General features: G+C 49.8%; 19 protein-coding genes across 19 annotated transcripts in view; 10 read left to right on the top strand and 9 right to left on the bottom strand.

Annotated features, from left to right (window-relative positions):
• Positions 1–3,258: 3,258 nt before the first annotated feature.
• On the top strand, positions 3,259–4,417 carry UCRPA7_2201 (putative peptidase s9 prolyl oligopeptidase active site domain protein; the record flags this gene model as incomplete). Its single annotated transcript, XM_007914774.1, has 2 exons — positions 3,259–4,207; positions 4,323–4,417. 2 exons carry the CDS (start codon positions 3,259–3,261, stop codon positions 4,415–4,417), a joined length of 1,044 nt encoding a protein of 347 aa, XP_007912965.1.
• A 920-nt stretch (positions 4,418–5,337) lies between these two features.
• On the bottom strand, positions 5,338–6,198 carry UCRPA7_2200 (putative fad nad -binding domain-containing protein; the record flags this gene model as incomplete). The annotated part of the gene is made up of 1 exon (XM_007914773.1): positions 5,338–6,198. The coding sequence occupies one exon, from the start codon at positions 6,196–6,198 to the stop codon at positions 5,338–5,340; it is 861 nt and encodes a 286-aa protein (XP_007912964.1).
• A 5,340-nt stretch (positions 6,199–11,538) lies between these two features.
• Positions 11,539–13,282, top strand: UCRPA7_2199 (putative major facilitator superfamily transporter protein; the record flags this gene model as incomplete). The annotated part of the gene is made up of 5 exons (XM_007914772.1): positions 11,539–11,655; positions 11,721–11,765; positions 11,841–12,046; positions 12,102–12,264; positions 12,320–13,282. 5 exons carry the CDS (start codon positions 11,539–11,541, stop codon positions 13,280–13,282), a joined length of 1,494 nt encoding a protein of 497 aa, XP_007912963.1.
• A 1,188-nt stretch (positions 13,283–14,470) lies between these two features.
• Positions 14,471–15,865, bottom strand: UCRPA7_2198 (putative -dialkylglycine decarboxylase protein; the record flags this gene model as incomplete). Its single annotated transcript, XM_007914771.1, has 1 exon — positions 14,471–15,865. One exon carries the CDS (start codon positions 15,863–15,865, stop codon positions 14,471–14,473), a length of 1,395 nt encoding a protein of 464 aa, XP_007912962.1.
• Positions 15,866–18,026: 2,161 nt separating this feature from the next.
• UCRPA7_2197 (putative aldo keto protein) lies at positions 18,027–18,968 on the bottom strand (the record flags this gene model as incomplete). The annotated part of the gene is made up of 2 exons (XM_007914770.1): positions 18,027–18,157; positions 18,248–18,968. 2 exons carry the CDS (start codon positions 18,966–18,968, stop codon positions 18,027–18,029), a joined length of 852 nt encoding a protein of 283 aa, XP_007912961.1.
• Positions 18,969–19,380: 412 nt separating this feature from the next.
• On the bottom strand, positions 19,381–21,075 carry UCRPA7_2196 (putative fad binding domain-containing protein; the record flags this gene model as incomplete). The annotated part of the gene is made up of 4 exons (XM_007914769.1): positions 19,381–20,019; positions 20,075–20,472; positions 20,526–20,742; positions 20,797–21,075. 4 exons carry the CDS (start codon positions 21,073–21,075, stop codon positions 19,381–19,383), a joined length of 1,533 nt encoding a protein of 510 aa, XP_007912960.1.
• A 2,679-nt stretch (positions 21,076–23,754) lies between these two features.
• On the top strand, positions 23,755–25,197 carry UCRPA7_2195 (hypothetical protein; the record flags this gene model as incomplete). Its single annotated transcript, XM_007914768.1, has 6 exons — positions 23,755–23,780; positions 24,022–24,121; positions 24,179–24,583; positions 24,663–24,769; positions 24,932–25,111; positions 25,188–25,197. 6 exons carry the CDS (start codon positions 23,755–23,757, stop codon positions 25,195–25,197), a joined length of 828 nt encoding a protein of 275 aa, XP_007912959.1.
• Positions 25,198–27,445: 2,248 nt separating this feature from the next.
• On the bottom strand, positions 27,446–30,884 carry UCRPA7_2194 (putative calcium-translocating p-type atpase protein; the record flags this gene model as incomplete). Its single annotated transcript, XM_007914767.1, has 5 exons — positions 27,446–27,982; positions 28,039–28,152; positions 28,205–28,306; positions 28,358–29,370; positions 29,924–30,884. The coding sequence occupies 5 exons, from the start codon at positions 30,882–30,884 to the stop codon at positions 27,446–27,448; spliced, it is 2,727 nt and encodes a 908-aa protein (XP_007912958.1).
• Positions 30,885–31,908: 1,024 nt separating this feature from the next.
• On the bottom strand, positions 31,909–32,323 carry UCRPA7_2193 (putative calmodulin protein; the record flags this gene model as incomplete). Its single annotated transcript, XM_007914766.1, has 3 exons — positions 31,909–31,943; positions 31,998–32,210; positions 32,275–32,323. The coding sequence occupies 3 exons, from the start codon at positions 32,321–32,323 to the stop codon at positions 31,909–31,911; spliced, it is 297 nt and encodes a 98-aa protein (XP_007912957.1).
• Positions 32,324–38,003: 5,680 nt separating this feature from the next.
• Positions 38,004–39,732, top strand: UCRPA7_2192 (putative mfs allantoate transporter protein; the record flags this gene model as incomplete). The annotated part of the gene is made up of 4 exons (XM_007914765.1): positions 38,004–38,387; positions 38,442–39,026; positions 39,084–39,187; positions 39,237–39,732. The coding sequence occupies 4 exons, from the start codon at positions 38,004–38,006 to the stop codon at positions 39,730–39,732; spliced, it is 1,569 nt and encodes a 522-aa protein (XP_007912956.1).
• Positions 39,733–40,393: 661 nt separating this feature from the next.
• UCRPA7_2191 (putative cytochrome p450 protein) lies at positions 40,394–41,976 on the top strand (the record flags this gene model as incomplete). Its single annotated transcript, XM_007914764.1, has 3 exons — positions 40,394–40,462; positions 40,519–41,657; positions 41,721–41,976. 3 exons carry the CDS (start codon positions 40,394–40,396, stop codon positions 41,974–41,976), a joined length of 1,464 nt encoding a protein of 487 aa, XP_007912955.1.
• Positions 41,977–42,913: 937 nt separating this feature from the next.
• UCRPA7_2190 (putative fumarate reductase succinate dehydrogenase flavo protein) lies at positions 42,914–44,635 on the top strand (the record flags this gene model as incomplete). The annotated part of the gene is made up of 1 exon (XM_007914763.1): positions 42,914–44,635. The coding sequence occupies one exon, from the start codon at positions 42,914–42,916 to the stop codon at positions 44,633–44,635; it is 1,722 nt and encodes a 573-aa protein (XP_007912954.1).
• A 264-nt stretch (positions 44,636–44,899) lies between these two features.
• Positions 44,900–45,546, bottom strand: UCRPA7_2189 (putative isochorismatase hydrolase protein; the record flags this gene model as incomplete). Its single annotated transcript, XM_007914762.1, has 2 exons — positions 44,900–45,195; positions 45,243–45,546. The coding sequence occupies 2 exons, from the start codon at positions 45,544–45,546 to the stop codon at positions 44,900–44,902; spliced, it is 600 nt and encodes a 199-aa protein (XP_007912953.1).
• A 955-nt stretch (positions 45,547–46,501) lies between these two features.
• Positions 46,502–47,563, top strand: UCRPA7_2188 (putative d-lactate dehydrogenase protein; the record flags this gene model as incomplete). The annotated part of the gene is made up of 1 exon (XM_007914761.1): positions 46,502–47,563. The coding sequence occupies one exon, from the start codon at positions 46,502–46,504 to the stop codon at positions 47,561–47,563; it is 1,062 nt and encodes a 353-aa protein (XP_007912952.1).
• A 1,768-nt stretch (positions 47,564–49,331) lies between these two features.
• On the top strand, positions 49,332–51,089 carry UCRPA7_2187 (hypothetical protein; the record flags this gene model as incomplete). Its single annotated transcript, XM_007914760.1, has 1 exon — positions 49,332–51,089. One exon carries the CDS (start codon positions 49,332–49,334, stop codon positions 51,087–51,089), a length of 1,758 nt encoding a protein of 585 aa, XP_007912951.1.
• Positions 51,090–51,359: 270 nt separating this feature from the next.
• UCRPA7_2186 (putative proteasome-activating nucleotidase protein) lies at positions 51,360–52,949 on the bottom strand (the record flags this gene model as incomplete). The annotated part of the gene is made up of 1 exon (XM_007914759.1): positions 51,360–52,949. One exon carries the CDS (start codon positions 52,947–52,949, stop codon positions 51,360–51,362), a length of 1,590 nt encoding a protein of 529 aa, XP_007912950.1.
• An 8,544-nt stretch (positions 52,950–61,493) lies between these two features.
• Positions 61,494–62,548, top strand: UCRPA7_2185 (putative cytochrome p450 protein; the record flags this gene model as incomplete). The annotated part of the gene is made up of 3 exons (XM_007914758.1): positions 61,494–62,064; positions 62,119–62,381; positions 62,435–62,548. The coding sequence occupies 3 exons, from the start codon at positions 61,494–61,496 to the stop codon at positions 62,546–62,548; spliced, it is 948 nt and encodes a 315-aa protein (XP_007912949.1).
• A 209-nt stretch (positions 62,549–62,757) lies between these two features.
• Positions 62,758–63,601, bottom strand: UCRPA7_2184 (putative endo- -beta-xylanase i protein; the record flags this gene model as incomplete). Its single annotated transcript, XM_007914757.1, has 4 exons — positions 62,758–62,919; positions 62,974–63,177; positions 63,236–63,278; positions 63,342–63,601. 4 exons carry the CDS (start codon positions 63,599–63,601, stop codon positions 62,758–62,760), a joined length of 669 nt encoding a protein of 222 aa, XP_007912948.1.
• Positions 63,602–68,223: 4,622 nt separating this feature from the next.
• Positions 68,224–68,472, top strand: part of UCRPA7_2183 (putative aminopeptidase y protein) — a gene marked incomplete at both ends in the record, with an annotated part of 1,590 nt that continues 1,341 nt past the window's right edge. Inside the window, 2 exons of the mRNA XM_007914756.1 lie at positions 68,224–68,368; positions 68,426–68,472. The exon at positions 68,426–68,472 is cut by the window's right edge and continues 65 nt beyond it. Of these exons, the coding sequence (XP_007912947.1) occupies positions 68,224–68,368; positions 68,426–68,472 (192 nt within the window). The remainder of the gene's footprint in view (positions 68,369–68,425) is intronic.

Below are 68,472 nucleotides of genomic sequence, written 5' to 3'. Positions count from 1 at the left end.
ATCACGGCCTTTCGTCTTTGGCACAAAAGCGCCAACGACTCTCGAAACAAACCCTCGCTCAGAGCTTCCAGGGTTTTCTTTTGGTGCCCCTACCCCATCTTCATCTCAGGTGTTCTGGAAGCCCAGAGACAACCAGATGCAGATGGGCCAAATCAATTTCGCTCAGAGCCAGCTTCCTGCACAAAGACATCTTTCCGCGTCTGGTGGCACAGCAGATGATTCTGCTGATAGTCACAACCTTACGACCACCTCGACAGCCTCAACCACTGAGAAGAAACCCGTATCATCTACGCCAAATCCGACAGGTCTTCATGGTAGACATAAATACAATGACTCTATTTTCAACGTAGACGACATCGGTGAGGCTGACTACATTGAACCCTATCGTATGGCTAGTCCGAAGGTGCCTCCCCCTACCTCGGATTGTTGGGGCGCACCATTTGTCCTTTCCAGCTTCAAAAACTCAGACAATCGTCCCCGCCTCCAACTGTCACTTTTGAACACGCCCTTCGAGCCTCGACTGGGATCAGACCGCATCTCATTCGAGCACTGTCATAGCTCATTCGGTGCTTCAACTGCGAATGCGACATCCGCTAACTCGACTCTTGGCTTGAACCAACTGCAGACAAATGCTCCTGGTAATTCTCTGCCGTCTCGACACGATGGTTATGAAGTCTTGGTCTCAAACCCCGATCAGCAGAAGGCCACCAATGGCCACCTTCCCTCTAATGCTAGCAGCCCTGACTGGTCAGCTAGCCAGGAGCCCGTGTTAAAGAACTGGTGGAACCTTGACGAGAAGGTCTCTTCCACCAGATACAATGGATTGAAACCCGACAAGAGAGTAAGTCTCCCGCTTCTATGATTACTGGCTCTGCTAATAGCAAACAGAGATGCGGTCTGGGTCATGTCCGCAAGTCACGCGCATCAAGCCGCGACTACGTTAGTGACACGGCTGACTCCACCTCTTCGATGGACACGGTTAAGGAGTTCCTAAGCTACCGCAAGAGCCTCCACCTGCCTAGTGCGGAAGATCGATTTGCCACACTCAATAGGAGCGGCCCCGTCTACTGTCATCTCCCCGACATGCACAAGCAGCTGACGGATGTTGAGATACTCAAGGTTATCGAACTGTGCATCGAGGAGGAACGGCAAAGGGCAGAGCCTGACGGCGTTCCCCTGGTATCTCTAATTACATACCCAACTTTGTGCTTGGTGTGTCTCTGTGCTGTCGACACTCATCAACTGCCTACAATTGACAGGATTGTGTTGATACTTTTCATCGCCATTGGACATTGTTTTATCGCCTATCTGGTGGCTGATCCGCATTTCTGAAACGAGACGAATTGGCACAGAATTGAGTTTCCTTGTGGATACGAAGGCTGTCCACTTGCTAGATATACTTAGAGTGAGCCTAACTGTAAGGGCTTGGTCAATAGGTTTTGTAAGAACCAAGCTTTTTGTAGCTGGGATATGAATACTGTTATGTATGGATAGCATGAAGCAATGAAACTACTGATCTATCTAAATTAGTCGTCATGATTTGTATTCTTGATGACTGCTTCCCACTCCGCGAGGAACTTCAGTGTCTCCTCTCATTTTGCCTTGATTCCTTCGAAAGCATCAATACCCAGCGGCATCCGTAAAGGCTTCGCTTTGCCTTGTGCAACGCCTGCTTCTTTGACTAAGTCGAGGACAACATTCACACCTTTTCAACGCTTCCAGGCTGGTGTCCGTTGACTTGGCGCACACCAGCAGCGAAGGCTGATATCATCTGTGCGTACCCCGGAATAGTGCTCTCTATCTCCTGCATATGACCGTCGGCAAGGAGATTCGTCCTGAAGTGACCCGGTTCGACGAGTAGAACCTTGATGCTAAGAGGCGCAAACTCGCCATTTAGAGCCTCAGCGAGCCCTTCAATAGCAAACTTGGAAGAATTGTACGGCGAAGCAAGCGGATTTCCGTTCCAGCCTGCGAGGGAGCATGAAGACAAACGTGCCGGTACGACGCACGCGAAAATGGGGGAGAACTGCGCGAGTGAGCCTGACAACGCCAAATACATTGGTGTCGAACTGGTTCAGCCATACTTCATTTCTTTTATTGTGTTAGCATACGGGCACTTGATTCTGGCGATTCATATGCTAGTGAGTTGGCCTACCCAATCTCTTCCAATGGTCCCATTGTTCCATAGCCAGCATTGTGAACAACCACATCAAGCTTCCCAAAAGCCCCTATGGCCTTCGCTACAGCTTCATCGATTGTCTTCTGATTAGAGTTTATATCGAGCTCCAGACACAGCACACCGGGTTGGTGGAGATGAGCGATCGAAGAGAGTCTCCGAGCCGTAGCGACGACCTGATCACCGCGACGCAAAATTTGCTGGACAAATTCCTCGCCAAAGCCAGATGAACATCCTGTAATAAACCACACAAGAGGCATCCTTGCAGGAGAAAAGATTGTGTTAGGTTGAGACTAATACATAAATGGGCTCTAGGTACATGCAACGCTGGTGTATGGGAACTTGTTGATTTCATTATTGTATTTATATATGATCATTAAACTTTGGTCAATCCTCAATTCATGGCATAGCAAAGCAGATTTCTCTTTCATATTTACACGGCCAGTCCAATCACACCGGCGGACCTTGACTTGCAAACGGGATATTGCACTTACACCAGTTCGCTCTTCCATGAGTTCACATAGAGCTCAGCAACGTTTACGGCAATGATCGCATAAACGATCTTCAGCACGTATCCGGAGAGTCTTGTTGCACCAGCGGACTTATACAATGAGTTCAGACCAGACACTTAAGAGTTGAGACTAAAGAACGGACTAACAGACATTTCGCTCTGCGGGGAGGCGCCCTTTTCACTCCCAGATTCTAAAGCACATGACAATTACAGGTTGAAGTAGTTGGAATCGCTCATCAATATAATAATTACTTATTTCCTCTACTCGGAGACTCATGTTCCAATACCTTACGAACCGTGCAGTGCAGGCCGCTCCAATGTGGTTGACCGCCTGCAGTCAAGGCGCTAAAGTACCACTGAAGTTCTGTGGTGTTAGTGGCAGGTGCGCAGCAAGTACTATGCATGTACGTAATGATCTACGAAAATACCAGGGTTTATCTTGGCGCTTGCTTCGCAACTCTAGGCATCACTGAGATTACAACCTCAGTTTCAACTTCGATGCCTTAAAGGTGCCTCACAGACTTACCCATAGATAGTGATTTTCGATCCGACTTGAGCTTCATCAGCAATCATGGAATTGATACAGAAAATTCTGGACTTGGACGTTCCATATGCACCAAAGCTGTCGCCAGACGGAAAGCGAGTCGTTTACCAAACATCACTCAAGTGGCACCACCGCAAGGGAGATAACAATGTCGCACCGCTATGGCTAGCAGAGACTGGGGTGGAGAGGTCCGCCCGCAAGCTCACCGATGGAACGTTCAATGATCGCATGCCGCAGTGGTCTCCCGACGGCGAGTCGATTGTCTTCATCTCCGATCGTGCGAAACCAGGCAAGGCGTGCGCGCTCTACCTCTGGGACTTGAGGAACGACATCTCCCAGGTGAAGGCTCTTACCCCAGAGGAGAACGAAGTGCGCCTGGTTCAATTCGCATTTAGTCCAGATGGGCGGTACATTGCGTTTGTTGCACCCCCCGAGAAGTCACCGGAGAAAAAGGCCAAAGAGAAATCAAAGGATGATGCTCATGTTTGGGGACAGGATTGGCAGTTCTCTGTTCTTCACCTACTCCACATGGAAAAGGGGACAATAGAAACAATCTCATCTACCGACGTCGACGTGGCAGGTTTCGCGTGGAGCGATGTCAGTACAGAAGTCGCCATTGTCACACATCGAACCCCGGATATCGAGAGCGCAGACCTATATGGCACCGATATATCGATCATCAAAATTGAAGATCGTGAAACGCACAAAGTCTGCCATGTCCCTCGGGACGCTTCTGACCTCACATGGCTGAACTCAACTTTGTACTTTCGGACATGTAATATCCTTCATGAAAACACGTCCGGATGGGCTCTCTATTCGATCGACGCGAACGGCGGGTCTAGAGACATTAGTAAGGTAGCGAATGGTGTTAATGACTGCGCAGCCGGGGTTAGTAAGATTGTCGATGACTTGATCGTCTATGTTCAAAATGGAATGCAGGACGAATTACGACTGCTCGATGGCAAGATCCTTCTCAGTCAGAAAAAGTGGATCAAAGACTTCGATGTCGTTCTAAACAAGGAGACGAAAGACCTGGCCTTGATTATTTCAGAAGGGGATGTCAATCATCCTACTGAAGTTTTCTCCATCAGTCCTCATGGCGAAAGGACACAGCTCTCAAGCCATGGCGACGGATTTGAATCAGATGGACCTAGTCAATGCACCTTTCTTGAATGTCAAACTTTAGATGGCAAAGAGAGGCTTGATGGAATGTTTCTGATACCGTCTCAACGCGCTGGGTCGAATGGCAAACCCGATCAGGCGCTCCCAACCATGGTTTTCATTCACGGAGGACCGTACTACCGCATGCTTGACGCGTTCGACTCCTTCGACCCGATACACCTTTTCACTCCACTTCTTCTTGCAGAGGGATATGGCATCTTGATTCCAAACTATAGAGGAAGTAGCGGTCGAGGAGAGCGATTTGCTAGGTACGGAAGTGGCAGTTATGGCATCCATGACGAGCCGGACATAGTGGCCATGACTCAATCTTCTATCAAACAAGGTTACGCAGACAAAACAAAGCTCATGGCAGGGGGCTGGTCCCAAGGTGGTTATTTGTCATACCTCTCAGCTGTCAGGAACGGGGCGCATGGGTTCGGGTGGAGTTTTAAAGCGATAATACCTGGAGCAGGAGTAACAGAGTGGGACAGCATGTCGCTTACTTCTGACCTTGGGTATACTCAGGCTGAGTCTGCAGGCGGCGAGATATGGACCCTGGACAAGAGCAATTTGAAGACGCGAACGGGATCAGCACTATGGGAGTTCAAGAATGCAGTTGACCAGGGGCGGATACCTCCTTTACTGATCTTGCATGGTGAGCAAGACCCGCGAGTGCCTGTCACCCAAGCCTGGGGCTTTAGACGAGCCATGGATAAGGCAGGCTTAACCTTCGAATGCGTTACGTATCCACGGGAAGGTCACTTTTTCAGGGAACGGAAGCATATTGAAGATTTGATGAACAGGGTGCTTCAGTTCACGAAAAAACACCTACCAAAGGATTAAGTGAGTAGCGGAGGGTTCAAATGTCTATATCGAGTGAAAGAACCTCTCATCGACTAGCAGTTAGCAGTCTAATCTATTCATTGGAGCCTCGAAAGCATCTATTTAGGAACGGGAGGCCCTCTCGTAAACTCCATGTATCGTGTAATCTTTCTTCGGCCCACTAACCGTGTATCCTATACTCCATTCTTTCAGGTTGACTGCATTGAATGCGAAGTTGTACTTGACGTTATAAAAGTCCTCAATGCACAGATGGCCAGCATTCGCTTCCCATCCTTGACTATCATCGCCAGCTTCGCCGGGAGGTGGGACAACAAATTCGACTTGATGAAAGAGGTAGTCCGCCATCTTCTGGTCTTCTGGTTTCGTGAACCACACACTCAAGGTATCGGTAGCGTCATCGTATCGCCAGATGTATCTTCTCGTAGCGCGGAATGTCATCCCATTTGATGCCTTGAAATCGCCGTCTTCTATATACAGATACTCCTGGCCGAGGTCACCTTTGAAGTTTTCTCTTCCATCCTTCGTGCCTTTCCTAAGTAGAAACTTTGCTGTGCCACTGAAGTGACCACTTGGGTGGCTAGGCAGCCGACTATTCAAGTCCCTTTCGAGACTCCATTCTCCAAGCAGAGACCGGAAAACTGCCTTGGCGACAAACTTGCCCTCGGTGAGACCAGCTATTGCAGTGTTATAGGTCTGCTGCAAGGCATTGGAGACTTCAGCTTGTTGAGCCTCAGTTAGACGCTTCGATGGGTACCGGGCTGGCGTTAAAACATTCAAGCCCTTGCCATTATGCGGCAACGGAGGGGTCTCACCCACCGGTGGAGATATATCCATCTCCAGCGCCGAAGAGAGTTCTTGCATGAGCCAGGGGTAATCTCCCATGGGGAACTGAGATGCCCGAGGGTCTTTACGCAAGGCTAGTGTGCGTTGAACAGAATCATCGCCATCTAAAGCCTGTTGCATCTTGGGCGGTAAAGACCCAGAAGGCGCGGACCAGAACTCCGACAAAAACCGTGCTTGCATTTCCATAACGCCCCAGTATGGAGAGCGGTAGAATCCGACGAAGCCAAGGTTAGGAATTTTTGGATGATGCGTGCCGTGGAAGGCTAGCGCAACAGGGTTGTTGATATCTCTAGGTGAGAATGATATTGTTTCACGGAGGGATCGTGGCAAGAAAGAGATTGATGGTGAGGCGTCGAACCCCGTAGCAAGGATAACAGCAGCTATGTCTGTGACTTGCTCGTCCATTGGCGAAAGGGTCGCTGTCCGCTCTTCCAGTGAAATAAGTTTGCCGCTAGATAGTGTAATGAATCCAGACCGTACGAAGTCCATATATGTGTCGCTGGCCGCTAGATACGGGGGCTCCGTTGCAGCTGCGTACTCCACCGCGAGAAGTGGAGAGAAATTTGACTGATTAGTACCAAGAGTTCGCTGGTATATGGAATGAACGAGTTTGGCGCTGTCGATACTTATGTGCCCTTGGCTGTTCGTAAGCGGTTGTGGACGATTGTTGAGGTTATAAGACGGGATATCCAAAGGAACGAAGGGCGCCGCAGCAGTTGGCTATCAAGTATTAGTCAGTCTACGGAAACACATAACGAGCCGCTAGAGGAATTTACCGCTGGAGATGTGAAGGTGGGGAAGACCCAGATTGGCCGCTGAATAACATGATGTACCGAGTATTTCTCAGGGCTTGTTATTGACGGAGTTCCGGGAGAGTGAATGACAGAAGAGAGGTGTGTTGCTATAGTCCCTGCGATTTCAACACCGGACATCTGGCCGCCCACGACCAAGATCTTTCCCCCTCTCCCATCATTGGGTAGTAGACTCTCAATGTCTCGATATTGACTGCTGTGAAGCACTGGGACTACTGAGTTCTCAGGAATTGCATCTGGTATAATAGGACTGCCAAAGAAGCCCGTTGCAATGATGAGATGATCAAAACTGAGATCATCTTCGACTCCATCCTCTGACTTGACACGAACGCGCCATCGTGCACCTTCTTCAGTAGGCTCGGCACTCTCGACCTTCCAGCCGAGCCTCAGATGAAACCTACCCTCCTCAAATGAGCAGTACCGTTCAAGATACCGTTCTAGATATTTGCCAACTTGCCAAGCTTGGGGAAACTGAGGCGATGTTTCTTCCCATGCAAGATCGCTGAAGGCAACACTATGCTTACTCTGGTTCGTGAGCATAAGGGGATGCACGAGCCCGTTGCCATCATCCGTGCTTGTTGGCCAAATGCCACCGATGCGGGGCTGTTTATCAAATACGGTGACGCTGAAAGCTCCTTCTTGAGCATCATGAAGGAAAGTCTTGGCTGCCACAAGCCCGGCGGGTCCGGCGCCAACAATACAAACGGTTTTCGCCATTGTCGCGAGAGAATGAGCGCGAAACCTCACGATTGAAGGAGGAAAGTCCCACAGGCGTGTAGGAAAAGTCAACCGCGTACGTAGTGTGCTGCAGCTGTAGTGCTTGAGCACAGCTCGGAAATTGAGGTATGACTGTGCCAGTGCTGTAGGAAGCCCTCACTGCGGTGGTATCATCCCGCGACTCAGGCTGCTTTACTTGAGGCGACACATAAGTCAGATCTTGACGATCCGTCTGTTCTTACTGGAAGGATAATGTAGTAAGACCTCAAAGCTCCCCATCTCACGTCATTTAGGCTCGCTGAATGTTGGCTGTCGGTACGATAAACCGCACTGGAAGCCTTACGTGAGCGGATTTCGTGATCCGGTAGAGCAACAACGATAATCCGGCAGGTTCTTTGATCAATCACGTGGTATGCTGCCAACCCAAGTAAAGCGATCTCTAGATTATTGGGATGTTCTGTTCAATTTTCCTGAAATGGAGAAAACTGAGTATGTGTCGTTCTTTGATGCGGCTAACTGCATTTATTGTTGGAGACGTAGGTGCGGGAAGCTTCGAGTTGGTCGGACAGGAAGTGACATCGCTTCAGACAGTTAGCCAGCACCCAGTGTGGCAGAAGTGATTGCGCCGACACGCATCGAGGCCTTCACAACCCAAACAGGCAGAGCAATGGGAAAGCACTCGACTATTGGCAGCCACGGCGTCTCATCCGGACCTCACGCAAGCACGGTTGGGCGTCATTCCGGTAGATGTATTGGCACATCGAGATGAGGCACCACATCCTTTTTCGTGCGGCTGCTTGGCATATCAGCCTCCCCGCGCACTGCAGTCACTCACCTAGAAGTCGTCGGTAGGACCATAAATTATGTTCAAGGACTCGACGGGACAATGCATCTGTCCAGCAGCTTAGGCGAGGCTCTGTTCTGGATCTCATCTCCGACGTCGCTGCTCCAAGCGCCTGGCCTAGGCAAGCAGGCGCCAGTGGTGTACCTATCTGTCTGCGTCTTTGCGACGCATAGAAGGCAGCGAGTTCCGAGTCCAAGCCGATACAACATTGGCCTTTAGAGTCGGATTTGTAGAGGCAGCTCAGAGATAAACTCCGCCGAGTCGAATTCGTATTAAGTCTTGGCGTCGCATCAACTTTGTCCTCAGTGCCTCAAGCTATGTATCCTCCGTCTTTCCGGGTCTGTCGGCCTCGGACAACGATATCTCAGTCCTTCAGGCCGTGAACCCCGCACTGCATACCGCACTAAGAGGGTTCTACTGACCAGGGCATCGTGTGCCAAGTCCCGTCGGCTTAGCGTTCGGGAATGGCGTTGCTTATCTCTTAGTGGCGCTGACAAATTGTCAATGTTCACTGGAAGGCCACCACTTGTCAGAGGAAAGCTGGGCAGGAGCTTACATCGAGATCAAGGCAATATTTTGAGCACCCTCGAGAAAGTTCGCAGGTTGGACCTCGGGAGTAATCCCCCGACCGCCAAGCTACTCCACCTTGGGCTATTGTGATACTGCAGCGATCATAGACCCACACGTTGGGTGACCAAGACGCGATGCCATGATGACCCAGGTTATTAAGTATCGCAGGACCATATTTCACTAACGCTATTGGTGAGGACTGGCCACAGATCTGGCACAACACGGCCGTATTCCCTGTCTTCACGTGGCATGAGTGAGACGGAAAACCGGCTACCTGCCTGCTGAACACTATAGGGCATCCTTTGAGTACACAACATGAGATCACTTCCAGGGACTGACACTCAAAGGACGAGTCTTGCGAGTTAGAAATGGCCTGAAGCGTTGCATCGTTCTCAGAGTGCATCGTGCGGGACTCGTGCTGTCCTCGGAGCTAATCAACACCAAGAAGTACGACCGGGGCCATCACGGGAACTTGGAAGCTCCTGAAGAATTCCAACTGTTGCATAATCAAGGATGCAATCAAGTTGAAGTTGCCAAGAGTCCAGGAAAGATGTCACAAGGGGCCGGCGGGGTCAAGCTTTGCGGCGAACTGGGCAATAACTTGAGTGCTGTGGCGCTTTCAGTGCTGCAGGAGCAAGTGCTTGATGGGACACCTCGAGGACACCTGAATTTTCTCAGCGCGGCCGCCGAGGCCACTAATTGACCGCAACGCCTTCTCCTTGGTCTAAACCGTCCGTGGCGGTTCTATTCCCCGGAAAGTCGCCGGCTCGGGGTTGGCCACCTTACTGTTGCATGTTTCCACGTAGTGTGCCCCCTCCATCGATCTTACCGTGAGGGCACACAACACAACGCAATAATAGGAAGTTAAGGAAGACCATTTGGATCAAGGTTCAAAGATTCAACTTGAGCGGAACTTGTTCGCTTGCGCGGTCATTACGGCGAACAATGAGTGGCGCCAGTTGTGGAATGGTAAAACAGTAGATCTGAGACAATGCAGTGACTGGCTCAACTCGAGGAGATCTGCGTGCCCCGAAGCAGTCTGAACAACAGAGGATTGAGGGTAAATTGTCTTTGGCCAGCAGGCCTCCCCCGCAGATGGAATATGTATGGAAGCTCTTGACAGATCTGGTCGAACCCACCATCTCGATTCTCTGGGACCAGGGAATCGCTGCAAGCTGAGACACCCCAATGTCCAGAAGTTACCATTGCAAGACAGAGCAATCGAAGACCAAGGATAGTACCTGGTTGCTGGGCTGCTCGGTAAGCAGTTGAAATCCCAGCCAGCGCAATGGCCTGTGTATCCAAGGCCTAACCAGGATGCGGTGGCTGTCTCTGGGCTGAGCCCACCTCACCCTCTCTGAGGCATTCGCGACACAAGCACTCCAGCGTGGCAGAAGGCGTTTGACGGGCGCAACCCATCCATCCGAGATGCTGGCTACCTATCCAATATACATAACCGGCCGAATGCCGAGGTGCAGCTGTGCGCAAAGGAGACTCTGAACGGACTGAGCTGCAGCGGGAGCAAATACTACACACCCACTCATTTCGCCCTCTCATCAGTCACATTGCTCGCCTCCAAGGAGGCAAACCCATCCAGCAAACCCCCCCCCCCCCCCCCCCNNCCTATGATGTGAAGCACATGGGTGCCCATGGAATGGGGCCACTGGGGAGACCTTACACACAGACAGCAGGCCATTTCCGGCGTCCCATCCGTCCGCTGTGCACGAGCCTAGTGATAGCCTAACAGCACCTCGCAGCTCCCCCGGCAGAAGGCCGCCCCGCCAACCTTGCTGTGAACGCCCACATCCTGCTCTGTGCTCCCCTGTCGTGGAGGCATCTGCCGCCCAATTGTAACTTCTGCAAGAGGCCTGTAGCGTAGGTAGTGTAGTGTCCCCATCCACCAAAACGTGGGGATTCGCGGTATCTTATTCCCCATCCACACCTTTGCCGCAGCTAGGCCTATCACGGCAAACTGTAAGCCATCATCAAAGTGCGGAGAAAGGCAAGGGAAAGAGAGAAAACAGCACACTTGCAAGGGCATGGCCGATCTGAGCTGCTTTCTACTCATCATAAATTCATATGTATGGCTGATGTGCTGCTCAGGTCCAAGCTACCCTCAAGCGTACTTTTATTGCTGATCTCCCAACTCTCTTCCACTCACTCGGTCACGCACCTCACCTCTCCTCCCCCTCAGCTACCATTTTTTGTTGTCGTCATTGCTTCATCCCATATTTTCGCTCCTACATGTCTCCTTCATAAGTGAAAAGACGCCGACCCATGAGTGACTTTGATCACGGTAGTGACTAGACCAATTCCGACTTCCCTCACTCATCACGCACCTCACATCGGTGCTTATTAAAGTTCACGGCACTCAGTCACAACAAAACAACTACCACCACTCCACCAAGAACAAGCGCTTGTTGGGACTGTGTACTTTTCTCAACACCACAACAAGAACAAGGTCAATCTCCCAGTTGTCCTCTACACACGCAGGCACGACGGACCTCAAACTTCATCATGAGCGACAACGACACCGAGAAGGCCACTGAGGTGCGCGACACCAATGCGGGCACCATGCTCGACCTGCCGCCCGATCCCGATGCTGGCCTGAGTGATGCTGAGAAGGCTGCGATTGTGAGTTTCATCAGGCGTGAATTATTTTCACAATAGAATCATCGCTAATATAGTACACCTCTCAGGATCGCAAGCTTCTCTGGCGCCTCGACCTCATTCTGATCCCCTGGGTGAGTTCTCTGCCACAAATTACCCCTCGTTGTGAATGAATCATGGAAAGTTGTATATGCTAATGGCCATTGCAGCTCTGTATTCTATACCTGCTGGCATTTCTGGATCGAACGAACATTGGGAATGCTAGAATCGCCCATCTTGATGTCGATCTCAAGCTCACCACACAGTCGTACAATTCGAGCCTGACCATCTTCTTCGTCTCTTACGCTGTCTTTGAGCCGCTGACAAACATTCTCCTCAAGCGCCTTCGTCCATCCATCTTTATTCCCATCATCATGTGCGTCTTCGATCCCCAACACTGGCCTAGACTGGGCTGACTAACTTGTTACTAGGATCCTTTGGGGCGCATCGATGCTTGGAATGGGCTTTGTCTATAACTGGTCTGGCCTCATGGCTGCGCGATGGTTCCTTGGCTTAACCGAGGCTGGTCTGTTCCCCGGTATTAACTACTACCTTTCATGCTGGTACAAACGATCTGAATTCGGAGTTCGCGCGGTGAGTAGTCTTCTAAGCGTGTACCTCTGAGATCTTCTGACTAAACAACATCTAGGCTGTCTTCTTTTCCGCAGCTGCAGTTTCCGGCTCTTTCGGTGGTCTGTTAGCTGCAGCTATCGAGCTCATGGACGGCATTGGAAAGCGCCCCGGCTGGGCCTGGATCTTTATTCTCGAGGGTCTTCTAACCATCTTGTTTGGAGTCGCCTCATTTTGGATGGTCCACGACTTCCCCGACGAAGCCAAGTTCTTGTCTGACGCTGACCGTATTCGCGTGATTCGCCGTCTTAAGATGGACCAGCAGTCATCCGCCGAGCACGAGGAGTTCAAGATGAGCTACTTCTGGTCCGCCGTTAAGGACTGGAAGATGTGGCTCGGCATGGTTATTTATATGGGTTGCGACATGCCCCTGTACGCCTTCAGCCTGTTCTTACCATCCATTATTAACAGTCTGGGATGGAACACTAGTGTTGTTCGCTCTCAGCTCATGTCAGTGCCGCCCTACGCTTGTGCGGCCATCCTCACGGTGGCTATTGGCTTCATTGCCGACCGCACACGGCAACGTGGCCTCTGTAACATCTGCGTCTCGCTTCTGGGCGTCGTCGGGTTCAGCATGCTCATCGGATCGGACAAGGCCGGGGTCCAGTACGCCGGCACCTTCCTGGGCGCGCTCGGCATCTACCCCTGCATCGCCAACACCATCTCCTGGATGGCGAACAACATCGAGGGCGTCTACAAGCGCGGCGTCGTCCTGGGCTTCGTCATCGGCTGGGGCAACCTCAACGGCGTCGTCAGCTCAAACATCTACTTCTCCAAGCCCCGCTACCTGCAGGGCCACGGCATCGTCCTCGCCTACCTGACGCTCTTCCTGTGCGGCGGCTCTATTCTCATGACGACGCTTCTTCGCAGGGAGAACGCGAAGCGCAGGCGAGGCGAGCGCGATGATTGGGTGCAGGGCCTCAACCCGAGGGAGATCGAGGCGCTGGGCGACAAGCGGCCCGACTTCATCTACACCACTTGATTTCCGCTATCTGTTTTGGGCCGCGGCATTCGCGTGAGAGGGTCGAGAGGCTGTTTTGAAAGTCATTTGTCATGCATGAGATCATTACACAATATACCATAGGGGTATCGACTGGGATGGCCACGATGACCATAAGGGTAGGTGATTAAGGGTTCGTATAGGTGTTCGCAAACATGAGGCCGGATATGCTACGATATTATTTTGTACGGTATATAGACCATAGCAAGCACCTCTACTGATGAATAGTGCCAAATTGTTTAAAATATGATGTGAAGTCTTCTATTGATGAGGTCCTCACCGCCAAGAACTGATTGCTGCCTAAGTGAATGGAGGACAGGCGGCTATTCAGGAAGCCTCCCATATCAAACATATGAGCTTGTTACCTGGCATAACGCATTGACAACACAGTTCTTAGAGGGATGTTGTGTCAAACCTGATCCCACATGGCCTAGTAGTACCCGGCTGTAGTTAGATCCGCGGATGTCAATGTGTGCCTGGCACCTTGTACAAACTTTGAACATTGTGCCACCCGCTGTTGATGCTATCAATGGCAGTGCGCTGGTGTATACAAAGCGCTAGGCGGACAGACGCACACGATCAACCGTTGCCCGAGAAATGTTTGCTTTTTTGAAGCGCCATTCCTTTCCATTCCTCGTAAATTTACCGATGGCCCATGATTTCAGGACTTCTTCCCGTATTTGATGCTACACGAGCTCATACAGCAGGTACCTAAAAGGTTCGACATTGCAGCGTATCTCATGCACCGCGCTAGTTTCACAGATCCTCTTTAGGCCGGGTGCAGTCTGATGTTGTATGATCGTACTTCCCGAGCAATGTCAGTGCTATGTCACCGAAGGAGGCAACAGACCAACAGCCCGGACGTCTTCTCCTTACACATTCTCTGATGCAGTATACGAATGTATCGCATTGGGTCGTAATCTCTGCGTTTTATGACGGATATATGCTCTTGAAGATTGTTTAGAGCCTCGGAAGGTTCGGGATATCGTTGACAACATCCCGGCGTGACGATGCTAGTCCGCTTGCCGCTTGGGGGGCCGCTTGGGGGGGCTCAAGAAGGATCGGCGGCGTAGAACTTGATTAGTGACACTCTTATGTCCTGTCATTACAGTATCCTTGGACCACATGATAGGCGTGTTTTACCCCTCGTTGTATTTGGGATCTCATCTATCAGTACAGCGGCATGGTTCCCTCAACCTCCGCGAAGGCCTGCTCCAGCACCGCTAAACCCTCCTTGAGCTGAGTCTCACTAACTGTGATAGGAGGGCAAATTCTAAACGTGCCCCCAAAGCTCTCATGGCTGCTCAAGTTTGCCCATACACCTAGTTCGTAAGCCCTGTCTCCAACCTTTTTGGCCAGCTCTAGCGCTGGTTGCTTCGTTTCTCTATCCTTCACGATCTCCACTCCAGCCATCAAACCTCTGCCTCTGACGTCGCCGATGCACCCATACCTCTCCTGAAGTCTCCTCAGACCACTATGTAGGATCTCACCAGAGCGACGGGACTGTTCTACAAGGTTGTCCCGTAGGACAATCTCGAGAACCTTATCTCCCACAGCTGCGGGTAAGGGGTCGTTGACATGGGTAGTATAGAAGCAGTAGTCCCTCTCGATGCAGACCTTCTCAATCTCTGCACTTGTGACAACCGCACTAAGAGGCAAGCCGTTGCCCAAAGTCTTCGACAGTGTCAAAATGTCAGGGGTGACGCCAGCGTGGTTGATGGCCATAAAATCACCACACCTGCCCACGCCGGTCTGTGCCTCGTCCACAATGAGCAACATGTCTCTCTTCTCGCAGTGCTTTTTGAGAGCCTTGAGGTATCCTGGCGGCAAGACGTGCATGCCTGCCGAGCTCTGGATACACTCGACAATGCAGGCTGCGAGGCTTCCGCACGATTGCATGTCGATCATCTTCCACCCAAACTCCAGCTCTGCCTCCCAGTCGTAGGAGCCATCTGGTTTCCTGAACGTAGATCGGTAGCCATTAGGCGGCGGAAGCATAAGCATACCAGGCATGAGTGGGCCCTGGCCCTTTCTGCCGTAGTGGTACTGTGTGCCCAGCGCCTGGGCCGTGACCCCGTGCCAGCTTGCTCCGAGACCGACGATCTCAAACTTGCCAGTGTAGACCTTTGCCATCTTGATGGCAGCTTCATTGCTCTCTCCTCCAGTAGAGAGAAAGAATGCCTTGTCAAGCCCTGCCGGCAAGGCGGTGCATAGTCGCTCTCCAAGGGAGATGACTGGCGGGGAGACCATGCCAGAGAACAAGTGGTCCAGATACTTGGCATGGTCACTAATGACTTTGACGATCTCAGGATGACCGTGACCTAGCAAACATGACATCTGTCCAGATGTCCAATCTAGGACCTTGTTACCGCCAGCGGTGTATACATAGAGACCCTCCGCGCCTGTAATCACATCCTTATTGAACTTAGTGCCGAAGTATAGCAGATACTTTGAAGTCTTCTCTGCTAGCTCCTCCTGGTTGGCATTCTCATAGAGACGAGGCCGAGAGCTTGCCTTGCTCTGGACGGTGACGGCTTGCTCGTCTGTTATTGCACCTGGAGCCATCTTGATGAATTGGTGCTGAACGATGATACACAGACAGCTGGTCCAGGGTGGTGTGCTAGGAGACTGACTGTATAAAGAGGCAAGACGAACAAAGCTAGCCGGATCCACTGGCCACGGAGTATTCTGATATGAATGGGATCTGAACCCGATCGTTTTATCGGCTTTTACTCTCAGGCGTAAAGCTCCGATAGTTGGGCTAGATGGCCGGTCCCCTAGGTGAGTTCTCCGCGGCCAAGTAGACCGCGCCGAGGGCCGCGGGCGATAAGAATCATGTCGCACGCCCACCTCACCAATGGCGCTGAGTGGGCGATTTCTCACCCTCAATCCATAATTGGCCGCTATGAATCACTTGCTACGTGCCTGATGGATTCATCGGATTCGTGGAACCAATCCTCTCTTCGCCTCATACGATTGAGGATATAAACCTCCATGTAATTTATTTTACAAGCGATTTTGTAATTCAATTTCTAAGATTCGTCATATTAAAACATCTAAGATCTTGATAATACACTTGGTCGCCATGCATACGTTCAGCGAGGTCCTACTTCAGGCCATGCACTGCGCTACCACCACCTTAGCTTCCCCGGCACTATTGACCTCACAACATCGCACTCATTTGTGAAGAGTCTTTGTAACTATTATCAGTTGAGCAAACTTTATAATAAGGGAGTTTTAACAATTGATAGTTCATTCACACCTGTTACAGATACATTTTGATGGCTGTAATGCCTCCCCTATGAGATGGCTATGGTATCTGTTAGCGATGTTTTAGCTATCCATCACACTTATGCAAGGCAAGAGAAGATTCTAGAAATGCTGCAGAACGCCTGCATGCATGTGCGTACCCTTAGTTGTCAGCTGAAAAGTTGTTTCGTCCAAGCCGGTGGTCCTTCAAAACACGATTTTTGTATATGCCGCGCTCTCTACAGAAGCAGAGCTAGCAGAGCGTAATCACCTACAGCAACCTCCGCTCAAGCATGGATAATTGTCGTTTTGTTGGCAACTCAGACATGTATGGTCTTGGCATCCGCATTGGATTCTATCTACAATGGTATGGCGGAATCATGGCCACTATGATTGCCAAATCAGAGATAGTAGGGTTACGAATATCAAACGCACTGTTCATTGCCGCAACTTTTCTTGCACTTTTGATTCAGGTCGCTAACAACAAGCTGCGGTTAGTAGAGATATACATTATCCTGCTACTAACCTTTGGCAGCTATTTGTACTTTGTACCTCTGTATGTTTGGAGGTTGATTACAGGATGCTCGACTCGGTGGGACCCTAGTCGATACCCACGGGTCAGGGCAGGCAAGCTATACAGTGCTTTAAACTTTTTTCTCTTGTTATCCGTGACTGTATTTCAGTTGTGGTTTTGGTGCACTGGTGTTAAAGGCTCACATCCTGACAATTGTACGGAATATGGCTTTCTCTTCGGCCGAGTGCGTCTCAGTAACACAGCCTTCGTCGCGCTAAACATTGTCCTGTATCTGTTACTGCTCCTTGTTTGTGTTGGAGTTCTCGTTATCACCATCAGAAAGCAGCTTGGTCTCTTAGAAGCGACAAAGCGTTCAAGAAACAGGTTCGCCCATCTGCTCTACCGTGTCTGTTGAGGGTTTGACCAGTCGTGCAGTAAACTCCGCAAGATAGCACTACAAGAGCTTCAATGCTTGATCAGAATTGCCGTAGCAGGAACAATAACTGCGGCTACCGAGCTGACAATTGACTGGAATAAGATAGACGGTGTGAATGACGTCTCTGCAGCAGGTCAGACAATTCCCATGGTGATTGGGATCGGCCAGGTCGCTCAGATCATCTACGTTGCATTCTTCAAATTCGACCCGGAGAACCGGCACAGCTCCGTGTGGTCAGTTTCGACACCAAATACTGCATCGACCGAGGACTTCTCCTCGGACAGTGGGTGAGAAATATGATTGATTAAACCCGGGAACGCAGACCTCAAGTAGCTAGTCATGACCCTCACTCCTTCGAGCCAGGATTATTGATTGTTGGAGCCGTACCAGATGAAGCCGGAGAAACAAGGCTCATTGGTTTGAGAGACCAAGAAAGGACTTAAGAGAACCATAGCTCTTGTTTCCGGTCATTGCATATCAGGGACGATCTGTTACGAAACGACGAGCTATCCTAGTTATAGACTTATTCAAATCATCGAGCCTCGTATAGGTTTCACTGCGTCCCAAAGCTCGTCAACCAATGTCACTACCGGCGCGGGCAGCGGACCCCTGCGGATATTCGCTACTGTGTCGCCAACCTGGGCCAGCTTGCTCGCACCTATGACAAGGCTGTCCTCGTCAGCTAATGCCGAGTGATGCGCTATCCACCGACTGGCTACTTCTACCGGTGGCAGGCCATGCGTCTTACAGCCAGCTATGAACTTCTTCATCGCAGTCGCCACCTCCGGAGCGGCATATCCGCTTTGAGCAAAACGGCCAGTCGGATTTCCATTGTCATCTATGTGCTTGCCCGTTAGGAAACCCGAGGCGAGCGCGTGCGATGCGAGAAATGACATGCCATGAGCGCGTAGAATAGGGAACAAGCGCGTCTCTGGGCCGCGTGTAAGCATACTGTATCCGCCCTGATACCAGGACGGCTTCAGCCAGCTCCTCTGCTCGCACAACTCGATAATCTTCTGTAGTGTCTCTGGCGGGTGGTTCGCCACGCCCCATGCCTTGGCATGACCTCGAGCAACCTGATCCTGGAAGCTTTGCACTTGTTCCTCAAGCGGCGTCGCGGGATCCGGGCGGTGCGCGAAGAGCACGTTGACGCCTTCCGGTCGATCCAGACGCTCGAGGCTGCCGGTCACGGACTTTTCCATGGCTGCGCGGGTCAGGTCACCGCTACCATCACCCACCTCAGTATATACTTTGGTGTCAATCACAAACTCTCCGCTGACGGCATTGGCCTCCCCGAGAAGCCGTTCCGACTTGCCCGGATTGAAGAGCGGGTAGCGCGCGGCAGTGTCCAGACGGATGACGCCAAGCTCCTTGAGCGTCACGAGCAATTTTGTGACGGACTCACGGTCTTGGAACTCCATCCCGTCCATGCCGAGAACACCCGCTCCAAAGACAAGCTGGGGCGCCATTGGAGAAAAGCTCTGGTGAAAAACTCGACGCGATATGTATATTAAGCGCATCGACTTGGGTGTGAATAGCGCTGGGGGACAGAGAAAACTGTGCCTGTGTATTCAATGACCCCTCACTACCTAATTGATCCTACAAGCTCGGCAATCCTTCCATATTACTCATCAATATCATTGGAATAAGCTACAATATGAAGAACACAAGGCATCTTCGGGCACCGATCAACCTTTACCTAGTCAGGGTAAGGTGTATGTCAGATGCTACAATTGATCACTGAGAACCAAGCGGTCTTCAGCGTCGCACAGTATGGGTCGCAATGGTAACCTCAAGCCACAACCGATCACTTGCCATGCACGAGTGTCTAATAAATTTGTGCTTCAACGAGGAAACTCTATTCTGGTTAGAAGATATTGTCTACAAAACTGGCGCGTAGAAGCTGAATTGGCCCTTGGGATCATAACATTTCTTCAAGCTCTTTAACTTGCTCTGGCGCCATGCCTCACTTCCGTACCATGCCACAGGTGTCTCGTCGCCGTAAGCATAATTGACATAGGTGTTAAGGGTCGATTCTCCGCTGCCTTCAAACAAAGCCTGACGAATCTGGTTGCCAAGCTTGAGAGCCTTTGCATCAAGCTCGGGTCCGTTGGGGGTGTACGTCAGGAGAGGAGCAACGAGAAGGTTGTCGGACCGGTAAGCGAATGCAGTAGCGTCGTCGCCAATCGCCTTGACACCCTGGGTGGAGTAGCCCTCGAACATGAACAGGGCATTGCTGAAGGGAGTAGACGCGTTGGTGGTAGCCTGCCTGAAAAGCTCATATACCTGCTTCTGAGCGGTAGTATTGTACGACTTCAGGTAGATAGGGAAGCGCGGGTTAGCATTCCCAGTCTTCTGGCAGGGGGTTGCGTCAACGGAGATGCCAGTCCATGCAGCAAGGTCTCTGTAAGTGCCTGACACTGACGAGTTGATGATAGGCCCAATGCTGTAGAATGGTGCCGTGTATGCCGGGTTGACAGCGTCTACTCCTTCTTGGATGATGTAGAATGCAATGACAGGCTATACAGACGGTTAGAGCATGCCTAAAAATTGAGAACTTGCAAAATAAAATTACCTTCTCCGAGTCGATGGTTGGGTCAAAAAACCAGTACGACCAGTTGATGAGATCCACAGGTTGAGTACCGCCCGTCAGCCAGTTGTCGTTGGCGGCCTGGTATACAGCCTCAACCTGGTCACCGGTGAAGAACAGTGTCTCCATGGCGTAGTTGGCGTGCTCGATGTCATAAATCTTCGAGGTAACTGAAGTCACAATACCAAAGTTGTGACCGGCGCCCTTCAAGGCCCAAAATAGGTCTTTGTTCTTGTCAGTGACCGTAAGCAAGCTACCATTGGCCAAGACCACATTCAAAGACACGAATTGGTCAGAGACAAGACCGTGATGACCCTGGAGCCAACCGTGTCCACCCCCGAGAGCTGGGCCCAGATACCCGACGCACTCACAGGTGCCGGTGACTATTTTCTCAAAATTAGTTTGATTCTGTTTCAGAAGGATTAATATTCCTCACCCGTCTGTTTTCCTGCAGCCCAGAGCGCGTCAGTGAGATTTTTGGACAGAATACCACCGCCGATTTTCGCTGTTTTCCCATCCTTCGCGATCTCAACCGTGTTCAACTGGGCCAAGTATATTTCAATGCCCGAAGTCATCCTTCCCAGAGTGGTGATTGATCCATGGACACCATTGGTCGCGAGGAACGGCAGTGCATTGGCGTTGGCAAACTTGACCTACAGCTCCAATGTCAGCACAGTCATTTCTAGAATCTGGTATAAGGCACGCACCGTCTCAACGACGTCGTTTTCCGTGGCGGGGACTACAACAGCGTTGGCTGTAGGCTCCTCCAGAGCAGACCACCGAGCCGTTGCGTTGGTAAAGGCGGCTGAGCCGGGAAGCAGTACTTGCGCCTTACTCGACAGCTTGCTCTTCAGCTGCGAGTAATTGGGACTTCGCGCCGCAGCCACATGGCTCTGGTAGTGAACGTCTGAGATCGGTATGTCTCTGCCGGCAACTACCGCCGCCCATGCAGCAATGGCTGCGACCTTGATTGCGAACCAACGCATGGCTGGAAGCTGATAAAGAAAGATAAGGAAGGTTCCAAAAGAATGGATGGCGACGTGACAGTCGTTGCAGCATGCAGTCGATCACTGCCAAGTTGTAGGGTGGCATATATACCGATAGAGTGTCACACACAGAGAGGACCCGCTGGCGTGCTTGATTCGCCCCAAATGAGCCACCCTTCCTGATGGAGCCAATTTCGTGGCATTAGTGGTCAAAGCCCTTGGCTAGAGGAGCTCGGTTACATTCAGCAAGGTAAATATCACCCATCGAAGATTGAGTGGGCTCGTCCGACACATGGACTCTCTCGGGGCATGGCATGGTCGGCATTGTTGTCACGCAGGGGCTTAAGCTTATACTCTGGCATGCAGCTTTCTTCTAGAACATATCCCCTTGTTTGGTCCCTTCTCACAATCACTGTCCTGCAGCCCTGAAGGGACGAAGCTATCGCTGTCGATCACTGCTTCACTGGTCATTCCAGGTCTACCCAATGCACCGGGCAGGTCTGCTCCAGCTATGCACATAACAAATAATGGAGCTTATGGGGGGTGCCGCTGAACTTGCCGATAACGTTAGGTCTCAGGGGGGACTGCAGATGCCAACGCTAGCAAAATGAAATCTCCACTAGTGCTCCGTCCGCTCATGCTCGGTGGCTTTGTTCCCGTCTGTGTTCCCGGGTTTCTTGTTCACTGTCAGGTCTCCGGCTCCACTGCGTTGTAAAGGGGGCTTCGATAGCAACGGACGCCGTTGAGATCCCGGCAGAGGGAGACGGAGGTCCGGGGAGGCTTGCTGTACTGATCGTAGCATGGATCAAATACGAGCGGCCATGTGGCCAAATCTCCGATACCCAGCAGAGCAGGAGTTATAAGTTATTGCAGCGAAAATCTCTGGCGATCCAGATAGACGAGAGAGGATGAGCGGTACTATTGTAAAGCTAGCAGCTCATGCCCCAGGGAACTAGAGATGATCGGAGCAAGCAAGCAACGACAGTGATGGTAAAGATCATCACCTGCCGTGTGGACGGCGCAGAAGGCGGTGCCTGTGGTGTCCGTGGATGCAGGAGAGTAATTATCATTGAGTAAGTGGGCGCCACTTAGTGGGCGGAATGCGGTCATTGATCGGTAACGTTAACGGTGTGTTCAGGGGTCTCGGTAGGTGTTAGCTCCGGCTTGAGCAGACGGCTAACCTCAAAACCTTCAGCTCCCGTCCCCACAGCGCGGGCCAGCCGAACAAATAGGGAATTGCTCGCCGAAGTTTCAGCTCTAGTGCCGAGGACCCTGGAGATCTCGTAGCGTATCATCACGATCGCGCACTTCCAAGGTTTTCTAATCGAGGCTAGAAAAAGGTGGGATCGTCTGTATAAGCTCCAAACGTAGGCAAGGTTGTAGAGCTTAGTTTGCATCTCATAAGCTGAGCGCGTTACTTCAGGGGGCCGGCTTGGCCTAAACACCTACCTACCATCGCTTCGGTATAAGTGGGTAGACATGGCACACTTCCATAAACCCCTCACACCTAAGGAACATGGCGGCGAGAAGTCAGCCTGTCGTACTTGCGGGTCTTTGCCCAGGAAACTTGCATGACTGATGGCGAGATCACAAAGTCAATTGGAAAACAGCCACTTATTTATTGCCGAGTCTATGACGGTGAAAACACACATCTGGTTGAGCCAGGACAACTATGATTTGGGTCTTGTTTCGTCTACACGTGTTAGATTCGTGGTCAAACCATGAAGTAAACGTGATTTATGCTAGTAATTGCCGGCCGCTTCGCTTCAAGGTACTTCCCTGCTTCTCTCGTCCGCTCGGACACAACAAGAAGCTTTGTATGTCACATAATGTAGTATCCCGATGACTTGCTCCTTTTGATCATGTAATCGTAGGAGTGCTCTCCGCCATAGGCGACAGATGATCTGATCACGATCTCATTTTGGGGACGGACTGAAGCAGACTCGACAGGACGATAATGGCTTCTTATATTAGGTAGTGCTACCATGGCAGTCTCCATGCTGGACTCTATCATGACTCGGTAGTGTTGACGGTGACATGGTTGTAGCCTCGGTCGCGTTTGAACGTCGCAGGTTCTCGTCATGCATCAGACGTCTACTCTCCGTGGTCTTCAGAGAAGCACTGGAGAATTCCGGAAATCTTCTTCGGCCCTCACACGGATGAGGTGCACTAAACAAACCACAGGGGCCGTATCTTAATTCCTGCAATGATCTCCTTTACCATGTGGTACCTTGCAGAATTTGACTATCACAGAATAAGCAGGGATAGTCGGTATAGATACATGTTTCGAGGTCTGCCGGAGGGTGGAACCGAGCTGCTTTGGGAGTGCTACTCAGCTATCGCCTAGTGCCGGATTTTCTCCAAGACCCATACTGACATGCCAACTCCTGTTTGGGCACTCCTGGTTTGCGGTTGGTACAAAGGCAGAGCCTAGCCATGACCCCGTTGATCTTCATCGAACATCGCCAACCTCCATTGAGACTTCTCATCTGAATCCTTTTCATCGATTATACCGAATGTCTGACGCCGATGCCCAGGCCGCTGCTGCCGCAGCAATGGCAGCAGCGGTTCGCCGCTTCAACATCGAATTATGGGCACTTTACGCATCCGGCGTTGTCATTACGGCACTGAGGACATACTCCCGAATATCGACAGTCGGATTCAGACGCCTCTGGGCTGATGACTACCTCATATGGCTTGCCATTGTAAGTATCTCTTCTAAAATGCCAAATTCCTCACGTTTTCACTTGCTTATGTTGCTATCGCAGTTGATTTACACGACGCAATCCACGCTGGCGTACTTTGCGGTCAATTATGCGCAGGGACTAGCCAACAATTCCATGACCGACGAGCAGCGAGCTGCATTATCTCCCGATTCTCCAGAGTATCATTTCAGGCGAGTTCACTCAAATTCAAATCCGATGTATAATTCTAACAGTCATTTAGAGTTGTTGGCTCCAAAATCCAAGTTGTGGGCTGGACCAGCTACACGGTCCTGATATGCATCCTAAAGATGGCATTGCTTGTTTTCTACATCCGACTTACTGTAAGTAGCTGCTCGGGTCTGTCGTTATCGCGGGACCACCATTAATAAGGGCAACAGGAAGGTCTTGGGAGAACTTATCGTATCCGAATCTATGCCGGCATTGCCCTTGTTGCGGCAACATTCGTCGCTTCTGTCTTGACGATCTATACAGCATGTCGGCCATTCGAGAGATATTGGCAGATTAATCCCAACCCCGGTGGCAAGTCTTCCGATGTTATCCTCCAAAACCCTACTAACGCAAGTCTTTTTCCAGATCTCTGCCAGGGAGCAGTGTCGAAGGCGATCGTCTGGGTCACATTTGCCTCGAGCGTAGTCACAGATATCTACCTCATCATGATTCCCCTTCCAATGCTGTGGGGAACTAGTCTGAAGCTTGTCAAGAAGATTGCATCTACTGTTGTACTGGGTGCCGGTATCTTTGTGCTTGTCTGCTCCATGCTCAAGACCATTTTTGTTTATATTGTAAGCGTTCCTGACGTTATATTCATTTGCATTCCTCGACATTATAAAATCTGTCCCTTCTGACCATGATGACCTTTAGGATCCTGTCAATGGTGCACAGCTTGCTGGCGAATGGGGCACCCGTGAGGCCTTCGTCTCCGTGGCCACCACCAATCTTCCGATGCTCTTCCCGTTGCTGAGATCGTGGTTTCGGCCACTGTTCGGAAGCGCATTCTCCTCGACCCCCACGCCGTATCAAGGACGGCCAGGTTTTCAGACAATTGGTGGGAGCTCTGGTATGTCGCAAGGCAAAAGCCGTCGCGGTATACCATCAGCAGGGAATGACATTGGTGTCAATTCATCATTCAGCGAGAGCGAAGAGAGGATTATCAACAATGTTAAGATGCAAGACTTGAAGGTTTATGCCGGTTCAGCAACCTCTGCAGACAAGCCGTCCAATGGGATCGTGGTGTCGAATGAGTTCCAGATCACCGAGGACAGGACGAGTCAAAACGGGGAGCAGAATGCTCAGCGGGCGCATGAGCCATGGTAGATTTGACTAATGAGCAATGTAGCGATGATTTAAACCATAATCTTGACGTGTACTACTCAATGATCTATGTAGCATGAGATAGCATCATAACCATTTAAACGGCCTGACCAATTTCAGTTCGTCCTTGTACTATGCTCTTATACTGTAGTGAGATCAGATGCCGAAGTTCGGTTCCTTGGCAACAGTCAAATAGGGGCATAGCTTCCAATCACAGGCATTCCATAAGAAGCAAGTACGTCAGTGAACACTAGGCCTTTCTTGCCTAGTTTATACGTACCTCCTGGACTTCGAAATCCCACCAAGAGATTCAATCCGCTACGCCTGTATAGAACACAACCAAATAGATGAGGGTTCCGGCAACTGCGACCAAGCGCCAGTATTAAATAAAGTGCAAGAAACAGAAATGCAAACCCATTCGGTGCATTGACAGTGCAATTATAGGTATGTAATAAGGCCTAATCGATACAACTTGATTGACAACCCTGGCACTCATAGCAACTAATTGCACAAAGACAAGCTCCTTCAGGCATAAATCCTACGGAATCAGGTTTATTGGTAATCCGTACCCCAACCCCGCAAAAATGTCAATGTGTCACGGATGAGCTCTTTAGCGATAGAACGATCTTCTGCAGCTGACTAGTCACCTGAAGTGGTATATACTACGTGACCCAATAAATCGCGGCCTCTAAAGGTTGCTGATAAATTCGGTAAGTCGTGCGAGTAGAATTCGACCAGAAGCCCTTGAGGGTACGGAGGCTAATGACGTTTTACAGCAATCACATATATCATTTGCGTATAAATTTGAACGACGACAAGTACAACGCCGGGTTGCTTTTCTATGAGAGCTATAGGATCTTGAAGGCTGTGCTGTAGATAATTTTCAGCTGTCTATTACTGAAATAACACTTCGATTATGGATGGCTGAATACAACTATAGAGCGATGATCCGGAGACCACGTACTGCGATAAACAGCAGCCAGGCCATTATACATGATCATTTCGGGTAGTTAATGCGAACCTCGGTCGCCCCACTTATACGACTCCCATCCAAATGGCATCTCTCCCACGCAACAACAAGCAGGTTCCAGAATTGAAGTCCGAGGCGTCAGGGCCCATTGACTAGACTCGTTAGCCAATACAATCTAAGCTGTCTGTTTCTTCTAGCCCATATCTATCTCCAGACTTAGCTATATAATCCAGTGGGGTAGCTTCTTGATTTCCTGGTTAAAACCATACCAAACTCGCACCAATCCACAGACATCTCCCAGTGACCTAAAGCGCCCTTTCCCATCATTATGGAGCAACAGAGTGTTAGGGAGAACCAACATGATCTGGCCACCTTCACGGACAGCTTGCGAGGAAGCTGTCTCTGCGGTTCTATTCACGTTATCATCAATGACCCTGAACTCTTCAGTCACAGCCATAGTTACATTTGCCACTGCGTGAATTGTCAAAAAGCATCTGGAAGCTTTGCGTCTATCAACCTCATTCTGGAGGAAGGAAAGGTACGGATAAAAGACCGGGACAGTACCCTAACCGAGTTCTTGGACAAAAACACCTCAAGTGGAACACCAATAGGACGGTGGTTCTGCTCTCGCTGTGGAAGGTCTGTCATCTCATCATCCGTGAAAGATTCTACGATTAGTTATTGAGTCTTGCTCTAGCCCAATAAGATCTATCGTTCCATCCTTTAAGGGTTTGGTTTTTATCAAAATGGGGATATTTCCACGTATCCCTGCGCCTGACCATGAGACGTTTGCCTTACATAAACACGCTTGGGAATGCAAGCAAGGCGACATACCTCAGTATAAGTACCAAGCATCTGGGGGAGAAGTCTTGTAAATGATACATCTCATAAGTAAATACCTGTCAAAATAATGTATTCCAGCGAATCATGATATCCTTGAGACCAATATTGTTGTCGTAAAAGGATTAGCCGAGATCAGGAGGCGAACATCATATCGCAAGAGGTATCGGTAGAAATACTGGCCAGACAACGTCGAGCAGAATGTTGGTATCAAGATATTATAGCATTACCTTTGCAAGTTCTTGCTGTATCTGCTCCAGGGACTTATTGACACTTAGACGATGTGAGCTATGGAAAGGTTTTTTGCCAAGATAGACTTTTCTATTATACAGTTAAGGGATCATCGTTTCCATTACATGAGCGTACGTTAGGTATGAACAAACAGAAAGTCTAGGCAGATCTAACCAATCTAAATCATAGTTGCACGGGTATCATTGTTCCTGAGAATAAGGTTTACGGCATGGTCTCTCTACGCAGACCGAGAATTGACACTGAGCTATCATTTAATTCATTCGCACTTCAACTACTTTTCTAGAACTAAGTTGGTAGGTTTAGTCTTTTTGAACAACGCGCCAATTTTGCGGAAACCCTTGGTCATCAGGCTGTATGATGTAACAAAAGGTGGTGCCACGAATGCAACCACACTTGCAAACCATGCATCAGGGAAGATGCGCACAACAATTCCCCAAGGCAGGCTCATTGCAGCGATAAGTATAGAGATGACCCATTGTGTGCCATTCAGACCATCAGGATGAATGTCGAACACTCGGTCACCAACAAATACTATACCAACCTGTAGCCCGATCATGATTGCATTGATAGCGAGGAAGAACCAATTCCGATGCACGCCGACGAAGACATTGAACTTGTTATCCAGTCGACGACAATTCAGTTCGTTGAAGATCTGCATCCAGACAAAGACATTGAAGATAATGGTGTCGAGCTGGAGCTTCTCATCAGGGATGTTAATGTCATAGCGCAATATCTGTCCGCCTGCGAAGTAAAGGACAAGAACAACGACAAGTTGGAAGATTGATTGACCGATGATCATTTTCCACATCTATAGAGGTGAGCTGATGTTACAGACTGTGCGGTGGCAAATGACAGGAAACTTACGTTTACAGTGATGAGCGGCGCCGACTTTGGTTGAGGGGGTCTGTCAAGAATGGCATCTGTCGGAGGATCGGTTGCCAATGCCAGCGCAGCCATAGTATCCATGATCAAGTTGATCTATATTAAAGTTAACAATTGATTACAGGTGTAACAAGGCGGATAGAATTACCCAGAGCAACTGTACGGCTTTCAGAATGGGTTGCATGTCATGATCGTACATAGACGTCACGAACGAGAGAATCACCGCAGTAATGTTGACAGTGATTTGAAACTATTCGAAGATCAGCCAGAATGTTTGAGCTTCGAGTCGGGAGAAACTCACTTGAAGGAACTTCTGAACAGCATCATTAACAGCTCGTCCCCACTTGAGTGCAGTGACAATCGAGGTAAAGTTATCATCCATGAGGATGATTTCAGATGCTTCCTTGGCTACCTCAGTACCTGAAATACCCATAGAGAAACCAATATCGGCAGCCTTGAGTGCTGGTGCGTCATTTGTGCCGTCGCCTGTCACAGCCACGGTTTCCCCAAGGGCTTTGAGACGGGTAACTAGAATACGTTTATCCTCAGGAGACGAACGGGCAAGAACCTGGAGCCTGGGGATGACTTCATCAAACTCTTTGTCGGACAAGCGACGAAACTGGGGTCCCTCCATGATGATACCATCCGTGAAGATACCACATTCTGTAGCAATAGCCTGAGCAGTGACTATATTGTCTCCTGTCACTACACGTGTCGTAACGCCAGCTCGTTTAGCATTTTGTACGGCTGCAGGAACACCAGGGCGAACAGGGTCTTGTATCCCAACAATACCGAGCAAGGTCAGGTTACTTAGGCTTTCAACGTCGGGGTCTTGCTCGAAGTCCTTGTACACGATTGCGATTGTGCGAAGAGACTTGCGCGCATACGCAGCGATAGCGTCCTCTGCACGCTTGCGGTCCAGGGGTTCGACGTCACCCGTTGATGCGTTTAGTTGGGTGGAGCAGAAGCCGAGAACAATTTCGGAAGCGCCCTTGACAAGAAGTCTATATCCCGATGGCGCCTTGATGACGGCGGCCATGTACTTCTTAGCGGACTGAAATGGCACCATATGGACGACTTGTTCGTTGGCCCGGGCCTCCGATAGAGATTGAAGACCACAGTGATCCTTGGCAAACTCCAGTAGAGCAGTCTCCGTTTTGGATCCGATAAATGTAGTGACTCCGTCCTGCTCACCCTGGAATGCGGTGGAGTTGATTGTAACTGATTGAACAATGAGGTTCATGACGTCCTTGGATAAGGATTTGGCCCATGAAGTGACATCGGAGAAGAATTCTGAAGCACCAAACAGGCCGGCTACGACAGTCATCCTGTTAGTAGTCTGCCAAGTAATTAGTTAAACTAGCAACATATTAATATCTTAGATGGACATACAAGAGTTCCTGTCTTATCTGAGCAGATACAAGTGGCGTTACCCATGGTCTCACATGCTCTAAGCACTCTGACAAGGTTATTTTCCTTGAGAAGCCGGGTTGTGGCAAATGCGAGAGCTAGAGTTACAGCAAGAGGGAGGCCTTCCGGGACAGCAACAGCAATGATAGCGATAGCTACCACTAAGAGATCGACAAAGGTGGACGCCTTCTCTTCCGGCGACCTATTGTCTCCTGGGAGATTGGCACAGAAGCGAAATAGGAGGATGAGAAACATCAGCAAGGAAGCACCCCCGCCAAGTTTTGCAATTGCCATGGCTAGGCCTTCTAGCTTTTTCTGTAGGGGCGTTGACTCGATATCTGTCCGAACTGACATCATGATTCTTCCGAAGCTACTGTGCACACCGACTGAGGTACAGAGAAAGGTACCCATGCCTAAGAAATTAGCAAGTTTTCAACTTATATATGAGCTCACTTACCCTCGGTGACCCTTGAGCCGGAGATGATAAAGGGGTCAATATCTGTTGTTCCTTTTTCCATGGATTCTTGCTCCATGGCCTTTGCGGCAGCAGTTTTCTTTACTGCGTCCGACTCGCCAGTCGCAGATGACTCATCGCACCTGACGCCATGTCCATCAATAAAGATACCATCGACAGGTACCACATCACCTGGCTCAAGGTGTAGAATGTCTCCGACAAGGACTTCCCCAGTGTTGACGAGCATGGACCTGCCAGATCGCAGTACCTTGACGTCCCTACTGTCTCTTTTGGTGTTGAGTTTGACAAAGGCCTTTTCCTTCTGCCAATCGTTGTGTGACGCGACTACTACAACGATGGCAACGGCTGTAAGAATAGCGACACCCTCGACCCAGTCAACTGGAGTCGGATCGCCAGGTTCTTGGGCGACACCGAAGGTCTCGTAGAGACCAAGCGCAAGAGAGATGACACCGGCCACGGTCAACAAGAGAAGGACTGGTTCCTGGAACGTGATCCAAGCCAGTTTCCAAATCGACTTCGGCTTCTTCGGAGGAAGCTGGTTGCGTCCGTACACGCGAATTCTCTCTGCCGCTGGGCCTCTGGAGTTGAGCTGGTCGCCGACCTCGTCAACACTCAGGCCTGTGCTGATGTCAGTGTGAAGTCCACGGACGAGGCCCTCGAGGCCTCCCAAAGCTCTGAGTGCATCTAGAGATTTTGGGTTGAGTAATTTGTTCAGCTGGCCAGGACTGTAATCGAAAGGATTGTTGGCAACTTCGAAATCGGCTTCGGTACCGGGATCTGGTGCAAGGGCTTGCTTTGGGTCGGCGTCGACGAAACTCGGCGCAGCCGTAGTTCCATTGACAGTCGTGATCGAGGGTCCGGTAGATACTATGGTGTTCGCGTCACTCAGCGATCGCTGGCGTGGATCCAGCAACGCCTTTGGATCAAGTAAGTCGCCTGCCATGTTGTAGTAGAAAAAGTAGTGGGCATAAAATCATGTGTGAAGAGCCTGGAGTAGAGGTCCACGAGATTCTTGCCAGACTATTATATTGTTCAGATCAACCTGTGAGGGTTGAGACAAGCCGTCGGTGAAACTCAACTACTTTGCCCCATTGATAGATTTCACGACCCATATCTGGGCAGCAAGGGCACGGGCACGGCAGATTGTAACCATTACGAGATACTGAGGGGTCGCGACTAAGTTACCGCCAGTATGTCATACATTGCCATGAGGCTTCTTGCGCAGATTTTTGGATGAATTGACGGTAAGTATGCACTGGAAATCGCGCAAAAGAAAAATACCGATGCCTTGGCCGTTTGGTGTCCTCAAAAAGCCAGCTTTACAGGAGGCTGTGCAAGACCAAAAAGGCAAGACAAATATGGATGGACGCTGGAAGTGGATGATGATATTTGCATCAGCTCGATGCCAACGGAATCCCTCACTTCCGCCTCCGCTTATGTAACTCGCTTCGGTTGAGTTACCGACAAATCATTCACTTTTGCCAAGACTTTCAGCTTCAAGGTACACCGAAAAGAACACCCCGAATCTTGGAAATTTCCATTTGTCTCATCTAATCTAATCTGATTCCCCCAAGAATTTGGCTAAGGCATCCCGTGCCGGGGTTGTTGGTGGGGGTCTCGCTTTCCATCTCCGCTGATGTAAGCGGAGATATTGATTTCCGTCCCACTTTTAGAGCCTCCTCCTTGTTTAGCGAGATGGGGTTGGGAACGCCCCCACAGAGTTCAGCAAAGGGTGTGATCTTCTACATTTTTGCACACCGTCTTGTTCTTTACGTATAAGCATTCCTAAACGCTAGCACCACTTCTGCTAGACATAATCAAGCACAGGCGAGGGGTATCCTACGTCGTGGAGCCTTTCCATTTGCTGTAGCTATTGTGACTAACAACGAAGCGCTGTGTTGAGTATCCCGGCCCTTCCGGGATTCTAGTTTGATAATGTTGCAGTAAAACCTCGAGAGAGGTACTGTCTACCTGTGTATCATCAGATGAGTAAACTCCTCGTCTATGGTATTGTCAGCCACGTTTTCTTATCCCGCCGGTCTTCTAATTATCTTACAATCAATACGACCATCGCCGTTCATGTCCACCTCCCGAATAACCTCATCGATCTCGGCATCCGTAAGATTCTCATCAAGGGAGGCCATAACATGGCGTAGCTCTGCAGCGGAGATGAAGCCGTCGTTGTCACGGTCGAAAACCTTGAATGCCTCGTGAAGTTCTTTCTCCATATCCGTATCTTCCGTTTTCTTGGCCATCATAACTAGGAATTCTGCAAATAGCATATTAGTCAAATTCTGTGCTTTTATAAACTAAATTCCTGCTAGGTGTCATACCAGCAAAGTCAATCGTGCCATTGTTGTCCGCGTCGACTTCATTGATCATGTCTTGAAGCTCGCTTTCTGATGGATTGTGCCCAAGTGACCGCATTACCGTGCCCAGTTCCTCAACAGTGATTAGCCCTAATATTGAGAGTTAGCATGTGTGAAGACAGCTGTTCCTTCATTCATATCTTTATGTATGAATGCTCTGTTCGTCAAACTCGTGCGAATCGCTATGCTGAATTGTTGAAAAGGGTAGTGTCTGGAGGAACATTTCACTGTCAAGGGGATTTACCATCGCCATCTTTGTCCTACAGCAGCCTCCGTTAGCACAGCTTGAGGTACCTAAGCCGGGAGATGAGAAATGACGAACAAAGAATGAGAATGCGTTCCTGATTTCGGAGCTTGCCTCTCCTTTAGACGAGTCGACCTGCTATATCGAGTGTTAATCAACAGCCATTCACGATCATGCATTATGTGTTTGTTGAGGAGGATGAAAGAAACATACCATTCTGATTTTTGCTATCACATAGACTCGGGGTTGTTTGTTCAAAATTATATCGCAGAACAATAATAATCATGCATGAGTATTCTCTTGGGGGTAGGCAAGGGAAATGGGATGGAACGAGGATATTTAGACATGTTGCGTTTCGGTGATTTTTTGTGGGTCGGGGTAGAAGCTTACGCCATAGATTCAGTCCAGTCCAGAGGCTACGACGCCAAATGCTGCGCGAGAACCTTGCTCAGGCATTTTTCTAAAATAATCCAGCCCTACCAGGTGCCGTGATATCCATGTACTCGCGGTTAAGTATAAGTTCAGTGCTGATAAGGTCAAAAAGCTGCCCGCCACACACTCCTTCCTCTCCTACGGGTGAATTATATCAAGATCATGCTCCCTTTCTCCTTTTTTAACCTTCCAAGCCGCACTGTGACAAAGCTGAATGAGCTCAATTACGAATTCGCCAATTGCTTGCACTTGCTCTATATCCTCCTTAGAGAGACTTTCTGTTGGAATATTGCGCGTGATTTTGCTAATTGATGCCAATATTTGCAGGTCATCATCTGCTGGGTTTCCCACAGGGTGTATTAAAATATTAACAAAGAGAGGCATGGCAGCTATTGGTGTATAATGTGACAGAATCCATACGGATTCCTCCTTCCAGAAGTCCACCACGACTTCTAGGAAGCGGAAGATTGAACGGCTGGCTTCTAGCGACAGGTCAGCGCTCGAGTGCACTACGCTGTGCAGGTCATCGGGCAAATTTCTCTCGAAATCACCACATTTCCTGACGGTCGTATGAATGTATATCATGGTGAAAAGGTAATCGAGCTGCAAATTGATGAAGCGCGTGCAATTTTTGGGAGTCAAATTTGATGGAGCAGATAATGGCATGTCTGCTGGAATGGTAAGCCTGGGACGATATGGTGGCTCAATCGATAATCGCCATTCCTCAAGCTCGTCGTCAAGTTGTCGGACCTCAGACAAGAGTTCACCCTCAGTGTATTTGAAAGCCCGGGCCGAGCACAGCTGGCGGCTCGCATTTTCTTTGATCTTTGCCAGGTAAACATCTTGCGACTGATTGGACCAATACGTCTGGTTTATCCATTCCCCGGGGTCATCTACCTCGCAGTAATCGCGGGTGAGTAGTGGCGGACTGCCAGTGCGAAGGGAGGCATCCTTGTCGAAGCAGTAGCATAGCCAGAACAGTCTCCGAATGTGTTGACTTGGGATTTCGTCGAAGATTGGGACATGTTGGGGCGGAAAAGGCAGCCTTGTCAGGAGCAGATGTCCACCAAGGTCACAAACGATACGGCAAGCGCTTCTCAAGGCTATCGAAGCCTCACGACACCGGCCCTTGAGCTTATGATATGCCCACTGTTCAATGTAAGCCACGAGTATGGAAAGCACTTTCTGTTAGTGATCGGCTCAACTCACCACTAATATGTTGGCTTGTAGGCTGTCCAAATTCACAGAACCATTAATAACAAACAACAAGCGTTTGGCCTCCTCTGCGCATTCATACGATCCTGGTATGAGATTACTTTGTTGACTTTTGTCTGTTCGATTAATCAGGGCAAACGTTGCCCAGAGACAAGCTTGCGCTGATGCCTGCCCCCCTGGATCAGACTGTTCGTGGCCGTACGCCTTGGCAATCGTCCCGTTGATGAGGTCTTTGTCGAGTACCGGAAAAACTAAATGAGTCTTCGAACTCAGGAAATCACGAATAATGTGTCTGCACGTAGACTCGGGAGGGAGCACTCTAGGTTCTGTCGGTGATATGTAGATGAGACGTGGCCGGGTGCTGATAGGGTTATCAAAGATCTCAAACTTCTCCAGTATTGCGCTCTGACCAGAACCGTACGATATCCATTTCTGTCCACGGGATGAAAGGATTCCTATGCCTTTGAAATACCAATTGTTGCCGAGCTGACATCTTGACAATTTGCAGGAGGGTTCGTTCTGCCTGGATGGAAGCTGCACTTTATGCGCAGGAAAGGTCGAAGGGAATCTGGTCGGTTGGGGACTTGTGATTGCGGCTATAGATATGACGCCGCCGGAGATATTACTTGACACTTGAGGCGATGCTCCTGTTTCAGATTGGGGCGACGATGTGCTCCCGGGAGTGCGGCGAGTAGATTCAAGAGCATATTCGAGCTCTTCTACACGATGGGAGAGCGCCTGCACGATATCGGATGTGCTCCTGCAAGTTTTCCGGTCAGTCAGGTATCTCTGGTGTCGGCCGGGGTTGACCGGAGGAATTCCTTGATCCATTATACCTCTTGTTTGGGTCTTTTGGGATGACCCTGTCGAAGGTGCAAGCTACCCCTTGATTCCTGCACCAATCGCAAGGGCCACCAGGTGTTACGATTAAGCATTGGATCTGGGTAATTCAATCCGAATGTGAGTTGATCCATGGACCTTGACTGGGTTGTTTGTTTCGCATCCAGAGGTATAACGCACATACCTTGCGCTTGTAGCACACATCACATGCACGTCTTGGAGGCATCGTTCTCAACGATGTTGACGTAATCGGAGTGACGGAAATGAGAAATTTGGAAAAAGAGGAGACAAGCTCAGATAAAGTAATTTAGTTTGGCTCAATACGTGTGAGAATTACTTGATGGGGACGGGCCATGTGGGCGTTACTTTAGCGCCTTGGCTGATTTACTCCTCTACCTAGGTATGTAGTACCCGTTGCATTGCATCGGGTTGATGCTGGTAATTCTCAGCCACCTAAGTACACCATCCTTTGGTAATTATAATCGATGATGAACCCACAGTCATAAAAATGCATCTTGATATTTCTGAGTCTTAAGGGCTAAAGATCTAGAAGCTTTGCGCTTCTTGAATTAATGACGCGGCCTCTTAACATCCCATAACTCCTCAACAAACTTTGTTATTCTTATTAGAACTTACCTTTGAGATGTTGAGCCGCACATCCATGATCCTTTTGCCTCGAATATACACACTTTTCGAGATTCGAATAGCAAACCGCTTATCCAATATATTTCAGGTTTTGCGAGGGATTGACAAAGGTGGCTTTCTGCTGGATCTTACAACACACTTACATTATTTACCTAGTATTTACCTCGTTACTACTATTCTAGAGGTAGTGAAGTACGCAGATTTGTCCCCGAGTTTCTTAGATATCAACTACATAAGCCGCCGCTACATAAAGACTAGTGACTCTTGTAACTATTCCTTCAAATACAAGCCCTCCTCGGGAGGGGGCACACCATACCAGTCTAAACCTAGTTTATCTTCTGGGTCAGGATCCGGCATCTGATAATACCCATCGTATCTCCACCATGTCCTATCCTCCCAAACGTCTTCCACTGGCAATACACCTTCTGCTTTCATCTCATCTCTTGTCTTGACAACCCCTCTCCACACTCGGAGGATGTTCTCTCCAGCAACCTTCGCCAACTGCTCTTCTGTCGCCCCGCGATCTAAAATCGCTTTTAGCAAAGCAGGATAGCACTTCACATCCTCAAGGCCAGGGATGACGCTTGCTATACCATCGAAGTCGGAGCCCAAACCAACATGGTCCCATCCTATACGGGTAGCAATATAGAATAAGTGATCAACAACCATCTCCATCTTAGCATCACGTCGCCGAGTCGTTACGTGTTCAGGTACAAATGTCACCATCACAATACCACCATTGGCAGGTACCTTGTCCAGCACATCATCTGGAACATTGCGTGGGCAATCGAATACCCCCTTTACGTTGGAATGTGAGAACATTATGGGTGCTCGAGAGAGGTCTAGGACTTGTCTAGCACAATCCTCGGACACATGTGAGATGTCCACGATCATGCCTATTATCATCATCAGACCCTAGACCTTGGACATTTGAGCCATATTACATAGCCTTACCTATTCTGTTCATCTCTTTGATAGCGGCTCTCCCAAGCTTTGATAGTCCGCCATGTACTGGCCCAACTTTAGATGTCGAGCTGTCTGCAAAGGCGTTGTTGCAAACATGCGTGAGCGTGCACTACGAATCAACATTAGTGTCAAAAGTAAGATAAGCGAGACTTCTGAACTCTAAACACGCATTTTCGGCGGCGCACTCACATATCTAACTCCCAGCCGATAAAACGCCCGGATAATTCCAATGCTGTTTCCAGCCATATGCAGACCCTCTATACCTATTGAGCAAGCAATCTTGCCCTCTGAATAGATCCGCTTCACGTCATCAGGCTCATTCACAAGCTGGAATGTCTCTGGATATGATTCCACAAGTCTGAGCGTGAGATCAATTTGTTCAATCGCATCTCGTGCCATATCTGAGTACTCCGCAGTCGAAAAGTTCTCGGCAGACCGCAGGCATGGAACACAGACAGACCAGAACTGTCCACCCACAGCCCCTGTTGATGTATGTTAGTCCCAAAAGTCACTTGCAGAAACGTACGACTGCAAACCTTCTCTTAGCCGGGGAATGTCCGTCATTCCACGCTGAAAGCCTTTCTGCAGGTCAAACTTCTCATTGTTGTGAATTTTGCCATGGAAACAAGCGCGAGGCTGTTGCGGAAGATCGTTATGCCCGTCGATGAGAGGCGTTCTCAATAATACTCTCTTCACCCTCTCATCAATGTCGAGAGCCTGATAGGGGTGTGAAGTCGTCATATCTGCAGCTACGGTACGGTATGAATGGTAGGATAGCTCTAGAGTTCCTTTCTCAGGGGATGATTCATCAATAGTGCCGATTAAATGAGGCCCTTGCCACGATATAGCATGTAATATGACCTGAGCCTTGACACATTTGTTGTACGAAAGTTGCACCACTTCCAATGCCTGCCGCGAGTAATGATTGGCTCAAAGTTTATGGCTTCAAGAACCCACAATTTTCCGCGGGAAAGGTGTCATCCTCGGGCATGAGCAAATTCTCACGTGTAATTGAAGAGTACGAGTCAGTACACCATAGTGTTTATCATGATCGGGTCCTTGCGACCGAAAAGATAAGACGAATCGGCCGCGGGAAAGAATCCTGGCCGGTCAATCCTTCGAATGAAGTGCCAAGAGATATCACCGAACAGTGGGGATACTACTGCGCTTTGACTGAGGATATGCACAAATTAATCGTTCGTTGTCTGGGTTCTTATCTATCCTTCAGCAATGGAGTGATCTAATACGGCGTTATATAACTCTGGCAGGGCTTGGTGATGCACGTCTTTCCCTCTATCGATCTGAGGGCGCAATTCACTAGTTGCTAGTCAACACGACTCTTCGCATCAAAATGGCGGAAAAGCACAACAATGAAGCACCTCTCAAGGCACTGTCCTTCAATGAGGGGACAATCAATGATTCTGCAACTGTAGAGGCACTGCACCTCTACCACGAGGTGGAAGGGACGGATCTAGAGCCAGAGGCGGCGTGTGCTCTACGTTGGAAAATCGATCTCCGCCTCCTGCCTCTACTTTGCATCACCTATGCTCTCCAGTCTATTGACAAGAACACACTCAGTTATGCTGCCGTATTTGGTCTGCAGACCGATGTTCACCTCAAGGGTACGGAGTACTCCTGGACTGGTGCAATCTTCTACCTTGGATATCTTGTCTGGGAGTTCCCTACCAACGTCCTGCTCCAAAGACTTCCCATTAACTACTTCATGTCCGGAACCGTAAGTCGTCCCTTTTACCGGCATTTATTTGTTTCGCGTTGCTAAGTTTGGCAGGTTGTCATCTGGGGCATTTGTCTCATGTGCCATGGTGCAGTATCGAACTTTGCTGGGCTAGCTGCGGCTCGTACCTTCCTTGGTGTCTTCGAGGCGTCCATCAACCCAGGAACCATGCTTCTCTTTGCCATGTACTATAAGCGTGAGGAGCAACCTCTCCGTATGGGCATCTGGATCGGTGAGTTACACTGCTCAGCAACAGTAGTTTCTATGGAGGACATGTGGCTGACCTCAATAGGCTCCGCCGGTCTCGGTTATGTTATTGCCGGCATTGCATCTTTCGGTATCGGCCATATCGATGGGTCCCTGGCTAGTTGGCGGCTGCTCTTCCTAATCTGGGGCGCCATCACTACTGCGTGGGGTGTGCTTCTGTGCTTCGCGCTTCCCGGCTCTCCTCTGCGCGCCAAATTCCTCAGTGAGACGGAGAAGGCGGCTGTGGTCGGACGAGTAAAGGGCAATGGTACCGGAATTGAGAACAAGCACTTTAAATGGAGCCAATTTATCGAGGCTATGCTGGACTTGAAGACTTGGCTATTGTTCCTGTTCGCAGTGACGAGCAACTCGCCGAATGGTGGACTTTCAGCCGTAAGTCTTGTCCTTGAATTGTCGAAGATGCGTATGAATGCTAACGAAGCGGAACAGTTCCAAGGGCTTATTATCAAGGGAATGGGCTTCACAACCCTAGAAACGACACTCCACCAGATGCCATCAGGAGCCGTTCAGCTGATTGTCTGCCCTCTTGCATGGTGCGTAGATTCCAATCATAACTTACGTAATTTGCTTACCTTCTTATAGCTACTTCGCCTCTCGATTTCCCAATGCGCGATTACTGATCATGCTTGTCTGCCTCATTCCATTCCTGGCTGGGATCCTCGGTCTATGGCTCATCGACGAGTCTATCCCATACGGTCGGCTTGCTTGCCTTTGGATCTCTTTTACCTACACGGCCACGTGGACACTGAGCATGTCAGTTGCTACGGCCAACACGGCTGGGCACACAAAGAAGATCACCACCAATGCCATGTTGCTGATCGGTTATTGTCTCGGCAACTTCATTGGCCCGTTCTTCTTCAAGACGGAGCAAGCCCCCGTCTATCCCCTGGGAGTGGCCATGATGTTCTTCTGCATCGCGGTTCAAGTCTTGTGTCTAGTTGGCATCTGGGTTCTCTTGTGGATGAGAAACAAGTCCCGACGAACCGTAAGGGAGGCGGCCAGTGTCGAGCAGATGTACGAGCGGGGCTTTTTGGATGAGACAGACAAGGAGAACTTGTTCTTCCAGTACGTGTACTAGATAGAGGAAGGATTGATGCTGCGGCCCTGTTGGGATGAATTGTCCATAGTCGTCACCAACCATTGGCGGGGTCGAACAGTTCTACTTGCCTGAAGGATTTCAATGTGGCAATTCAAGTGGAATCTTGGACGAGACTTGAAGCGATAACTGAACACATTAAAGACTCGCCAGCGTGATGCTTGCACCAATTCATCTGCAAATATTGAACTACGTAGTGATAATGCAGTCGCTTGGGATGCTGAACAAGATCTACTTCATCGATCATCTTTGACAAAGCGCCGCACCAAAGCTCTTGCATCCTGGGATTTCAGCAGTATTAGAGGTTTGGTAGGGCTGATACAGAAATGATGACCGAGCTGAGACGCGGCCGCCTTGGTTACTTAGTGCTGATCAGGTCGTCTTCGCAGCCAGTAAGAATATCACCATCGAAGTAGCGAGATTGAGGGGCTCTTACTAGTCCGAGCCAAGCCAGCCATTCCGACCCAGGGTTTGCGGCGTAAGCAAGCCTCTAGGCCAGTGAAGGCAAGCTTGAATGTCAGCTTCGACGAGAAGACCACCATAAGACTGAAGTACCATTCCGCCACGCGCTTGCTGCCTTTTTCTGAAGAGATCTTTCGAAGAGGATGCGAGTGAGAGGCAAGAAAGCGAGCCTCGAATCAAGATGTTCCTTCTCGAGCCACGAGTTCTGGCGTACGCCGCGGCGGCGTACGTCGCATTTGCGATTGTCAAGGTGAGCGAGCGTAGCATTGCCCGCATGCTGCTCCTCAGTGGTACTCACAACTCCAGACTATCTATCTCGGGTTCACCAACCCTCGTTCGCATATCCCAGGTCCATGGTATGCACGCTTTACAGGCCTCGTGCACAACATCACTCGTGTCGCGGCATCCAAGCACCGATGGACACAGCGGTTGCACGAGAAGTACGGGCCTATCGTCCTGATTGCGCCGAACGAGGTCACCATCTCGCACCCCGAAGTCCATCACAAGATCCACGCTATGGGCAGTGGCTTTTACAAGGGACCGCTGTACGATTCTGTCGATGGCGGCCGTGCGCGCTCGCTCTTCAGCATGAGAGACCCCAAGGAGCATGCTCAGCGACGCAAGCTCTTCTCCCGCGCCTTCACTCAGGTCTCCCTGCGCGAGAACTGGGAGCCGACGGTCCGTCAGATGGTTAACCTTGCAATTGATCAAATCAAGCACGATGCCGAGCTCGGCACGGCGGACGTGTACAAGTGGTGGCACCTGCTGACCAGCGACGTGATCTCGACGCTGTCTTTTGGGGAGTCGTTCCATATGCTCGAGGCTGGTGAGAAGACCGAGTACTTTTCAGCATTGAAATATGCTGGGATGCAGATAATCCTGAAGCTCGTTTTCGGTCGGGCCTTGCCTCTGTTCGGGTATCTTCCTTTTGAGACGTTCCGCAAGATGACAAGCGCCAACAAGATCATCTACAACCAGGGCACCCGCGCCGTCGAAAATCTCCGCCAGGAACGCCCCGAGTGTCGAAATCTGTTCAGTGACATGCTCAGTATGGCGGAAAGCGGCACCAAGGCGGAGCTCACAGACGATGCAATCCGTTCCGAGGTGGCGAACATGATCATCGCCGGTACTGATACGACAGCCGTGGCCCTGACGTATATCATTTGGGCGGTAGTCAAACGTCCCGAGCTTCGAAAGAGACTGGAAGAGGAGGTCGCCAAGCTGCCACCAAATTTCAAAGATGAGGATGTAGAGCGGCTTCCGCTGCTCACTCAGGTGATCGAAGAGACCTTGAGGCTGTACAACCCGGGAGCAGCTCCGCTGCAACGGGCCGTGCCACGCGGCGGAACAACTCTGCTTGGGCTGTACTTGCCAGAGGGCAGCCTGGTCACCACTTTGAACTGGAACTTGCATCGTGAGAAGAATGCCTTCCCCAATCCCGAAGAGTGAGTAGAGTGTCTGTAGTCAAGCCACCCTGAGACAACAAGAATTTGCTGACCAGCCTCCAGGTTCGACGAGACACGCTTTGAAAACCCCACGCCGGAGATCAAGGCAGCTTACAATCCGTTCATGATTGGGTCCAGGAGCTGCATCGGCATGCACCTGGCTAAGATGGAGCTGCGTCTGGCGACGGCCCAGTTCTTCCGGGAGTGCAGAGGTGCGAAGCCGAGCAAAAATATGACGGACGAGATGATGGTGCAAAAGATGCAGTTCTTTATGTTTCCGGTGGGCGGGAAATGCGAGATCACACTTCGCAGCGATTGATCATGCGGTTGTGGTATGGCGGGCCTGCGTGCCGTAGGCAGTTTGAGGTTAGCTTCATGACTTTCAATGCATCGACATCGGCATCGCAGTCATGACAGATCTGATTGCGTAGTATGCTTCCGTGAATGGATCAAAGTGCCGCTGAGGGCTGTTTTTTTAGTTGATTGCTGATATGGAATCTTGAAAGACTTGAAGTAGTAAGATGATTCCCGAATCTGAGGTCATCTTGCAGAGCCGCGACATACCCGGACCGGGTATTGCTCCTCCAGGCACACCAATCATTCTTGACCTCAGAACAACCACCAATCTTACATTGCCGAATACAGCATCGCAACGCGAATCCAGCAACAAGTCTGATTGGTCCGTGGAATATCTACGGGGGAGAATGGGGGAAGCCAGGCTGGGGATGCTGGGGTAGGTTCTCTAAGGTTTAGTTCGGCTTCATGTGAGGTGAGGGGCTCGGCCGCTAAAGCATCGCCCTCGAACCATCGGGTCTGGTCCGCGGAGTGCCGAATGGGCATCTCGAATACTGCAGGCCGAGGCACAGAACCGAGCAACCAGAAACAGACCATGTTTGCGACGGCACTACGTCCAACTGCGTTCTCCTTTCCTTCTTTCTCTCCGTATAATCTCCAGTAATGCGTCTTGTAGGCTTCACTTCTTCATCTTGATCAAGTCCATTCCTTGTATCTGGGAAGGGAGCGTTGTGGTTAGGACCACAGATCTACAGGCCATCTCCAAGCTCCACTAACGTATCAGTCCCCCGCAAGTCTTGGCTTTCATACCTTCGTTAGGTAGCGCAAGCGCACAAGCGACGCTCCGGCCACTGTCCACCTCCAAAGAGGCAGACTGTAGCGTCGAACCGCTCGGGCTCCACAAACCGCAGACAGCTCAGCTTCTCGACACTGGCAGGTGAGCTTCACAGTGTCCCTTCAATATGGCCGACAACGGCAGCGACGCGGGCGGGCAGCCGGCGCCGGTGATTATCGTCGGCGCCGGGCTGGCCGGGCTGGTCGCCGCGTACGAGCTGTCGCTGCGCAAGGTGCCCACCATCATCGTGGACCAGGAGAACGACCAGAGCATCGGCGGCCAGGCCTTCTGGTCGCTGGGCGGCCTGTTCTGCGTTGACTCCACGGAGCAGCGCCGCATGGGCATCAAGGACTCGCGCGAGCTCGCCATGCGGGATTGGCTCGGCTCGGCGCGCTTCGATCGCGACAGAGAGGACCACTGGCCGCGGCAGTGGGCCAAGGCATTTGTTGACTTTGCGACGGATGAGATGGAGAGCTATGTCAAGAGCTTAGGGCTCGGGTTTATGTTCAATGTCGGCTGGGCGGAGAGAGGAGATGGCCGTGCAGATGGTCACGGTAACTCAGTGCCCCGGTTCCATCTGACCTGGGGTACAGGGCCAGAGGTTGTCCGTGTTTTCAGGGAGCCGGTGCTCAAGGCGGAGAAGGAAGGGGTCATCAAATTCAAGTTTCGCCACATGGTTGACGAGCTGATTGTGGATGAGACCACAGGCAAGGCAGTCGGTGTACGAGGGCGAATCCTGAAGCCCGATGACTCTCCGAGAGGAGTAAAGACAACGAGAGAAGTTGTTGGCAACTTTGAGATTGCAGGCTCTGCAGTACTTGTCTCCTCTGGTGGTATTGGTGGAAATGTCGAGGCAGTCAAGGCTGCGTGGCCGATCGATCGTCTTGGGCCAGTGGTGCCAAAGAACTTCGTCATTGGCGTGCCGGCCCACGTGGATGGTCGGATGATTGGCATCACAGAGAAGGCCGGCGGCAATGTCGTCAACAAGGACAGGATGTGGCACTATACTGAAGGCTTACAGAACTGGAACCCAATCTGGCCTGATCACGGCATCCGCGTACTACCTGCGCCCTCGTCATTATGGCTTGATGCCACTGGCAAACGGCTACCGCCGTTCCTTTATCCTGGATCAGACACCCTAGCAACGCTCAAGTACATATGCAGCACTGGCTACGACTATACCTGGTTTATATTGGATCAAAGCATTATCGCGAGAGAGTTTGCCCTGTCTGGGTCAGAGCAAAATCCCGACATCACCAACAAGAGCATTTGGCAGCTACTCACACGTGTCTTCGGTAAGAAAGGCACCGTTCCCGTCCAGAACTTCCAGAAGTATGGCAAGGACTTCATTGTGAGGGATGATCTGGAGGAGCTCGTCGCCGCCATGAACGAGCTAGCAAAGGAGGCGGGCGGACCGCTACTCGAGTATGAGCAGATCAAGGAGGTTGTCGAAACCCGCGATGGCCAGATGGACAACAGCTACTCCAAAGACGCGCAAGCCATGCTGATTCACAATGCGCGGAATTACTGGCCCGACAGTCGCAGCCGTGTCGCGCCGGCCCATCGCCTACTAGACAAGAAGCATGGCCCTCTCATTGCTGTCAGGATGAACTTGCTCACCCGCAAGACCCTTGGAGGGCTTGAGACAAATTTGAATAGCAATGTCATGAAGGCGAACGGAGAGCGATTCCCTGGCCTGTATGCTGCAGGGGAAGCAGCAGGATTCGGCGGCGGTGGTGTGCACGGGTATAGCTCCCTGGAGGGTACCTTTTTGGGAGGCTGCATCTTCTCTGGACGAGCTGCTGGGCGGGCCATGGCAGATGAAGTGCTTGGGACAACAGCGGAGTAAGTGGTTCTCGTTGGGATATCTCACGCCATCACCCAAAAATGCGGCTCACTGGAACGTACTAATTTTGATTTCTGCGAAGCCTCAATACCAGCAGCTCCGGCAGCCAGTCGTTCAATAAGCGTGGATCTAAGCTATGAAGTTGGTTCGGAGAAAATGATATTTAGCAGACATCTGCTGTCTTGGGCTTTTCGTCTGCTTGTTGGTGGTCAGGATACTGTAAATAAACTAGCATGTTGTAATCATATCCCCCCAAGCGTCTGATGGTCACATCCTTCGTTGCTTCTCCCAAATGGCCACAGCATCTCTCCAAGGCGTGATAGTCGCACCACCACTTCGAAGCAAGTCCTCAACCTGCTTTTCAATCTCGACAGCAGAAGCTGCCCCTGTGTCGTAGGTTGAATGAGCACCCTGTAGAAGCGTCACTTCAAAGCCAGCCGCCAGGGCGCCTTTGCAAATCTCTTGAACGCAGCACTCGCTCTGGATACCAAATGCAGATATCCGCGTTATGCCCTCTGCCTTCAATTTGTCGGCCAGATCGGGATTCGACTCGAAGGTGTTCCCTAGATCAGATGAGTGACGAACTCAAACTATGTAAGTCGTAACTTACGGACTGTCTTCGCCACAAGAATTTCCTCCGAGATATCGGATCGCGGATTAAAGACAAGCTCCCAGGGCGTACTCCCACGAACGAGTGCACCCGATTCGGGCGTCTCCTCGTGTTGGACGAACACGATGATGGACGGCGACTTCTCCTGCTTCGTGCGGTAGGAATCAACGACCTTCCGGGCTACAGACAGGATCGCTTCGCCTGCAGAGCGTATGCGAGTTGCATGCGGTATCCTTGTCGCCTCGTCTGTCGCCAGGTCATTCTGGATGTCAATGACAAAAAGTGCACTCCGCGGCTCTGCCATCATGGGCCAGGGAATGTTTCATACAAGTCTGACTTGAAGACGCCAAAAGCAAGAATGCGAGAGTGGCTCGAGATGTTTAAATTCAAGCTCCGCATTAGTGCCGTGACTTAAAAAGATAAGCTAGGTATCCCAGATGTGACTAATAGCCCCGACCGAGCAAAGGTGTTGTTCCAGCAGCATCTGGCGTAATCACGCCTGACTGTCTCTAGCACTCCAATTTCTTAACATCTTATAACCTCCAACACAGTAAATGAAGACAACCATAACAGTGCCCTGGAATACCAAGTGCTGTCTCAGGGTGAGGGCATTCAGACACGACGCTAGGCAAATAACGGTGGTCTCAGGCTGTACATGGTGGCTCTTCAATAAGGTTAGGTTCGGCACCTGAGAACAAAAAAGATGGGCGATAACAGTGGGGTTGTCAGTGATAAGTTGCCCCGTTGGGGATCTATTTAGCGGATGTTCGGCTTGCCCCCGCTGTATCCGATGCACTCGGACGCGCACGCGCCTTCCAAATTATCCATGTGACGTCACGTAAACTCGCGATGTTTAACATCAAGCAGTTGCCCGTGCGTGTCTTGAAGATGGAAAGTACGACCTGCAGAGTCTGTGGATGGAACCAACGGGACAATGGAGGAAACGAAAAGAGGGAAAGGCGTGGCCCAGCAGATGCCGACAGAGAAGGAGCGACTGGGCATGCCTTGGCAGAGCATGGCATCGGCAGCCGACAGCTGAAGCAGGCAGCTCGCCTAAACTCTAATCATCGGCCTTGATTGAGCTCGTCTTACCGCACAGTTCTTCTCTCTGCTCCCTCTGCTGCGTCCTACGTCTTATTCTCGTCGCCGTCTTAATCAAAAGCCCTAGCCAGTCCAAAATTTCACTACAGAAGCATCTCTCACGACATTTCCTAGCACCTAGAATTCCACACCCCGCACGATAGATCTTTCTCGCCATCATGAAGGTTGCAGTCTTCAGCACCCACGGCTACGACAAGAAGTACCTTAACGCGGTGCTCAACTCGCGATACCCGGACTCTCCCTCGCCAGCCCCTAAGGTCGAGCTGGTCTTCCACGAGTTCTCACTGTCTACCGAGACCGTCGCACTGGCCAGCGGCGCCAACGCTGTCTGCGTCTTCGTCAACGATGTCCTCAATGCGCCCGTCCTCGAAGGGCTACACCAGCTCGGCGTCCGAGCCATCCTATTACGATGCGCTGGATATAACAACGTCGACCTTAAGATGGCCGAGCATCTCGGCTTCTTCGTGGCCAATGTGCCCTCCTACTCTCCCGAAGCCGTCGCCGAGTTTGCCATTGCACTAATCCAGACCCTCAATCGAAAGACCCATCGAGCATACAATCGCGTTCGAGAAGGCAACTTCAGCTTGGAGGGCCTGTTGGGAAGAACTCTTCATGGCAAGACAGTTGGGATCATGGGCACTGGAAAGATCGGAGTTGCTACAGCCAGAATCCTGAAAGGCTTTGGTTGCACGCTGCTCGCCTTTGATCCCTTTCAGAACGATCATTTCAAGCAGCTGGGCGAGTACACGGATCTGGACACCCTTCTGTCGAAATCAGACATTGTCAGCCTCCACTGCCCTCTGATGGACTCTACCCACCACATCATAAACGAGCAGACGCTTTCAAAGATGAAACGTGGTGCCCTACTGATCAACACCTCTCGTGGTGGACTAATCAACACTAAGAGCGTGATCACAGCCCTGAAGAATAACCAGCTAGGGGGCCTCGCGCTGGATGTGTACGAGAGCGAGGGTGCTCTGTTCTACAACGACCACTCCAACAATATCATCCAGGACGATGAGCTCATGCGGCTGATGACTTTCCCCAATGTTATCATCTGCGGTCACCAAGCCTTCTTCACTGAGGAGGCTCTCACGGAGATTGCGGAGTGTACGTTGCGGAACATGGATGACTTCATGAAGAGAGTGCCCTGTAAGCATTCATTGATTGCTGGTGGGAGAACAATGGTCAGGCGGGATTCGCACCCTGTCCGTATCTGAAGAATGCCCCGTGTATTTGGTCTTAGCGTGGGAATAGAACGTCGGAGTTTATGTGACACTTCTCAACTCTGTTTTTGTCGTCCTGGGGATGCGAAGCAGATCATGGCACGACTGATGACTCAACTCTCGGTAGATTTGCTCTACCACATCCTAGAAAGCGGATCCTAGATAGAGCAATTTTTATTACATCATGAAGATTCCACCTTCACGGTCAAATCCCACTCGTGGCTGTTGGAGTGGAAGATGTCTCCTTTTCGAGAGAGGAAATGAGTTATTTCGGGGTTAAGTAAAGCACAAGTAACTCCTTGTTATGATGAGTGATCTATCAGCTGTTGCCGACCCGCTGAGGCTAGATTGACTCCCTCTCCCGGGATACACTGTGGATAGCCTGTGAAGATCTGCAGCGGTCTTAGAGCATCGCTGGAGAGTCTCCCAGACGCTCTTGTGTCAGGCGTGATTAGGGTCAAACAACAATTTGCATTTCGTAACAAAGTATTTCCACAGCAGCAAGGCTTTGGAGTTGATTGAATATGGCTACACGGAGTTCCTTGCTAAAAAGCTGTCTCTGTACAATCACCTCTGGAGGCAGCAACCGTCAGAGTTAGAATGTTCGAAATCTATCCAAGTGTGACAGTCGAAATGTGTGTGTGTGTTTTGCTTCATAGAAGATAGGAATGAGCTGGTGATCGGATTTTACTGAGTTGGATCTCTAGTTACGTGCAAATGATCACTGATACGCTGGCTGGTTTGACGGATTTTTCAGAAATTTCGATGGGTGAAGATGGAGTTAAGCAGACGATGTCTCGTAAATAAGGTGATGAGTCAACGGAGCCAAAAGGAGGTTTCGGAGTGTATTTGCGGAGCGTCCCGTTTGGGTGAAGTGCCTGAAAATTCCCTGTCTAGGGAAATCGTTGAGCCTCGTTTGTAACACAACTCAGTCAGCGAGCCTGTCAGATCCCTTGCCGACAAAGGCATGGCCCGTGGAAATAGTGCCATCTATGTCAGCTGTCGAAGAGCAGCATCACTGTATCTGTTCTTTGCCCGCGTTTCAGGCTGTCGTCCTTCGATCCTCACTGGCCATTGTCGTCGGGTCGCATGCACATGGATTACACATCCGACTCATTCGGCATTGCACCTCCTCTGATGGAATGCGTGTGTGCGCACATTGTCCGTCCTCGGTTCCAGTGATCTGATTTGTCGCGGCCAAGTCCAGAAAAATCTTGCTCAGTGTAAGTGTAAGTCCTATCGCCTAAGCAGACGCCGAAGGGAAGAGAAGATCCTGGGCACATTATCTATGCAGCACCAGCGCCAATGACAAGGCCTATCTGCACTGTCGACTCTACTAACACTGGTACTTTGGTAAGCCCACCAGTGCACGCAATTGGCCCATCTTACAAATCGGGGCTGAACAATCGGCCTTCTAACGTTGACACCCACTGCTAGTGTCGCATATCCCGAAATGGAATATACCGTGTGTGTTGTCTGTCAACATGGCGTTCTTTCCTTCTCTCTCTCAAGGGTGCTCCATTATTAATGCCGAAGTCCACATGGCTCCACGCTGTCAGAGACAGACTATAAGGATGGTGTCCCCTCACATAGACCATGATGACGTTTGGACAAGAAGTTGTGCATCAATTCTTTCAAGCATTTCATCACCAAGCCTTTGGCTGCTCATCAAGAGCTTGACAGAGACCAACCTGTAGAAACCAACACGAACAAACAGGACATCGAACTTGCCTAGAAGTCCCGCCGTCTAGTGATCGAAGAGATGGATTCAATTCGCGACTCAAAAGAAGTCGAACGGCTTCCAATCCCCGACTCTGATGAGTCCACCTTGCAAGAACCCCCGGAGGAGCATATTCATCCTTTAGAGTCACGACTTAGCCGAGCACAAAGTCGAGCCGGTAGACACGACCCAGAAAAGGAAGGGGAGTTGAACTCGAACGATTCCCGCAAAGAGCAGCAACAGGAGACTGCTCGACAAATCACCGGGCTTAAATGGGTACTTGTGTGTCTTTCACTGTATATCAGCACTTTCCTCTACGGCCTCGACACCACCATCGCCGCCGATGTCCAGGGCGCAGTTGTTGAGCAGTTTGGCCATGTTGAGCAGCTGGCCTGGATTGGTGCTGGGTTCCCGCTCGGCTCTGTCGCCGTCATCCTGCCGCTAGGGGCACTGTACACCTCGTTCAATATGAAATGGGTGTACATTGCATCTCTTCTGGTATTTGAAGCCGGCTCGGCCCTTTGCGGTGCTGCTCCTGATATGAACGCCATGATCGTTGGACGTGTCATTGCTGGCATGGGAGGTAGCGGTGCCTATCTCGGTGCCCTAAATTACATCTCTGCTGTCACCAGCCCGAAAGAACGCGGAACCTACATCACCTTGATTGGATTTACTTGGGGCATCGGAGCTGTGTTGGGTCCTGTCATTGGCGGAGCCTTTTCCATCTCCGCTGCCACCTGGCGTTGGGCCTTTTACATCAACCTCGTGGTGGGTGCTGCCATGGGGCCGATCTACGTGTTCTGCTTGCCGCCTCTCCACCCCATCAAGGGGGTGTCAATCCGATCCCGCATCAGCAACCTAGACTTTGTGGGCTTCGTCCTCAACTCTGCCCTCTGGGTCATGTTTACCATCCCGTTGACGATGGCTGGCGGCCAGTGGGGCTGGAATGATGGCCGTACGATTGCAAGCTTTGTGGTCTTTGGTGTAATTCTCGTGGTGTACGCCCTGCAACAATATCTCGCCATCTTTACCACTACAGAGACACGAGCGTTTCCGATTCATTTACTCAAGTCACGGACGCAGGTTCTCCTCTTCATTGGCACGTCCGCGAACATCACCACCCTCTTCGTGGTGGTGTACTTTATCCCGATCTACTTCCAATTCGTGCACAACGACTCCGCCCTCATGGCTGCCGTCCGCTTGTTGCCGTATGTTGTCATCTGCGTAACTTTCAATCTGCTGGCCGGCCACTTGCTTTCCAAGGTGCAGTACTACATGCCCATGTATATCATTTCCGGCGTTTTCGTCACGCTAGGCGGCGCTCTTCTCATGGCATATCTCGACCCGAGCACTTCGGAAAGCAGTATCTACGGCTTCACCGTGCTGATCGCCGTGGGCAGCGGGATCACCCTGCAGATCGGCTACGCCGTCGCCGGCATCAAGGCTGGGCCCAAAAGCCTGGGCGATGCCATCTCGCTGCAAAATGTGTCCCAGATCGGCGGCACAGTACTGGCGCTCGTCATCGCCGGCCAGATCTTCCAGTCCATGGCGTTCCAGTATCTGTCAGAAGTGCTCAAGGACACGGGCTACAGTGCTAAAGAGATCCATGACGCCGTTGCTGGCGCACAAAGCAAGCTGTTCACGGAGCTGACGGGCGAGCTGAGGGAGAGGGCTATCCTTGCTATCACGCAGGGCATGCAGAAGTCGTTTATCCTCGTGATTGTGTCTGGTGCAGTTCTCATTGTCACTGGCGCTTTTATGAGAGTGGAGAGGCTGTTTGGTGAGATCATCGTGGCGTAGAATGCTTGCGAGCAAGGATGTAGGATATTTCACACCTCTTTCAGTGTAATTCAGCGTGGGCTTGGAGTCTATCAAGATTTTGCTTGGTTCGTCGCTGGTTGCATAGGCGTTTGGGAGTCAACTTGCATTGACAGGCCGGGGAGCCTAGAATAATATCCTTGTTTGTGATAGATTAGAGCAAACTAGACTATAGAGAATCATGAAAGGAAAATATTAACAAAGCAACTTCATTTCGTAGTAAACATTCTTGAGCACTCTTATTGTTATTCCTTACTCGTCGTCAGGAATAGGGAAACGAAATGGTGTCGGGGCACAGACACCCCCGAGCTTTGGAGTTTCTTCCTTCTGACTATTGTCCATCTCGTCAATCAGGACTTGGGCCTGTGCCGTGATGATTTTCAGCAGCTTGTTGCCTTGAAGGTGATTCGGCACCTCGAACTCGGGCATGGTCTTCTTAGGCTTGGGCGGCGCCGTCTTCTCATCTTTAGCCTTCTCGTCCGACCCCGACTCTTTCTTCTCCGTTGCCTTCTCTTCGTCTTCGGACTCACGCTCAACTACCACGCCATCACTAGTAGAAGCGGTCTCACTTGCAGAAGGGGACTCCTGCCAAGCCTCAGTGTCTTCGTCGGGTCCATTGAGCTCGCCGCGGACGAGTGTCAGCAGTGCAGTCACAAAGAGTTCCTTGAGATAAGCAAAGCTGAAGTCTTCGGTAATCTTGGCGATAATTGGACACAAATCTTCAGGGAAATCAATTGCTTCTGAGTCTACCAACTTAGAGCGCCAGTATTGTGCATACGCGGCTCGCTCTTTCTCGCCCGGGACTTTGAAATGGTACTTCCGATCGAATCGGCTGGGCCGCTTTGCGATTGCTGGATCAAGGCGGTTGAGATGATTCGTGGACCCAATCATGAGGATGCCATCATTGGACTCGAGCCCGTCGACCTCGTTGAGGAAGTAGCTGCGGACCTTTTCTTCGACCATGCTATCGAGATCCTCGAAAATAAGAAGGCACGGTGCCATGAGGCGGGCGTGCTTGAAGATCTGTTGGATCGACCACTTGGGACCTTGACAAGCATCGAATGCCTTAACATATAGCGACGGGACAGGAGTCTCGCGTCGTGCGAGTGACTCGATCAATGCTTTGATGGAAATAGTTTTACCATTGCCAGGGACACCATGCAGGATGACGCCACGCTTCCACGGGGCTCGAAGAGACTTGTAGATGGCTTCGTTGTCGAAAAAGCCTTCTACGTCTCGGACCAGCGCGGCCTTCATGGCCGGGTCAAGAATGACATCGTCCCACGACGAACCTTTCACGCTCTTGAAGAGATCCTTGTCCTTCTTCCACTCGGCATTGTCAAAGACGTAGACTTCTTCGTGGAGCTCGCGAGTCCACTCGCCTGCTGCCAGCAAGAGAGCATCAGTGGTGGGGTGGTGCATCTGAGTCATCTCCTCTGATGATAGAGGTACGATCACAAACAGTAGCTTGATGTTGCGAAGATAGCGGTCCACGTACGAGACATCATACACGACGAGCTGGTGCTCCTGCCACTCATACTTGTATCGGAAAAATTTGCTGTTGTTGACAATCTCGCCTGCCTTCTTCTCAAGCCGGGGGCCGGGAGCCTTGTAGATGCGCGTAGCGTCGTACTCGGAGAGGTTGTCCGGCGTTGCAACCGCGAAACCAGCTTTGGCATATCCAAGGAGATCGCATTTTGAAGCAAGTGTGCGAGTGACGTGGTGGTTCGGGTATGCTTCACGAAGCATTCCGAGGGCAGAGAGCTCTAGGTCAAGACGGGTCTTGCCGTTGGCCTCCCTCCAAGATGCGAAGGATTTGGAGTGGCTCTCGATAGATGCCATTGTGATGATTCGAGGGGTAGGATCTTGGGATGACAGTAGTTGAGTTTAGGGATCAGATGAAGAAGTTGTAAGAGGATGAACGAGAATATGAAGTGCAGTCTTGATATTGTAGGGCAAAGGACACTTATATATCCAAAGCTTGTCATTCATTCTACAGCAACTTTGAATCTGCCTCATATAGGTATGTACAAAGCTCTAACAGACCACTCTTTGCAAAGCCACGCGATAATGTTAGTGGCGATAGCTCTTGTTCCTTCTTGAATATGCATGCATGACACCAGATCTAGGCGTGGGCGCTCCCATGCATACAGTGTGAAGAGTGTCTTCCTTAGACTAACTTGGAGCCTTTCAGGTGTATTACACTAACATTCTTCACAGTGCACATTCTATTAGTCGTTTACTGTGACAAGGGTTTCCCGCCGTCGAGGACAGATGGTGGAGCTGCGGCCGCTGATCTGGTGCCAATCAGCACTGAGGCTTTGTTCATGGGGCCGGACAAGGGCCTACGCACCCATGCAAGCTTCGTTGGTGAGGTGTATCTCTAATATGGTAACCGTGCAACCCCCCCACTTTTTGTGGGTGACTGAATTAGAGGTCCTATCAGGTTAGATGGTCTCGATGGTCCAAAAAGGATGGGAAGGGGGTGTGCGCAGGTTGTCCGGGATGTATGCACGACCTTCTCTTGGGAATGGGCTATGGAATTGGCCATGGATGCGGGTGGGTATGAGCCTAAATACAGCGAATCGCAGGGGTCTGTCATCCTAGGCAGAACCAGGCGATGCTGCTAAGTCCCGAGTCTAACATGGTTCGCCAGCCCTTGCTCGCCATTGTGGTGCGTGTACTGCCATCATGAGCCATAGAACTGAGATATGTGTCAGAGTCTAGTTGCCTTACGGTTGATGCCTCGCTGAATCCCCGTCCCACTACCTCTACCTAGGCAGTATGTCTCTAGTCAAGTGGTCACCATACCATCAGTGATAGATGCTTAAGATGCTGCCTTGCAGCGTGCTAGGGTGGAGGTCTGACCTGGCTCTGGCCATTCATATGGGGTAGTTGTGCATTGGCGAGCCCCATCGAAATCCTCCATGATGTCGCTCGATCACATGGGTTATAGAGACTTTCAAGCCTGCAGATAGATCTTTCTGGACCTGAAGCTAAGCCATCCGATCTTATCTAAACCCGGAATTCAGCTTCAACAAATCCAGCCTTAACACCATTTTACAAGCCATCGTCGCCCAATATCAGTGTCCGAATACTACCCCAACAGCACTTCACACACATATCAATGTTCAAGATACCATTAAAACTTTCTTACTGAAGTATACTGGTTTCTGTTCAGAGAAATATTGTCTGATTGCGTACCTTACTCTAACCTGTTTAAAATTTTCTTGACCAGATTTTTATGTTGTGGTGAACCATCATATTTCATCCAAGTGTGTGTTCAAAGCACGCTAAGTTATACCCGAAACGAGGTTGCGGCTCTCACGCAAGGGTGTCATCTATGTAATCATTTTTCGTGCTCTTCTGGATGCGCCTGATATGAGACAAAATCGCAAGCACTGGGCTAAGCATTCATGCAAAGCTGATGGCGATCGCCGGTGTGGGAGATTTCATCTAGAACCACACACTTGCCGGCCGCAGAGTCCTAGTAGGATTATGGAGTGATGTCATAATCTTTAATCTTCTTTGGCCTAGAGATGAGGAAGAACCTCTCCCTGTTAGACCGAATAGAGACCTATCGACTTAGTTCTAGGCCTCCGTAGACTGAAAGATCTCACCCCGCTTGAAGAACCTCAATCCGGAGCCAACATCCGGCTGTGATTCCTATGATCCTATCTTAAAAATTCAAACACATTGGGAGGACGTCACTCTATTTATTGACAAGCGATCTTGTACGTAACGCAAGGCTTGAAGTTTAGGGTGTTTTGTTAAAGGCAAAGGACATGATGGCAACCTTCTCGTTTGATATTCAAATTGACCCGCAGGATGAAAGTCTGGTCATCTTACCAGTTTTGCGTTTTAAACACACCTCCACAACGTTACTGACCATTAGTCTCCAAGTTTGCGGGATCGTTCTTCGAGAGATCACGGGCAATACATGGCAACGAGTGGGGCACTGCTTGCTCCTGAGAACGCCGAGGCAGGCTATGTCTGGAATGACAAACAAAATTTGGGTAAAATTGTAATAATATGAATACCACTTGTGAAGATGCAGAAAGCGAAACGAAGGCGAGGCAAAGTAATTGTAGCACAGTCCCGATGATAGTCGGTTTACAGAACCCAGTGCCTCTTGTGAGTATTGAAGCTACTTTTAGGCAATAGTGTTTGAATGGCGAAGATTCACGTATGTTCTGTAGTGGGAGACATGTAGAAAGGACTTATTATGCCTAGTGACAGACAGTAAAGCAGCTTTCTCAGCGCAGGATGACTCTATAGGCTACCTTATCATCTCATCTCATAACCTACTCCGCCTTCAATTAACTGAGAGACAACTCCTCTGGTGCATGCCTTGCGACCACTTACGCAAGCTGATCGACTTGTGCCACCTGGGGCGCTTTATAGTGGCGCTTACACCCTGAAACAAGCTTATTATGACGAATAAGCACAGTTCTGATGCCGTAGTCCCGTACTGGTAGAAACGAACCTATGGATTGAAAGCTTTATATGCCTGGAGAGCTCCCTCCACACATTGAATCAAGCCGAAAAATATTGCCAAAGGGAGCGCTAAGAGAGTCACCCAGAACATGTACCATTGGACCCCATTGCGATTATCGTACCACCATTGCTTAAGAGTCTTTGGGCGAGCCTCGTCATACGACTCCTTCAAGGCAACTAAGCGATCATGCCAAAAATGGAAATGCTGGATCTGCCGCCTCTCTGCATGCACAACTCCTATGTCAAGAAGATGGGGATCAAGAGGAAAGGAGGTCTTGGAGCGAGTTATCTGATACCAAGTACGAGTCGATTGGTTGTAAGTGGGAAAAAGCAGTGCAAGAGTTTCTAGAGTCTCTGTTATAAACCCCTCGGGGAACATTTTACTGCCAAAATAGACATTAGAATTTGTTCCCGATGATTCGAATTATTTGGATACCTATATCGTTGATGCTGTAGATATGATGCATGATGAAAAATTGCGACCGCACTGTCGTCATCCGCCATTCGAAGGTGATCCATCAGGTTGTCCGTCCATCGAATTTCGATACCACCGATGCGATTAATGTTGAGTGCATTGAATGCCTTTTCTAATCTGAGACGACCAGCCACATTGTGTCGTGGTCTTGAGACTTGTGCATAAACAAAATCTTGCAGACTTCCGCAAGTCCACTCTAAGGGTCTTTGGCATCCATAGACCTCGTGGGGATTCTGACCAAACTTCATCATATAAAGCAGTCTTGCCACCAAGTCAATCGAATGATCAAGTGATTCTTGTTCACCAGATTTCAGAAAGCCCGAAATTAGTTTCCGGGCCTCCTCCCGACAGCCAGCGCTACGCAATATTGTGGCAACTTCCCCAATCTCACCGTGATTTTGGATTAAGGTATATCTTCCTCTGTTATGACCTCCAATGGCCTGACTTTGTGCATTATAGTATGCGATGAACGTGCTGAGGTTCAGGTTGTCCTCCGAGAGTGGTCGCGATCCCCACAGGCGATCGATGATCAGGCATTCTAATGATGGGGGAATAGGTTGAGTGACGGAAACGTCAAAGAGAGACATCGTCGACTCACACTGATGATTGAAGGCTTTCGGGAAGCTTACTTGTCCTAAGCATTTTTCATTAGATGCATAGAGTTCCAGAGGTGAGAATTCTTTTCTACATCTATCTTTTCCCCAAGACCGTCATGGCTGCCTGCGGCAACTACGGAGCATCAATGTCTTAAGTGAAGTTCAAGGCAGTTTTCTGGCTTTCATTGATGTGGCGAAGATAGATTTAGCCAATAGGAGTAGACGATCAATGCCTCACCGAGTTTTGGAAGCCATCACAGCAGACGCAGATGTACGGTACCTACATGTGCGGCTGCACTAGTTTCGCCGAGAGAGGCCGAAGTTGGAGTATTTCAACATGGTGCAAGCCACATTATTCTCGGCGCTTTCGACGGTGTATTTGGTGTCCAACCATCCACGCCGAGGCGCCCTGCTAGTTAAAGATCTGACTGCGCTCTCTTCAGGCTGATCTTGCATATGTTCCTTCGGTCCGACTGATAACCGTAGAAGTCCTCATTAGAATCATTGACGAGATTTCCAGCTATTCCCGGGGTCTTTGCGCTCGAGAATCCCAGGCTGTGCTTTCAAAACCAACCGCGGCGCTTCAGAGTTGATTCTTTTGGGCCTGATTTCCACCACCCGACATGGAGCGACACTCATTTTGGCCCCCCGCCAAACTTGAATCGACTGTGTTGCGAACGACTTCATCTGCGGTTTTTGTTTAACTAGCAGCTTATACTGCCTTGGTAATAGACTTCAAATAGGCCCTATGGTCAATCTTTCGGATATTTTCCAAATATGGCGAAGTCGTAGTGGTCATGATGTTCGTCAATCGGTTGGGGAGAAGCTGGGGGTAGTGCAGAAAGGGAAACGAATTTGCTGGGAGGCTATCGGCACAGTCAGAGAAACATGGATCGCTTTCGCGCCTAAGCTCATGCGAGAAGTCAACGATCAGTTTGACCTCCAACCCGTGGCAGTATTTATCGAGCTTTACATGATGGGTCGATCGATTGAAAAAGCCCGACCTACAATAATGGTTTTCTCTCCCGATGCTGAGTTGCGACGATCAATCAGGCGCTTCATAAAGGCAAGCCACGTGATGGAGAACTATCCTGAATTTTACCTTGGGGATGCTCCAGGACGGCCCATCCATATCGCACACGGTGTCTCTAACACACTAACCCCTGCACCAGTCACTGGTGGTGGCCAAGATGTTTATACTGTCCCTTCAGCATATGCTTTCGGGCGCAAAGTAATCAAGCGTACTTCTGATGGGCATCCACGCAAAGTTGCAACAGGTGGCCCTATTCTCTTTATCAACGATCGTGTACACCAGTTAACTGCAGGCCACACGTTTTGGCCATTCGAAGAGGATGTCGATCCTTCGGACCTCGGAGCGTCAAACGTGGATGAGTGGGATGTCGAGGATGAAAGTGAATCGGAAGAATCGTCAGAGTCTGTGGTCGCAATGGTCAACGGCACGGACGGTGACCTCGTCTCCAACGCTTCAAGAAACGCGCATGATGCGGGTGAACCTCAGAGAGACGAAAGTAAGCATCACTTCAATATACTGGAGACTGACTCGCTGAAAGACTTGACATCTGATCACCTTAATCGGAAAGACGAGCTTTCTGAATGGCATGGTGGGGAAGAAAGAACTCACCAAGCCTCTCGCAGAGAGTTTGTCAGAGACCGATCACTCAGGTGTTTGGGCCGACTGAGCTTGTTGCCAGCTGAAGAGGACGAGACTTGTCCTGATTACGCTTTGGTTGAGTTAGATCCGTCTTATTGCCATGACAGGAATGAAGTGGCATTCGGTCCTTATAGTACACAAACCACACTAATCGTCACTCAACCAGCGACTGTTGGAACAAAGAATATCAAGGTGGCAGCAATGACGGCCTCATCGGGGTATATCAATGGGGAGCTCACTGCTACTCCGTCGTTCATGCGTCGCCCGAACACACGAGTTTTCCAAGCCGTGTATCGCGTTACTTTGGATGGTACGTTAGCCGCGGGAGACAGCGGATCTGGGGTGATAGATCGCCACTTAGGACATTTTCATGGCCACATTGTCATGGGGACAATTCACACTGGGCTAGCCTACATCATTCCTGCTATGGACATTTTGGATGATATTTCTAGACGCCTGATGACCACGGACATCTCTTTTGTGCCGGCCAAGAGGGTATTTACAGGCGATCCTACTAGCTTGGATCCGGACTTCGGGGAATCACGCCGCAAGGTTGAAGTCGGGTCAAAAATGTTTTTCACAGAACTCAAGCCGACTCATGGTGAGGAACAGAGTGCAGCAACCTTGCCCACCGAGGAGCAAAATCTCAACGCGGCTGCTGGACTGAGACCATGGGAAAGCTCAGCGAAGTCAGCCTTGCTCCAAGAGCTTTTATTCGATCACGGGGGGAACAATCGAAAGCGCGAGACTTCCTGGATAAGTAAAAAGCTCTCACGAAGAGTTCGACGAAATACACAACAGACAACGGTTAACGATGGCGACTTCAACAGAGACATGCCGGTCTACAGGATTCGGATTCTGGACTTACCTGGCGATCTTTTGGTGCATATCATTTCACTTCTTCCGGTCCCAGATATACTGAAATTACGTTTGTTGTCAAAGAACTTTTATGAAGTCATGAGAAATGAGGGCCATATTGCGAGAGCATTTTTGTCGCATGGACACATTCCTAGCCTTGCACTCCGTCTTTACCCGCCACCACAGCCATCGCATATTGATCTGCACTACTTAACCATCATGTGGCAAAGATTAAGCGTCTCATCTCAACTATGTCAGCGTATCACCTCATGGGCTACCACGGAAATGTTTCTGCGAAAAACAGATCATGATTTACTTGAGTTTTCCCGACAACGAGATCTCATGTTGTGGAGGTTGTTTCCGCTCGTCTTGACGATATTTCACTTTTTGGAAACCGTCAACTCAATAGCAACATCCCGAATTGGACAGAGGGCGAAATTTCCAAACCCACTTGTTTCCGCCCAGCGCGATGTCATTCAGACATATGATAATGACCTGCTTCTGGAGGTTCATCAGGTTTTCCCTCTGTTGATATCCTACTTTCAAAGATCAATGAGGCCACCCAGCTTTTATAGTCGGCCTGAGAAGACGCTGCGGGGATTTGGATCCCAACCTGCAAGTGACGAGTTGCTAGCTTCAATTCTTTGGATCAGTGGCCTAAGAGGCGTCTTGCGTCTCGTCAAAATCAAACAATATCATGAAAGGATCAAGGTGGCTAGGGACTGGTATAACAGCCTCAGTTTGACGAAAGCCGATGAAAATCAGATGCTTTCATATCCGGCAATTCAGGAGATACAAACCATTCCTCAAACTCTCGTAATGCGTCCATCGAAGGCGGTCAGGGATTATGTGATTCCTCTCCACAGGGCCTGGATTCCGGTAGCAGAGGAATTGATTCTTCAGCGCGGCATTGTAGACAAACCACAGAGCATAAAGAAGGACTCCCAGGTTTTGCTTGAACTTGTGCGGGAGAGATTGGGTCCCCTAGATGAGCTCTTGCTGACGGGCCGACTTCAGTAGCAGTTCTAGATCTTAGCGGCCACCATTTTCTAGCACCCCAAATCTCGGGCGAGCAAGCATTGGTGCGCTAACTTTGCCCATCGCGCGGAATACCTTACATAGCGAGCTCGTTCGGTTGATTCTCAATTGCAATGTTTGAGAATCATCGATAGGTCTAATTGCACTTGACTCTCAGTCCCGAGGCAGAAAGAGATGAATTTGTATAGATTTTGACATAGACATAGATATAGAATAAGCCATAATGTTTTTGATACTGGTGAGACTGGGTCGCTCTTTGTAGAGTTTAAAATATAGTGAGGCTACCATGGATATTGTGGCTGGATTGATGTTTATACAAACAGCTTAGCAGAGTGCCGGTTCAGTCATTCGCCGCAGTGATTCATACCCGTAGCCAAAGGACGGCGAGGCGGGGTAATTTGATGCATGTCGGTGTACGAGAAGGATTGGCTTGGGATGAGAAACAGACATCCCACGCCCGAATCCCTGCCCCCACCCGAATCTGCAACCACTGCGTTGACTGACGCGTTTCCACCTGCCCGTACCACAAGCGGCGCTCCCACAGACCATAGGTTATTTGCTGCAATAATGTGCAAAGATGCTGATGCATTTCCCCTCCTCCCCTTCTCACCAACCCTTCCCAAGATGGCTGTTGCAAATCTATTGACCGAATCCAAATGGACTCTAACCGCTGTCATTGTAGCCCTTTATATTGTTAGGAAGTTGATGATCTATAATAGACTGCGCTCTATCAAGGGCCCCCCGACAACAGGCTTCTTCGAACTCTGGCACTCGCTCGCCTTTCTTAGTGGAAAATGTCACGAATGGTACACTGATGCCAACGAAAAATATGGCAAGCCTTGGCGATGAAGCTGTCTGTGATTTCTGGCTTCCTAACACAAGGCCAGGTCCGATCGCGCGGGTAGGCCCGAACACCTTGATTACATCCTCTCCCGAGGTTTGGATAAAAGTCAACGCCGTGCGATCTTCGTACAAACGGTCTAAATGGTTCTATCGCGCCGTTCGATTTGAACCTGGCAAAGACAACATCTTCAGTCAGATTGACGAGGCTGCTCATGAAAGGAGGAGAAAACAGATGGCACCTGGGGTTTGATCTCTGTTCATTTTCCTTCAAAAGAAGGTATCTGAGTGTGTCACAGTACTCTGGTAAAGAGAACCAGTCCCTGGAGTCGGATATTGATGGCCATGTTAAAAGCTTAGTTCGGCTTATTCGTTCCAAATACATCTCGACCGACACTGAAACCAAGCCGATGGATCTCGCAAAGAAGATCCAATACTTCACCCTGGATGTCATTAGCACTGTTGGTCTAGGAAAGTCGTTCGGGATGCTCAAAGAAGACCGCGACGTAGACGACTATATCAAGTCTAGTGAGGAGGGTCTGCATATTGTCAACTTCAGCGTTGGTGTAGGTATCAGTTGGATATTACAGACCCCATGGGTGGCTAAACTTGTCGGCCCTTCGCCAAAGGACGCGAAGGGATACGGAAAGATGATTGGTACAGCATACCGCTATGTCGACGAGCGAGCGGCTAAGCCAATTGATGCAAGATCAGATATGCTGGCTTCATTCATGCGTCACGGGCTGAATGGGGAAGAACTACGATCCGAAGCACTCGAACAGGTCCTGGCAGGATCGGATACTACAGCTTCGGGTATTAGAGGAATTCTCCTCTACTTAATTTCCAATCCCATTGTCTACGGAAAGCTCCAGAGCGAGATTGATGATGCGATCAAAATCGGCAATGCCCCAGCATCTCCTGAAATCATATCCTTAGCTCAGGCAGCTAAACTGCCATATCTGCAAGCTGTTATCAGAGAAGGTTTGCGAATTTGGCCACCTGTTACAGATTGTTTTCCTCGTGATGTCCCACCAGGAGGCGATACATTCGTCATCGACGGTCGCTCGTACTTCATTCCCGGCGGCACCGAGATCGGATACTCAGCAGTCTCGATGCACCACGATAAGGGTCTGTATGGAGATGATGCGGAGCACTTCAAACCAGAGCGCTGGCTCACTGGCGATAAAGAGAAGCTCGCGGCTATGATTCGTTCGAATGAACTTGTCTTTGGGCATGGCAAATTCCACTGCCTTGGGAAGCCCGTTGCACAACTTGAATTGAACAAAATTATCTTCGAGGTATGACAGTCTAGCAGTCATTGAGACATATCGCGTACTGATCTATAAAATAGTTACTACGCAACTTCAACTGGGGTCTCGCGAACCCAGAGAAACCTTGGAGAATATACAATGCCATGGGTTTGTTCATGACGAACGATATGTGGGTATACGTCACAGAGCGATAGGAACGTTTGAAGAACAACCCTCCCGGATTGAAGCCAACATAAATATGAATGATCGCACGATTGAATGAATGTCAATACTCCTACACAGGATAGTGTTCACTATCCATAGGCATCGGAGATCCTATTGGAAGTATGTTGTGGGAGCCATACCCTCTTTCAATGATCGAGCTTCCACAGGATTGCCACTGTTTTCTCTGGGATGTTTGAGCTCAAGGAGGTGTCTGGACAGTGATCGTGGCGGAGCCGCTGCTGAAATAGCCTTCAGTTGCAACAATCATGTAATTATGGCTACCCAGCTTTAGACCAGCCTTCTCCCAAGCTTGGAAGTGGTTGCCAGTTGTGACATTTCCACCGGTCCGCTTTTGCGTACGCTTGAAAAGATTGTCAGATTACATGCTCATCCTCAATAGGAGTGCAGCACTCACGATCGACCAATACTGTTGGAATGTCCGTGTCCCTTCGATACTGGGTTGGTTGGTACGAGTGCTGACATAGATATCATATGTGCCACCGTCGCTAGTCAGAGACCCTTTCTTCTGAGCGTTAGAAGCTGGGTTGTATGTCCCGAAGTTCTCTACGACATAGTATTCGACAAGTGGATTTTGTGTCCAGCCGTAGACGGCGAGATACTGCATGTAACGAAGTCAGGATCTAAAGGAGCAAACATCTAGTTATATCAACACTCACGCTATTGCCGTTCGGATTATAACTGCCAGAATATGTGATAGTTCTATCGTTGAAGTTAAGCAGTGGCTTAACACAAAGACTTTGGTAGACACGAGAAGGTACTTACTTCGCACTACCAGGGTTCCATCCTTTTCCACCCACAAAGTTACCACCACCGCCGCCCCAATTTACGCTGTATTGACCTCCAGGTCCATTCGTATAAGTAACATCAGAGCCACCATCAGTCCACCAAGAGTAATAATACCCATTATGAGTACCTGTAGCGCTTGGTGTTCCAGCCCGCTTGTCGAAAGGACCTCCGGTTGGCCCGGCCAGCACACTAGCCAGCACCGAGTAAGCCACAAGAAGCGAGGAGAATGCAACCATGTTAACTTGATATTTCAAAATTGGTTGTTGCGTATAATATTCTATGTCAATGAGCTTCGGCGTTTCAATGCTTTTTTATACTTTTGGCCGAGAAAACGACACCCTTGCTAATCACCATCTTGAACTACATTCCTTGTCAAATCACATATGCCAAGATGGGTATCAAGAATCTCCACAAAATATTGTAAGATTTCTTCGAATCTTCCGGCTCGGCGTGGGAACCAACTGCAACGGATATAAATGAAAGGACTGTCGTCTTGGATACAAGGAACTCCGCAGTGGTAGACATGCTAAAAAGCATTATGATATCCGTTTCCGTATTGCTTGATATTACTACTTCATAACTTGATTGCGTGCTCATGGTCAGTGGCAGGCACAAGAAAAACGTACAACGCCGAGCCGGGTAATGTTCAGATCATCATTTCTTGCGAAACGCAATCAGAGCAATACCGGGCTCTGGGTGTCGGAGTGCTCGGACTCTTCCAGGGCATCTGTAGACATTCTGGACAATGGCCCTTCCAACGGTTAATTGACGCTTGGCGAAAAGCTTGACATGAACGGATCGTTGTCGCGATTTCTAGCAGATATGGTATGCGGGGTACAGCTGGTTGATATTCGAAGTCATGACCTTGACCTCAGGGCCAAGACGTATCAGCAAGCCTTGGTATCTTGGCGAACTCGGAGGTGAAATTCCGTGGCACTCTTGATACAGTCACAACGAGCTTGATGTGGTTTGAGCTTTCTGTACTTATCTCAACTAGGTGCTCTGCGGGAAACAAAAGAAACATGAGATGATCATCTGTCGATAAAGCTGTGTAAGTAACGGTTTACACCTACTCATCTTCGAACCCTGTGTATGTGGGACCTAACTTCAGAAAACATCTTTGTTGCTATGTTCTTCGTCTATCTATCTATATCTGGGCTGAAAGCCCCAGAGCAATCGGCTACCTTCACCATTACATCTCAACTTGCGGTGTGTTTCTGCATGCACGATCCCCACTACACATAAAAAGGCTCCAGGTTGGAAGAATTGAGGTTCCTTGGCTCACTCAAGTCACTAAGTGGTGTTTCAATTGCAAATTAGGCTAAACACGTCCTCAGTTTCCATCAAAGTTCACACCGTCAGGAATGACGCAGATGTCCACGCTATACTATTCGATAAAGCAGAGGAGATAATCTTAGGCGAACACACCCATCTAACCCATCACTGAACTTGCAAGGCACGGAATCTCTGAGATACTAGCCCGACCTTCCATGCTTTCTCGATAGAGCGCCAGTAGCGCTCAGGATCTTTTCTCAGGTGACCAACGTGTGTACTCCCTTCGAACAACTCCATGAGGCATTTATATCCTTTTCCAATTGCGATAGCTGCATTCTCCTCTATGTTCTCCCAAGAGATGAGTTCATCTTCTTTGGAGTAGATGAAAAGTCTAGTAGCACTATGTGAGGTCAAGTTCGGGTTCGTCATAGCTTCGAGAGCGAATGCTCCAGTATTTCCGAGCCCCATGGCTCGTCTTAGACCTTCGTTCAACCAGAGAAATGTATACCACATAGCGTTTGTGAATGCTAATGGCCAGGGAAACATTCTTGCTGTGCTGATTGACAAAGCCCGTGCCCATCGGGTTGCGTTGATAGCGAAGTTGCCCGTGCTAGGCGTTGAGTCACATACGAGTAAGGTATGTGGAAGAGGACCCGAACCAATAGACTGCCCATCCTCCTCAAGCATCCTGGTGTAAGAAAGCAAAGTAGAAACGAAGGTTACTGCGCCAGAATTTGACATCGCATGAATGAGGATGCGGCCGTCGTCACTGTCATTTAGGCCATTGGGGAAGGCTGCCGATATCACTGGAGTGGTGAGTTTTGAGCGATTCTCGACCGAGCGGTAGAACGCATCAAAGAGAGAGCTCGTCACCACTATAATCCTAGATGTTGGAAACAAGTTTTTGTAGCCGTCGGCATACTTGGCAAGATGCTTGAGTTGGGCATCTCCCCATCCGTATATGATGATCGTAGAGGGATCAAGATCAACCACCGTCGTCGAAGTGCCTACACCTTCGTGTTTCACTGGTTCGTAAAGGTAGATATGATCAGCGAGGAGCGTAAAATCTTTGAATGCATCATTATTGTGTTTCATTGTGGATGAGTAGGCTTAGTACAATACGAAATGAGGAACAATTTCGAACAATGTAGGTGGGATGTAGGTTCAAGCTGGAACCATTGGCAATGATAGGGTCGTAAACGCGTTATATATAGGACTACCTCGGCGCCTGACATATTATACATCACCCAGAACGCATTTCACCGCCAATTCCTCCTCACCTTAGTTGCGACTACGAGTAAAGGAAATTCAAGGTACATGTGATTGGTGACGGGAACTTCGGGATTGATGTGCTCTACCTTTACCAATCGCGTTACATGCTGATCCTAGTCGTTTATTCGACACTTGTCATCTTGTTACCATAAGGCTGCATCAACTGGGTGCTAGGATATGGCCTCATGTCAACTATTTTTGTGAACGGGCCTCGAATAGCGTCCCTCCGTCTCAGATCAGCTTGGTATCACAGGAATTTATTTACATTAGGGGCCATGGAGCCGAGGTCTAACTCTGCCCAGAATGCGCCAAATGCAGCTATCAATGATGAAAAAGTCGGGTCTCCAATGGGAGAGACGCAGCTTCGTGGATATTGAGCCTCTCTGATCCTACGGTGATTGACCAATCAGCGTGCTCCGTCACTCCAAAGATGCCGAGGTCGACATCAAATTTCATCATGAGGAGTGCTCATCCGGAACGATAGGCAGCCACGATACCATTCGGATGACGCGTGGCTGACTCTAATCAATTAATAGCTGCCATTTTCTGCAGATGGGCAAATTGTCCTTGCAGTCCATGATAACAGCCCGAGTCAAGCACGCAAAATCAGAAGACTGGCGTCCTCTGTTGCATATTGAGGCGAGTATCGAATCACCCCCTAAGAAAGAGGCCATCAAATCTCTTCTTTTCCTCGCTGTAATACTACGGCTAATAATTAAAGTCCTTAGAGGAATTCACATAGTGAACGCACTTATCTGTAGAGCTATAGATTCGAAGCCTTGAGAAGCACCAGAAGCTTCTCTAATTACTTAACTGAATCTTCCACATACGCGATACATAGAACGATAAGAAATCAATTGGGGAAGTGAATATTTGAAAGCGGCTCTTAGAGTTTTATTACGGCTTCGAGTCAAATTTCTGGGCATAGTGAGCCGCTTACAGCTGCGTCGTAAATACCGTAGGTGCCATATCCTTACTGTGCTGGCCCTCCTGGAAGGCTTGAAAGGGCAAAAGCTCAAAAGGCGTAAAGTAACGTAGATCAAACTCTGTTTCCGATACAAATATTCAATGTGAATTCTGTCTGCCAGGGACGTTGGGTACACTTCCCAGCTGAAGCGGCAACATTATGCTTATCTCCCGGCGTTTTCTTTTCCGGCATTAATCTTCGGCGGCTCCTCAGCTCCGGTTCCCGGAGTCGCCACGGTAAGCAACGCGCGTGTCGAACCTGAGAATGTTGTCAGCAATTTCAAACCTACCAAAGAAGCGAATGAATGATTTGTAAGCTCTTCCCTTATGATGATTACATTCCTATCTGCCCTAGAAGCTCGAGAAGACCTGTTTGTGTTTTCAATGAACCTAGCTCTCGAACGCCAGTACGGAACCAGGTTGAATCCGCTGTTCTTCATACTGACTGTGAAAAGGAAACACGGGGATTTCGTGATCCTTGAAGTTATGATCAGTTTGTGGAGACATGGCAAGACAAGCCGTTGATCTTTAACCGTAGAACGAGTGCTCTATAGTCCTAACACTAAGACAATCAGCAGAATATCAACATCAGTATCAATCGCGACTTGATATCTAAGATGTAAACTATCTAACGCGGCCATATGAGCACTTATACGCTCAACATGGCATGGCACATAGACGGCGGATTAGATTTTGCACGTCGTTTGCATCGAGTCGAGTCAAGTCGTTATCAGTCGACCGCGACTACATATTGGCTCTTCACCTCTCCAACAAGACCGGCAGCATGATAATGCCTTGATTTCATACAGCTCAAGAGGAGCAAATAGCCACACTGGCTACTGGGTCATCCACCACAGTCCCTCAATGTTCCCTCACCGATCGGCCTGTGTTCAGCCAATCCGCTGGAAATGGTCTACAGCTTCGTGATACACGATCAATCGCACTTACGATTTCTCCGAATCTCAATTCTGTGAGCTATATAGGATGTCAGTTCTCGTGGTGCTGGGGCTACTTAACTATTGTTATACTGAACGAGGCAGGTCACAAGATCCGTGATAGTCTATATGTATAGCTGAAGCCACAATACTTGGCAAAGAGAGCACTTCGCGGTGAAGTGAGGCAAATAGCGCCAGCCTTCACAACTACAGACACCTGCCCTTTGGGGTTACATGTGGCGGCGGGCCAAGCCTTGCGAACGGGTGTCGGACCAGTGGGTGAGATCTTGGCGACGCATAAAATGCTTGGCCGCCTGGGGGCTGGGCCAATTTATTGTCGGCGAGCACACGCGATGGAACCTAATACCGGAATCTTATCACGAGGAAATATTGATCACTGCAACACACAAATGCTGACTATGCATGGCCGTAGCGTGGAGCTAGACGCGCCGTGGCAGGAGCTTTCGGAGCTCAATGAATATACGAGCTGGTGCTGCGGTCCGAGAATGATACAAAAGCTATATGACGCCTCTCTTCAGCATGAATCCGTGAGGAGTTAGTTCTGTTGCTCCCTGTCTCGCTCTAAATATCTCCCGCAGTCATTAAGTCTAGCTATCATGAAGCTCTCTGCTCTGTCTGCAGCCAGTGTGCTGCTGGCG

The sequence above is a fragment of the Phaeoacremonium minimum genome (assembly GCF_000392275.1).
Source record: "Phaeoacremonium minimum UCRPA7 unplaced genomic scaffold PA7_03_scaffold_154, whole genome shotgun sequence".
In the NCBI taxonomy this organism is placed as follows: Eukaryota; Fungi; Ascomycota; class Sordariomycetes; order Togniniales; family Togniniaceae; genus Phaeoacremonium; species Phaeoacremonium minimum.
The sequence above is the reverse complement of the archived record's forward strand: the minus strand, read 5'-3'. Positions and strand labels throughout refer to the sequence as shown.